At 47.0% G+C, this 71,705-nt stretch overlaps 2 protein-coding genes and 1 long non-coding RNA gene across 3 annotated transcripts; 1 reads left to right on the top strand and 2 right to left on the bottom strand.

Annotated features, from left to right (window-relative positions):
* Positions 1-13,449: 13,449 nt before the first annotated feature.
* Positions 13,450-16,191, bottom strand: LOC136539614 (uncharacterized). Its single transcript, XR_010779723.1, has 3 exons — positions 16,077-16,191; positions 15,907-15,983; positions 13,450-15,104 (listed from the first exon to the last, which is right to left on the bottom strand). It is a non-coding gene; the product is annotated as an uncharacterized lncRNA (long non-coding RNA).
* An 8,454-nt stretch (positions 16,192-24,645) lies between these two features.
* On the top strand, positions 24,646-26,343 carry LOC136539615 (protein SRG1-like). Its single transcript, XM_066531573.1, has 4 exons — positions 24,646-24,873; positions 24,964-25,223; positions 25,390-25,717; positions 25,867-26,343. Exons 1-4 carry the CDS (start codon positions 24,649-24,651, stop codon positions 26,107-26,109), a joined length of 1,056 nt encoding a protein of 351 aa, XP_066387670.1. The 5' UTR covers positions 24,646-24,648; the 3' UTR covers positions 26,110-26,343.
* Positions 26,344-30,230: 3,887 nt separating this feature from the next.
* Positions 30,231-44,563, bottom strand: LOC136539616 (ATP-dependent RNA helicase eIF4A-like). The gene is made up of 7 exons (XM_066531574.1): positions 44,469-44,563; positions 44,326-44,374; positions 31,229-31,369; positions 30,724-30,960; positions 30,498-30,537; positions 30,326-30,423; positions 30,231-30,248 (listed from the first exon to the last, which is right to left on the bottom strand). Exons 1-7 carry the CDS (start codon positions 44,561-44,563, stop codon positions 30,231-30,233), a joined length of 678 nt encoding a protein of 225 aa, XP_066387671.1.
* Positions 44,564-71,705: the final 27,142 nt, after the last annotated feature.

Here is a 71,705-nt window from a genome sequence, read left to right on the forward strand (position 1 = left end):
GGGGACCCAAAGATCATTGTAACCTTAGGTCCATCTGGTCTTGTAATGTATTAGACTAGATGTCTTTGATCATGGCTTTAGAGCCAGTGGTCCTAATAGTTTGAATGCTTATCTTAATGATCCTTGGCTTGAAGGGTCCTGCCCGAGCTATTCGGTCTCTGTGTTGTCGATTCTCATGAATCATTATGCCCGGTTTGGCCCGTCATTGAACTGTCACCGGGTCATGGTGATTCATGTTGGTATGCCATGGCGTGCTCCACCACGATCGAGGGGGTAGAGTATTTGTTGTTCCCCCACTAGGCCTCCCTACAGAAGAGCAGTTGTCGTGGACCTGGATGAAGTTGACCTATTGTGTCATTCGAGCGCACACTGAGGCACTTTGGCATTCCTAAATGGGTCACACGGGCTGTGTCTCTTGGGGCTTCAAGGAGCTCCCATCAGTTTTGTTGGATTAGATGGTGCACCCACCATGGTCGTTTGGGCAAGGATGAGTGCTCCATGGGTGAGTTGCTTTTGTCAACTCTATCTTCCTTGAACTCGTCGCATGGAATTTGCCCTTGCTGAGGTCGTTCATGTGATCTTCTTCTCTCAAGTGCACTGGATTGGTCTCTGACGACTATCTGCTTTTGGCTCAAGCAGATCATCTTGCTTGAGTCATCATGCACGCTGAGGGCTGCTTGGTCACCGTGGAGCTTGCCGCTTCCACATGTGCCTTTGCTGGCACGTGAACCTATCTTGTCACGTTGCTACTCGTGTTCCTCTTGCTTAGGTTGGAGTGTGTTCCTTCTCCCTTAGCCTTGTGAGCGTGGGTGTGTGTTCTAGCCTGGGGGCTAGCCCATAGAGCTAAATGTTGTGCAGCCCAATGCTATGGTCAAGGTGTTAGGGTCAGGTCATTGATTTCTTTTGATGCAATGGGGAACAAGTAGATGGCGCAGGCTTTGATTCCTCCCATTCTGCATTCTTGAGCAGAGCGGCGCTCTGCTTCCTTTTGCTCCTCATCTGTGTGAGTACCTGACTTTGTCCTAGAGTTGGTCCAAGAAGCTTGGCCTAGAAGATGCCTCATTGTGGTTAAGGGGTTGGGAAATAGCTTGTCGTTCTAACCTACCATGGGTAAGCATGGAGAGCTCGAAGTAGGTCCCTTGTCCGGTGATAGATGGTGCTTGGGCTCTTCGCATATAGTGCACGATTGGTGTATTCGCTTGTCATCCTGCCATTGTTCCAATTACTTTTTGTTCGAATTGGAATGTGCCTCACCCCCTTAGTCCTATGCTCCTAAATGTGTGTTTTAACCTGGGGCTAGTCCACGGGGCTAAATGGTGTGCGATCCGCTAGAGCGACAAAATGGTGAGGGATGATCACAGATCCAGCACGATGCGAGAAGAAGGTGAGAGAACGACATGAGTTTTGTTTCCGTCTACTCCCTTGGTCTCGAGCGAACAAGTTTCCCATTTCCTCTCGGGCTCGTGCATGGATGCCCCACCTTGCCTAGGAGCTAGTCCATTGGGTTAGCCGGGGTGACCCGAGCAAGAGGTCAGGGCATGGGTCATCGACTCGCCTTGGCGTGGGGAGTGATCAGAAGGCACTCTAGAAAGGGTCGTTGGGATGGTGACAAGCAGTGCTATGCCATGGGACAACTATTCCATGGCTTGCTCCATGGGTTGGTTGTGGTTTTCTAGAGCTAAGGGTGAGCCTACATGTGTATGTGGACATGTTTGGGTAGAGCTTCTAGAGTCAAAGATGACATTATTGACCGATGTACTGAAAGCTGTCGAGGAACTGGTTGTCGCTACTCGGGGTGTGGTGAGCCCCCAAGCATCTACTCATGGTGTAGTTGCTGCTTGAGGCACTGCGAGCCTCTGATCGCTTGCTCATGATGGAGTTGTCATAGTCCTTGGGCCACAAGCTGATGGGGATGCTTCATTACCACTTTGAGTGGTCATAGCTAGCATGGGTTGGCTTCTTGGATGGCCTTAGGCCGGTCCTTACCGGCTTGATGTCCTCGAAGGGCTCACGAGCCCTCGGGGATGACTTCTTTGCATCTGGCTTGTTCTGGTTTTTGGCCAGGAGGGATCGCACAATCCAGCATCTGAGTCCTCCTAGCATGATGACATCACTATTGTCGCGTCTCCACCTTTGGGTGTAGTTGCCACTCTCGATGGGGAGCTGTCGTGACCTATCACTGTCGGTGCTGGCATTGAGTACAACATGGTTTGATCCGCTTGTCACGGCATGCGGTGTGCTCAGGGGTGTGGTAGAACCACCTAATCCAATGCCTCCCAGGAGTACTTGTCTTCCATTAGACACTAAGTACTTAAGAGGGGACACTAAACTACGCAGTTCCGTCGAGCACACCCTAAGGGAGAACATGAGAATCCATATTTTTTCATCAGGATCATAAATGAGAGAATAAAGCTCACAATATTCTTAAGTCATTTCTTACATCACTTTATTACAGTAACAGAATATTACCTCAATTAATTATAACAGCGGAATATAACCATGTTATCAGAGTTATAGAGGAAGTAAAGATTAATTTAATGACATGGTGGAGTATTAACATAGGGGACATTTATATACAAGAATTGCTATTAGATTTTACATCTTTTCTTATAAAAACCTTTAGTAAGGGTTATAATAAACACTACGATTGTAGTGGGAAAGGAATCCTCTCTGAGCCCACCAGGAGGTTTCCACACATAAGTGTCAGCTCTAAGTATCCTCCGATCACCTACAAGGCTATCTAGCTTATGGGTTATTGCATCTGTAGGAAGCATTACTAAACGTGCGTCCTTATATTCAATTTTATTAGCAGTCATCATTATTTCATTAACTAACCATTCTATGTAAGCACCTATGATACTTTCAAGTAGGTGGTGAGCAATAAGAACCATTTTACCATCTTTCATAGTTCCAATTCTTACTATGGTGCTAGACTATAGCCAAGTCATACCGTATCACATGGCCATTCATGAACCAATGTATCATAGCTAGGTACCCCAAAACACATGTCCCACTAGTACCCCAGGCACAAGCAAGACCATCCTATCACTCTCCTATCAAGGGGTCTAGGTCCCCATACAAACTTGGACTCCAAGCCCCTACTCCTGAGTCTCGGACTTAGTGTGGTGCTTACACCTCCACCATCCCCGCCTCCAACCAGTCGGTCCAGAAAGAGCCAGAACCCATAATAAGAGAGCAACGAGCCTTCCCATTCCCATAAGCAAGTATGTGCTTAGGATAATAAGTCTGTGACCTAACTACCATCCACAGCAACGGACGGTCCTCAATCGACATAGGCGGAACAAGTGCAATCTGAGCCTCACTCGAATGCCTAACCAAGTCCCGATCCAAAGTACCATTCCGCCCGGTCTCCAATTATCATTCATATATATTCCATGTGACGGTAATATAATAACAACAATAATATCTTTCCTATCTCTCGTGAGTGATAGGTAATCACTCGACTTCTATCGGATCGTATAGCATAGCAATCTACATGATCCTGACATACTAGTAGTACTCACAGGATAAAGATATATATATATATATATATATGCAAGTGGTTTTCATCCAACTCCTTAAAACTTAATGCACAATCATAAAATAAAGTGTAGAATAATAGGGGTTATACACTGGGGCTTGCCTGGTAAGATATAACCAAAAGTTAGCATTCCATCATAGTGACACGATCATCAAGGCATCATCATTTCCGCTATCTCTATTGACTCTATGATCCATCGTTGTTCCTATTATGATATACGTGGATACAACGCAGAGATGTAATTAATCAATGGCAACTACAACTCTCAATATGATTACGATTCGTAAGCTAATGAGCTAGCTTTAATGACTAACGTATTAGCCTATGTATCCATGCTATTGAATAAGGTGTTGTTTCTTGGAAAATGTTCTAGTTTTAAAATCCCAAGGTGTTTCGGCATTTTATTGCTTAAACATATATTTTTGAACTAGGGCTCATTTAGTTACCTTAGCAAACTAATTATTATGGAGCTACAAAAATTACAGTGAACACCTAATAATGTTAGGAATTTACTATGATAGTTTCAGAGCCAACACTATCACCAATTTATCACAAAAATTCCTTCAAGTTTATATTTTAACAATTTTAAGCATCTCAATTTAATTAGATCACTTCTAAAAATATTATAAAACTATGTGAAAAAATATACTAGCAGATAGATCATGATTTTAGGAACTTAACAAAATTGGTTTCACAATTTTTGGTTAACTACACAATTTTATATTGAATTTACAAATTTACCATAGAAGCTAAATTAGAAAATGCTTAGAAAAGGAAAAGGGCTAGTAGCGACCATTTCGGCTCAGCAGCCCAGCGCGGCGCAACTGCACGGGTGTCACAGCGGCCCAGCAATAGCCCAAGGCCAGGGGCACCCACGCGTGCTCACATTTTGGAAAAGAAAGCTCGGGCTTTTGGATAATCACGCAGAGCAATGGAACACTATTACTACAGACTCACGCTTTGCATTAAAGACCCTAGAATGTGTTGCCTTTGCAACGGGGCAGTCCTCGACATGCCCGCGCGCGGCGGCATGGCACACCGGCGACAACAGCGGTTACGCTGGGCCAACTAGTCTCGCTACGATGAAAGTAAGGGGCCGACCACCATCTATAGCAAAATGCGCAAGGATGGGCAGTGGTTAGGAACTCGGAGATGCGCTGGCATGAGCTATAGCAGCGAGCGGCTATCCATGGTAATGGCACGACTGTTCCAGCAAGACTATGCCCTCATGGCAAGGTAGAGATGGCGGAGAAGCATTCATAGCTCACCGTGGTGTACGCCCTACTGATGGTTGAAGCTAGGAAACGCTGTGGCGGTCTGGCCACGTGCGACCGAGCGAAGTGGCGGCGCTCTACAATGGACACCGGCGCATCACCATGTCTCTGGTAAGCACCATGGACAAATGGCCCGAGCACCAGATAGAGGAGGTCAAGGCGAGCTCCTGGATACAAATAATTGAACTACTTCGGACCTTACCATAATTTCACTGGCATGGCGACACACCTAGCCGGCGGCGAGAAAAACGCCAAATTGGTGGCCAGTAGTACTCGGTTGCGCCAAAGTGAGGGTTAGGCTGCTAGCTGGCTTTCTAGTCTAACTATTGGAATGCCGAATTGAGGTATGGTGTCCCGAACCGCACGTATTAGCTTGTGAAGCGGTGCAGCTCCATTGGCGGCAAGGCAGACATGGCAGTGGCTTCCAGGCTCAGACAACCTTGACCAAAGCTATGTTAAATGAATGGGAGCATCCGCATAGTGAGGCTCAGAGGGAGCATGACATGAGCTACTAGGCTTTGTGGCCGGAACAACTTATCTGGCCAGCTAAGTGTTAGGCTGCGTTCAACATGACATAAGGACGTACATCGTATCGGTCCTTAAACGACTCAGATGGAGTCACTATGTCCAAACATATACAAGACTCCGCCTGGTCTTAATTCATTATTAACATGGTTCTAGCCAACCATGATCCACCTCATCCTAAAGCTCGTAGGTGACAGGAAATCACCTTACTTTTACCGCACTAAGCATGGCTAAGCATTTAACCCGTTCCTGAACTTAAATAGGATTCCAGTGCGATATCTGGACAAAGATGGATATATAGTGCAACAATTGGTTCCAACCAATTCCTATACTTAATGCAGCATCAACGAATAAAAGATATTCAATGTATTTGTAAAAACATGGGAGGCTTAATATGCTCCGGGGCTTGCCTTTCAGGAAAGAGGAAGGACGGTGGTCAGGGCACTCGGGCAACTCCTCCTCGGCGGCTGCTTCGTCGGCTTCCTGCACCTTGGGCTCCTCCTCCTGGTTGGCTCCCTCGAACTCTAGCAGCGTCACTCCCTCCGACACACCTATTGCATATATGCGCACGATAAATATTATGGATGCACATGAACAAAGTTAGGGATGCTCGGGGAATGCACATGCTCACTACAGTCTGCATATTCCACTTAAGCTCTATTCAAATCACTTTAACTTACCAAGTTTATACAACCTAATGTACAATTGCTCATCTTCAGTTAAGGACCTAGCACCTGCATCTAAGCATGTTCTCAAGTTAGGCTAGCCCTTAAACAATCAACGAGAACATTGCAACAAGCATACACTCAAGCATTTGTATTTCAGCAAAATGGAGACTATATAACGGTACAGTAAACTGGCCATAACTGGAGATTTAGAAATCCAAATGACATGCAACAAGACAATTTGGAAAGCTTATGAAATTGTCTACAATTCATTTTCATACCTCAAAGCATAACTCTTTAATCAACAGATATCTGTCTAACAAGACAGAGAACCGGCAAAGCTGTGATCCAACTTTAAACGACTGTAACTCATAAACTACTAGGCCAAATGCCACCAAATTTTGACAGGAGCTAGATACATCAGTTATCGACAACTTTTGTATTCACCACATTCACAGAAAACCAAATTATCAAGGGGGAACTTTATAAAGTCCCCAGAACTGTCCAGAAGGACATAATGCAAACAAAATAATTATTGACTTATGATGTAAACACATAATTGAACAAAACTAACTTTACTCACTTATTACACATATCACAAGAACACCAGAAAGTAGGGTGTTCATCACCCAAACATTTCTTTTAATATCTTTTTTAATTTATTTAATTACTTAGAGGAAATGGTAAACATATATGAAAACTACACCATTAAATCTACAAACATTACAGTAGATACTACATGCTCTAAGTAGACAACTATAAAAATTTCACACCATTTGAACAAGTATAATAGCCTACACAAAAATGATAAGACATAATGGCTTAAAATGACATAATTAGGACACCTTAGTGAAAAGTGTCAAGCAATATATTTTATATTTTTTCTAGCACCCTTAAGGTACTAGGATACTCCCCACAAAATTTCATGGTCATAGGATTCCTAAATAATTTACAAAAATTTACACAAGTATCAATCAATGATAAAAGGAAAATCTATAACTCAAAAATCATACATGCAATGACTCTCAAATTTTTACCAGAGCTTCCACTAAGCAAACATAGCTTACCCACAAAATTTCATAATTTTTAGAGCATAGAAACTCAAGATATAATTTAAACAAGTTTGCATGCATTTAAAAACACATTTCAAGTTCCTATTTTATTCATCCAAAATTTCCACTTCAAGTGCTCATGTCATATTTTTCTTAAATACTAGACTTCACTGTGATTCTACCAAAATCTGAATCACACCATTTGGATCTACCAATTTGGAGATACAAAATTCACAAAACAGCATTCAAATCTGCAAATTTGAACTATCCTACAACTAAACTGTCACTGACGCGTGGGACCCGCGTGTCAGCCGACCCCACTTGTCATCGACACAAAACAGGGGAGGCGGCTTGCGACGACGCGACAGTGGCCTAGCTCGTCGACGACGAGGATTCCAACGACACCGAGGGCACCTATGTGATCTACGTGACGAGACGCATCGACTGGTGCTACCGGCAAGGCCTAAGGCTAACCAAAGGTAGCTCGTCGCCGGTGAAGGCGGCACGACGAAGCTCCAGTGCAAGGTGTAGACGACAGCGAGCCCCCGCTGCCTCCTCCAAGCGCGGTATGAGCTCCACGAGGTCACCACGGAGCTAACTAAGCAGAGAAAGGAGGACGAGAGGGTCCCGGTGGTAGTTGGCCACGGTGAGCTCCGCTCCGGCGAGGTGTGGCCATGGAGGCGGCTTCGAAAAAACGGCCACTGACCCTCACCTAAGGCTCGGATGGCATGGCTAGAAGGTCGACGAGGTAGAGGAGGACACGGCGGAGCTGTGGTTGAGCTGGAGGTCGCGTTTTTGCGGCGGCGAGTGAGCTAGGCGATGGCGGAGCTCGCTCGGCAATGGCGGAGTGGCGCTGCACTGCTATGGCGAGCGGGGAAGGCAATTGAAAACGAAAAATGGAATGGCGAGCTGGTTGGGCAGGCGGTCGTGGGCTCAAGCAGTGGCCAGCAGCGCTAGGATGGCCGCGACGTGTGGCCTGCGCGGTTAGGCGGCCGGCGACGGCTGTCCTCCATGCGGCGGTTGTTTTCTGAAACCGACCAGCTACTGTAGCTCCGATTCAGTCTGATAATGATGCCTGACAGTGTTACTTGATGGCCCTTCCTCTCCTAATCTGTTGGTCATCAGCGAAAACAGTCAGGATACAAGTTGTAGCCCTAAGTACCAGCTACAATTCATTTCAAAGGACCAAGACCTAATTCTCAATGGATCACGAGTTATATCAAGCCAAAGTCAGCTCGATCAAACTGGCATTGCATTTTAGACTTAGAAAATTTTCTAAGTGTTGAATCAGCCCTCAACACTGACTTATGGGACCTTTTTGAGCATGTCATGCACATTTTCATGACTTGGCTTCTAAACAAAGTTTGTTCCTTATAAAATTTGCTACAACTTTGCTTTCGGTTGCTCAGACATGCAAACACTCTAAGCTACTCTTTTTAAACTGTCAAACAAAAGAGTTCAGGGGTCAAAACAAGTCAAACCACTATTTGAAATCATAATTAGGCAACATGATCAACATGAACAATGTTCCAAATGACATTCTAAGTGTAACTAAGTTACTTAAGAGAATTATTAGCCACACCACACATTGGTCACACAAGAATCAAGCATTGTTGTACTGAAACAAGGAAAAACCAATAAAATATTACATTTGTTTCATAGTCATGTTTCACATGTTTCATGATCTTGTTGCATAGTACTAACTACTATGTTTCACTAAAGTGAGTTGCACATGTTGCACTTGAGTGTTGCACACTTTTCATTTCATAAAAACAACACACATGAAATATAACGATACGTTGCAATATTTCGAAAACATGTTTCATGCAATACAAGCTCATGAATGGATGAATGATGCTCATGTTCATGAAATGCAAGTGCAAATGTGGAAGCCAAACACCTGGGGTGTTACAGCAGCTATTCCACAGGGGCCCTCGGTTTTGTCGTGGCAACATAAGCTATTAACAGGCAACTATTACCAACTTACACGCCATGAAGGCGGTGGGGTCATAGACCACAGAATCAAAAAAGTATTGCAAGGGAAGATTCAGACAACAAAGGTTCCTTTCGCAACAAGGGACAAGGAATTCAAATCCCATAATGGATTTGATTTAAAGAGATTCAAGTGCTCTGCTACGACATCCACAATTAGTTGATACAATGTCCTACATTATCCAATAATGACTGGTCTACTGGCATCTGAATGGTGGCTCTTTTGTAACCCATTTAACATCGCCTTTGAAAACCCTAAGCACGTCTAACGAGACCTAAGGATAGATAGACGCAATAAACACAACGACATAAATAAAATGCACATCCCACATATCCTTATGCTAGTACAACATACAGGCACTCACTCTTCCATTCTCGACATATCGTTCACCTTCCCTACGATCGGGCGATCTCAACAACTACGGACAAAATACAATGGAAAGATTACAATACTAGAGGACAACAACGAAAGACACCACTAATTATGGGTACATCTTCCCAAGGCAACTAATCTACTTTGTCGGGACCACACATCTTCATTCTTGGGCTCGGTGGATTCTTTTATCGCCCAGGCTATGGATCTGCCTCCTCTCTAGGTAGTGGCTAAGTGAGGAGAAATAAGGGCTCTACTTCTAACACTTCTGAGGGTGGGGGTACTGGCGATACTACAACACTGATTCTCCTTTCTGGTAGGTGGACAGGGATTCCCTCCAAGATCAAGGGATCCTGCCTTTCAGCGGCCAGCGTCCTACGCTTGGCCCTAGTGACAAGGTAGGCCTCTCCCAACTAATGGGCATGTCAATCAGCAGCCTACTTTAGGGCTTCTAACATGGCAATGTCATGACTCTCTATGGCTGCCACACTAGCATGCGCTTCAGCAAGCTACAACTAGAGCATCTTGGAGAAGATCTCGGCTTCCTCGGCTCGCTGAAGGCACTTCCTCAGCTCCGAGGCTTGCCAATCGTACTGCTCATCTAGAGCAAGCAGGTACAAGGTCAAGTGCACCATGGTTGGACTATCTTCTTATGCATCCCGTCCTTGCAAAGCCTCCATATGAGCCCTCCATACCCATCGATTCTTTTCCACAGGTGGAAAGAACATCATGGGGGTACGAGCAATAGGCTCTTCATAGATCTGGCAAAGGTACCGTAAGGCTTTGTGGGCCACAACTTGGTAGGTGTCGATGAAGCAAACCCCGGTTGTGGTCACATTCTAGGCTTTAGTGATGTCGGAAAACTCCTCACTCTTCCCAATATAGACGGTAACTTCACACCGCTCAGTGCCATACTTTTCATACTCACGACCCTCATACTCGGGATGATCTTTGACTCTTAGCTTTTGTAGGGTGGCATACAAGATTTTGGGAAAATCCCTTAGTGTTCAGGTAGTAGCTGCTAACCTAGGCTCCTGCCATCCCTAGTGGTGGTTGCAAAGGAGGATTGAGTGAAAAGCTTGCTTAAAAGGAAAAGGCTAAGCGAGCTGGAGTGCACTGGGTGGTGGTACCAATGGTTAGACCAGGCCCTACTTATAATGGTAGGGTGGTCAGTGGTCCTGGCGCAGTCCACTAAGGTTCCTGCGTGGGATCACTACAAATGAATCGACCGAATTTTTCATGCGTTCAAGGCGAGAGATGTTTGAGGCCATTAATGACTAATACGGCTGTAGGGCAAGGGTCCGATAAGAGCACAAAAAAGAGTACAGGGAGACATGGGTTATGGCAGGCGTGAACCATAGGAGAACATGAAGCACGAAGACACACTGTAGCAGTAACTACCAAACAAGGGTCGGTCGGTCATGCACAATACGACTCGCATGACAGCTATGAAAGGCACACCTACCAGCAATACGGCGACTAAGGCATTAGCGCGCCTATCTTAAAGATCATATACTACATGAGAGCCCATCCACCGAAGAAAGGCTAGTTAAACCTATTCCGGATGCTTAACTATAGCAATAGGGCTACTTATATACTTCGTAGTTAAACGCCCTAACTTTTTGCAAAATAGGTTGTCAAATTTTAGTTTAGAAAAGGATTTTAAAGCTTTATTTCCTCAGTTATGCTCTGATACCACCTGTGGCAGAACCACCTAATCCAATGCCTCCCAGGAGTACTTGTCTTCCATTAGACACTAAGTACTCAAGAGAGAATACTAAATTATGCAGTTCCATCGAGCACACCCCAAGGGAGAACTCAAAAATCCACATTTTTTCATCAGGATCATAAATGAAAGAATAAAGCTTACAACATTCTTAAGTCATTTCTTATATCACTTTATTACAGTAACAGAATATTACCTCAATTGATTATAACAGCGAAATATAACCATGTTATCAGAGTTACAGAGGAAGCAAAGATTAATTTAATGACATGGTGGAGTATTAACATAGGGGACATTTATATACAAGAGCTGCTATCAGATTTTACATCTTTTCTTATAAAAACCTTTAGTAAGGGTTATAAATAAACACTACGGTCGTAGCGTGAAAGGAATCCTCTCTGAGCCCACCAAGAAGTTTCCACACACAAGTGTCAGCTCTAAGTATCCTCCGATCACCTACAACAGGGGGAATAAACCCTGAGTACTCGATTGTACTCAGCAAGACTTACTCAATAGAAGGAAAATAAAAGACTCTAAGGATATGCAAGGCTATCTAGCTTGTGGGTTATTGCATCTATAGGAAGTATTACTAAATGTGCGTCCTTATATTCAATTTTATTAGCAGTCATCATTAGTTCATTAACTAACCATTCTATGTAAGCACCTATGCTACTTTCAAGTAGGTGGTGAGCAATCAGAACCATTTTATCATCTTTCATAGTTCCTGTTCTTACTACGGTGCTAGACTATAGCTGGGTCTCAAACGGGCTTCGGGTTGGGCCGGGCTGGGCCGAACACGTGGCGTGCTATGGCGCAGCCACGTCACGGCCATGGGCCTCCACTGGGGCGTGGTCCACGGTTCACGATCCACGGTGGACGGATGCGCTGGTCCACGGTGGACCGCGTCTTCTTCCGATGAGCCGCGTCCACCCCTCTCTTCCTCTGTCTGTGGTTCACGTGCACCAGGTTTACGTGCAGGTGGCCGGCGAGGGGGTGTTCCCCTGTTTTTCTCCCGCGGTGGTGCTCTTGCCGGCGGCGAGCTGGCTGTGAGCCTTCGTGGCGGTGCTGGTGTCCAATTGGGGAGGGGAGAAGCAACCCCAGGCTACGGCGACTGCGATGGTGGGGTCCAGGTGGCGGCCGAGGCTCACCGAGGCGCTGGCCACGGCGAACGGCGGCTCAACAGTGTTCGCCGGTGGCGAGGTCGCAGTTGTAGGCTCTCCAGTGGCTCGACTGGGCAGACAGGGGCTTCAGCGGATTCGTGGGTGCACGGCGAAGTCGTCCAGGGCTCAAGGCAGGGCTTCGGCGTCAAGGTAGCTTCGAAGGCCATGCAGTGCCGCATCGCCTGCATCAGTGATGAAGACGACGGCGTTGTCTTCGGCTACGGCGACCTCCTTCCCCCCCCCCCCCCCCCCCCCCGCAGCGGCTTCGGCGCTTTTTCACCTCCTTCCCCTTTCTCCCTCCTCCCTTGGTTCGGGTGCGCAGTGGATGGCCACCAAGTGGCGGCGGGCGATGGGACGACCGCTAGGGCAACCGAGGCCGTGGCTTTATAGCCGGAGCTCCGAGCTCCAAGGCGGACGGCTGTGGATTGCGTCGAGCGCATCGAGCGGCATCGCGGGGCGTGGGTGGTTGGCACGGAGTTTGCGTGGGCACGGCGCCAAGGGCGGGGGCAAGGCCATGGTCCGGGCGTGACCCCCTAGCCCGCTCTGCCATCGCTGTCGGCCTCCGGTTGGCTAGCGGTTGAGCGTGAGCGCGAGGAAGATGAGCAGGGGAGGGCTGTCATGCAGGGTCCGTTGGCAACGACTGCGGGCGAAGAGAAAGGGGCGCGCGGGTGAGCAGCGCTCGGCTGACGTGCGGGGCGCAGTGGCAGCGACAGCGAGCGAAGGCGGGGAGGCGCGGGGCGTGATCGACGTGCGGGGCTGGCCGCTGGGCCCGCGCGTGTTGGGCCGGCTTGCTGCGCGCTGGCGAGGCTGTGCTGGCAGGCCGAGAAGCTAGGCTGCGAGGCCTGAGCTGCGTGTCCTTCTCCCCTTTTTCTTTTCTTTTCTGTTTTCTATTTTCTTTTTCCTCTCCTTTGTTCAAATTTAAATTTGGTTTAAAATTTGAATTCTAATTTGGTGCACTTTATTCATTAGTCTTTGGATATGTGGCCCACTTCATTCTCTTTCATATATTTAGGAATTTATTTAGCTATTTTGTATAACAAAAATGGGGTGGTTTTGTTATACAATAAATAGGATTAGTTTTTCCTTTTTAAATATTTATCCTTTGGTTTGAGTCATAATTTCTTCATGGTGTTTTCTTTAAAGGAGTTTTTAGACATGACATAAAATAAAAGAAAATCCAAATCACTATTTGAGTTGACAATGTGAGCTATGTTTCATTTGTCAGTAATTAAATACACTTGATAACATATGACATGCCATTCTCATGAAATTGTCTAGTTGGGTTACTTCTAAGCCAACACTTAGGGTTGGCTCCTACAATGTCACTCATCATCACATGGGGGGTTTTAAGAAAAATTTTGTAGTTGTGATTTTTGGTGTGTGCATTTTTGGGTTGTTACACCGCCTTCTCTTCGAAAACGACGTCGTGCGAGACAACCACCTTACCTCCGCGTGGGTCATAGAGCCGGTATGTCTTGGTACCTTCCTCATAGCCCAGGAGCACCATCGGTGTGCTCCTGTCCTCCAGCTTGGTGAGGACCAGCTTCGTCTTCCTGACGTGGCCGATGTAGCCAAATGTCCGGAGAAAGGATACACTCGGCTTGCGCCCATACCAAGCTTCGAACAACGTCTTGCCTTTTTGGGCCTTGGTGGGCGCGCGGTTGAGGATGAACACCGCCGTGGTCACCGCCTCACCCCAAGAACCTTGTCGGCATGCTTTTGTCCTTCATCATGAATCGAGCCATGCCGACCACCGTCTGCTTCCGCCGCTCCACTACGCCATTCTGCTGTGGCGAGTACGACGCGGTGTGGTGTCGCACCACACCCTGATCCGCGCAGTACGCAACGAACTCCACGGAACTGAATTCGCCGCCGCGATCAGTCCACAGCACGCGCAACTTCTTGCCGCTATCCTCCTCCGCGCGCGCCTTGAACTTCTTGATCGCCTCCGCCACCTCGTCCTTGCTCGTCAGGAGTTGCAGCCACTTATAACGACTGCAATCATCCATGAGCAGGAGGAAGTATCACCGACCACCGTTTGTGGCTGATGTGATTGGCCCGTAGAGATCGCCGTGGATAAGCTCGAGAGCGTCCGTCGCGCGATACTTGGCCGCCTTTGGGAACGACAGCCTCCTCTGCTTCCTGGCCAGGCAGCTGTCACACAGCTCGCCTGCGTGCAATGTCGCCATCAGGAGAGTGGCCTCATCATCCTTGTTAGCCTACGCTAAATGAGCCTCAGCCTTCTTCTCTTGCTTGCGATTTGAGCATTCCTTTGCCCAATGGCCCGTCTTCCCGCAGTGCCCGCAGGCGTTGGGGTCGACCTTCTTCTTCCTGATAAATGTCGACACAAGTCATGCCTTGACATCTCTTCAGAATCTAGCAACACACTGTCAGAAGCTTGATCTTCTTGAATTAAAGTCTTCTTTTACTGGGTTGCCCAAGTTATCAGAAAGCTAAAAAGTCCCAAGTTCAGTGAGCAGACTTTTAGCATCACAGCCAGGGGCTTTGTCAGCAGAGTAGATGGTGCTACAGCCAGACTCTTCTTGTTCTTCAACACAAGGACTGTCTTCCCTAAGCATCTTGTCAGTGTCATCACGGCAGGGTTCATTGTAACCCAGCGGAGTCCCAGATAAATTGCATGAGTGCATGTGCTCCATAACATCCAATGATTCAACAGCACTTTCTCTATCTTCAGTATTGGAACATATCCTCACAGCATCATTGATTTGAGTGTTTGCTGCTTTGCGCGGTGCTTGTCTTCCTTTTTTCTTTCCCTTGTTGCCGTGTGTTCTTGTTCTGCAATGCATAAAGGAATTAAGCAATGGAACCAGTAGGGGAACAGTAACATGGCGTCGCATTATGTGAGCACTGACCACTTACTTGTGCTGAATAAAAAGGAAGCCCCAAAGAACCCATGAGGTTGGCCAATTCCAAATCTTCAACAAACAAATGGCCTATTGATAGACAGTTCATATACACAGTAAGAAATCGGTTGACACATAAGGGAAAAGGAAAAATAACTGCTACTGATTTTACTTTTACAATGTTATGTGTGGGCAATATGACTTATAAAATGAGGCATGAAGCCATGAACAGATGTTGCAACAATGACTTAAATTGTCAACGCCAGCTTTCCCTTCCTACAGTAATCCCCTACCGGTTATGTAGCAAGCTTCCATGTCAACAATGTGCTTTCAAGAAAATGATGCTCGAAGAGTGGTCACTCGACATGTTTAGTAGGTTCTCTAACCTGACCAGGCTGAATCATTACGAGGTCCAGGATTATTTCCTGGTAGAGCTAGGATAAATAGTTATGCACTTATCGGTCCTCTGTTATACATGTGCCCAGGGTATTTTATCATATCATATAAAAACATTGCTTAAAGTGCATGCGACCAGCCGACCATTAACATTTTGTGTTAACTAGACTCTTGGGAAAGCCTGAAATTACGTGTTGGGCCTTCTTCCTCAATAATACAGATACCAAGAAATTACCAGTAGCCCGACGAAATTAACCATCTACTAGTCGAAGCACAAGCGTCCCCCAACTCAGAAAGCTTAAAGACTGAGCTACACCAAAGCGGGTCAGAGACCGTACCACGAGAGCAGCCTCCGCCGAGCGCCAGTTCTTCTGGCCATCGTGAGGTCCCGCGCCATACGAATCGTCCCTGCAGCCTGCAGGGAGAGAGTAGTTTGAGGAGACGGGACACTCCTCGAAAAAGGCAAACCCTACGCTGAGAAGCGGGTAGGGGAGACAGGAGACTTTACCAGAGGTGTACTTCGGTAAGCCGGAAGAACGGCCCTAGCTTCCGTATCGCCGGGGAATCCTCCGCCGTCGCCGGCATCGCAGGAAGCTCTCGAACCGTGAGGGCGTGGGGCCGGGGGGAGTCACGGGCGTTAAGCGTGGGTAGACCGGACAACCCACCAGCGTTCATGGGCCGGGATCGCTTCCAGGCCGGAGTGACCCCGTGGATCGGGCTTCATTCCTAGCTGATCCTGGGCCAGGCCTAAGGGAGTTTCTAGTCTAGGTGAATTTCTGACCCCCATCGAGATGGAGCAGAGCCATCACTCCCATCTCTCCGTCTCCGTTGGCCGCTCTCCACCGTCAGTTGGGCACCTTCGCCACTGCTGGTGCTGGTCGCTCGCTTGCGATTTGCAGAACCATGCGATCGAATAAGCTATGAGTAATATTTTAAGCTATCACCGGATGACCGGAATAGCACTGTGCACAAACTGAACTCCGGCGATTCGATCAGTTTCATCAAGCTGTCTCACCAACAAGCTTCCGCCGCAGGTGTATGCGACTTCCACCTGCAGTATGCCACTTGCCACGGCGTACCACTGCCGCACCGCAAATGGCCGCCGCCGCTGCCAGGGAATTCGAAGCAGGCCCACGCTGGGGTTGCCAGTTGGGCACCGCCGCTCGTTGCGGCGGATCCAACGCCGAGGCACGGATGCCGCGGCGGGTGAGTAGGAATCTTTTTCTTTCACTAGCCGACGACATCGCCTGCCTAAACAAATATCAGAGCAGTTGCGCGGATGTTCACCCTCCCTGCGTAAACAAATGAAGTCTTCTCTTCGCCATCTTCATGGATGCCCGTCTTTCGAAGCATTGACCGAATTAATTCAACCAAAGCATTCGGGCTTAGCAGAATGAACTAGTGGAGGGAGAGAGAAGGCGCAATAGGAATATTTTTCTCTGTCCTTTTTTTTTCTATTTATTTCTCCCGTTCTATATATGTCTATATTTATCTTTTTTAGTTTGTAAAGTAAAAATAGAAATTTGAACCCATAATAATGATCTATTTAAGTACTTCCCTCGTTCAAATTGCTTTTCTACATACATTACTTACTTTTATTATATACTAACAAATATGCGCGTGCAACACGTACATGTTTCTTAAAACTATTTGAAATGCAATGAAAATGTCAATTAAATTGTCGATGTACAATAAAGGTAGATGCCAAGTGCTGACTCAATTTGATCGGCCGTATAGAACAAGGTTCAAATATGAGGTAAACAATCATCAATACACAAGTTTGGGCGTGGTGCATGTGCATGAACGTGTCGTGCATGACATGTCAAGTCCAGGTGTTGGCTTCAGCTACATGAAAGCAAAATCACACTTGGGCCCTGTTACGTCGCATGTGGCTATTAGACCAAACGACTTAAGACTTAGACGCGTTGGATTCAGCTAATTAGATTATATTTATGTGCTCATATAGAAAGGCCATGCATGATAACGGGTTAGGACACGGATAGGGGCTAGCTGTGAGAGAGTCGAGCGGCGCAGGCGTACGTGATCGAGAGGGTCGGTTGACACGGCGTCTAGATCGAACGGTTATCAATGAGGGAGAGTAAAACCTCGGACGACGGAAGGCTCATATGAAACGGTGTCAAGATCAAACGGTTATGAAAGAGGGATAACCCCCACAAATTACTCACTCTTTTATAGTGTAATCTAGACATAGTGTTTTTTTTAGCGGATCAGCAGGGGATTCCCCTACCTATTTTTTTCCTTTCCATTCAATGAAAGAATATTATGTACAGGAATACAAAGCTAAAAAGGCTGAAAAGAAAAATACAAGGCATCTAGGCCCAAAGGAAAAGACAAAAACATTACAAGAAACTCTCTCTCCAAAGGCTGAGTGAAATTTGCGTAGCTGGTTTGGCCTTGGTGCATATTAAAAACTTCGTGTTAAATCTTGTTTTATAATTTGAAATGAAGAGAGTAGCTATGATTAAGGACACGTATTCAAAATTTATTTGTCTGGTCTCTACTTCCAATAGAAAAATGTGCTTTAGATATGTTTCAAGCATGAACTAGGCAGCGATTACAAACTCTTCTTCAGTAATCATGGCTGAAGCAGCAGCACTGGTACTGGCTGCAGTGGTAGCCTCTCGGCTACACCTGACTAATCTCAACTTCCTATCAGATAACCAGCAGGTAGTCTATTTCATCAATAGCAATGACCACTCCACACCTCCTGACCGGAGATTTAGCCCTTGTTTAGTTTCCACACCAAAACTTTATACCCTGTCATATCGAATGTTTGAGCACATGTATGGAGTATTAAATATAGACTAAAAAATAACTAATTGCACAGTTTACGATTAATTTACGAGACGAATCTTTTAAGCCTAATTAGTCCATAATTTGACAACAAAGTGCTACAGTACACGCATGTGCTAATGACGGATTAATTATGCTTAATAAATTCGTCTCGTGATTTACTAACGGATTCTCTAATTTATTTTTTATTAGTATCTGAACACCCCATATAACATCCGATGTGACACCCCAAAACTTTACAGACTGGATCTAAACTAGGCCTTAAACACGTACTTCACACAGGAGTTCCTCGGTAGCAATCAGCATACAAGCTTTAGGCTTTTCAAGATTCCAAGATTCACATCTCAGACTGCACATTTGCTTGCAAAAGCAGGCATTTGCAGCTGTACATCTACAGCCTAGGACTTTTTAAATTCCCATGTACCAACATGGCTGATGTGCAACAAGTGCCCACTAGGCCACTATGGCAAGCTCTGCAGTCTGTAATGAACAACTCTTTTTTCCTTACTCACATCTAGGTGCTGTTGAACTATAATATAATCACGTTTGTTGTCAAGGAAAAGAAACGTACCTAGCACGAGACAAAACACCTTTTTGCGCATTTGGCCTTTGTGCATCGTCTCCTCCAACTGTACCTTTGTGCATCAGCATCACAGCGCCTAGCCCGTTTTTGTTCGGTGCCTGAAAATAGCTCCGACCTCCATAAACAAACACCTAGGAACGCTCTTTCTCATAAAATTGTTTCGTATAGTTTCGTCCGCTTTGGTGCTAGAGCTGCACGTGGTGGACCATACTAAACGTACCCTAGCTTTCTCCGGTAAAACTGTGCACCAACTCTCTGGTACCTCTCTTTTTATTTTTGATAATGACGATTGACGAAGAAGAAAGCAATACTGTATTGCAAATTGTTCTTTTTTATTATGGACTTGACCTGTTCCTTGTCAGTTGCGTACTTACTCTGCAATTCTGTATTGTTCCTTAAAAAAAAACTCTGCAATTCTGTATCGTAATCTGTATTTTATCTATAATAATATGCACTTGACGTACCAGCCGCTACGGTGCTCAAAGGCCAGTTGACTTGGTCAGCTCTGGCACGGAGAAAAGGCGCACGAAACAAGCTCTTACCCTAGATATGAGTATCATTATGCACGCATTCAACCCAAATGAAGAAATAAAACTAGCTGATTCGGTTAGCTTGCGGTATAATCTATTCATTTGTGATCCTATTTTCAACTAATTGTTATTTCAGCAGTAAGTGAAGCTTATCTCGACCGACAGATTTATGCATATGTTGTGTTTATTAATTTTAAAATTTACGGGTCTAGCTATTTGAAGATGTTGATAGAGCTAGTGTCTCTGTTTTCTACTGTGTTTCAAATTAACAAGACATATAAATAAAACGATGAAATGAAGAAGAAAGAGAAGGCTGCTTACCCACACCTAGATAGTATTATGAGAGTATGTCTGTATCCATGAGCGCTGATAGAGTTACTACTGCTAGTAAAAATTTCGATGTAGAAATCCAAATAGACCTGATAACTACTAGGAAGTAGAGATGCTAACAATTAGTTCATTAGTTGGTGAAGGGGTGCTCGTAGTTTTATTCTCTACATGTCCAATCAGCTATCCCAATATCTATTAGCATTTGGATTTAAACATTCCTTACTAATAATTAATTAGTTAATAGTTAGTAGTTTTTTAGCTATTAGCTAGCTAACTCATCATCAGTAATGTTCAGAAGCGGGAAGTCGTTTTCATTTCTAAAAAAAAAAACTATTAGCTAGCTAAGCTAACTATTAGTACTATTAGGGCAGTCCCAGCGCAGAACTACCTGCAGTTTCTATAGCCCAAGACATTACACATAGAAACCATTCTTCGTAATGCGGGGTTTTTTTTGACGCAAAGGATTGTGGGAGAGATCTCCACAATTGATTTTAATATATTATAAAACAGGAAGTACAGGCCTTACAAACCTGAATTAACTGAATGCATCAATCAAGCCAAAAACAAAAGGAAGACCTTAAGTCATCCCTAAACCTAAGTGACTGCAAAAGACATTGATTCTTAAAATTGGCTAACCAAATGCTATGCATAGGATCCTGTCTCTGAAAAACCTTGTCATTTCGTAGTTTCCAAAGCTCCCAGGCTGCTATCAGGGAAGCTTCTGTGAAGAATTCCAGGCCGTGAGTTTGATAGGCACTTGCAAGACGTTCTGGCAATGGCAAGTTGATGTCCCACGTGAAGCCAATGGAGGCCCAGCACTGCCCCGAAAAAGGACATTGGAAGAACAGGTGATCAATTTCTTCTTCAGCTCCAGAATTGCACATGATGCACAGGGTGTCATCCTGGATGTTAAGATTCCTCCTTAGCATAGACTTGGTATTTAGCCGATCCATCAGAACCAACCATGCGAAAAACTTTATTTCGGAGTGCATCGAGACTTCCAAAGAATTTGTAATAGGGATGCGCCTCTATGCCGCTAAAAGCAAAGGTGTAGAATCTGCGGCTGGAGTAACTGGTCCCCCAAATCAAGCTCCAAGAGTCATTGGAGGCATCGTCATATTCCAGATTCTCCAGATAGCTTTGGAGCTGCATCATCTCATCATGAGCTTGTGCTGATAGGAGCAGTGTAAAGATTGCACTCAGATCCTCTTCCTTCATCATTTCCCGGACTGACATATTGGTATTTCTGGCGAAAGAGTACAGCCGTGGGTATTCTTCAGAAAGAACCGAGTCCAACCAGACAACATCCCAGAAAGTTACAGTAGAACCGTCTCCATGGGTGCATCTTGCAATGCCCCTATAGATAGTATTGAGCCTCATCACATCCCGCCACCAGAAGGAGCCCATCTCTCGGCATGTATGTGGCACCTTGTCGACATAGTACTTATCCCAGACGAGATGGACCCATGGCACATCTTCTTTGTTATAAAACTTGTGAAGTTGCTTAAGCAGGAGCGCATCATTCTGTAACCTCAGGTTAATGACCCCTAAACCCCCTTTCTCTCCTTGGGCTTCATGACATTCGGCCAGGCTACAAGATTTCCCCCCTTTGCATTCACATCGCTGCCACGCTAGGGGCACTGTTTTCTAGCACGATCTATATTTTCAATGAAACATTTTGGTACTTTGATGTTGCAAAGAGTGTAGGTGATTATAGGAGTAATGGCCGAGTTGATCATTTGTAATCTCCCCGAGTAGGACAGCCATGTCGAACAAGCTGAGAGTCTTCGTTCAACTTGGTCCATGATGGGCCTCAAATCCTCTATTCTTGGCTTGGTGGTACCCATCGGTAAACCCAAGTACGTGAAAGGGAAGCTCCCAATCTGACAAGCAAGAGTGTTTGCTAGGAGCTGAGTTTTTTCTTGGCTTACATTGATAGGGATCAATTGCGACTTTCTGTAGTTGACTTTTAACCCTAATGAAGTTTCAAAGCTATGCAACAGTGCCTTCAGGAAAAAGAGCTGTCCGGCGTCTGCTTGGAGTAAGAGCAGGGTGTCGTCCGCGTACTGAATTATAGGGAACTCACCGTCCGCATGGGGTATCGGGGCTTTGAACAAGTTGATGTTGGATGCTCTGTTGATAAGCACTTGTAGAAGCTCTGCCGCTAAAACAAACAGCAGGGGGGATAATAGGTCCCCTTGATGGACTCCACGTTTGCATTTGAAAAATTTCCCGGGGATTCCATTTAAGAGAATGGCCGATGAGCTAGAAGATAGGATACTGCAGATTCAGGATAGCCATATGTTGGGAAAACCCATATGTTGTGGCATGAGCAAAATGGCCGGAGTGTTCCACCGTGTCAAACGCCTTTTCAAAATCAAGCTGGAGGATGAAGGTCTCTCTGTGTGACTAGTGGCACTAATGTATATATTCAAAGCTCCAGGCGAGACAATCTTGAATTGTACGGGAACGAATGAAACTGTATTGGTTCTTGTGGATGAGCTTGAGAATTACTGACTACAACCTGTCTGCTAGTATCTTGGTAAGAATCTTTAGACTGATATTCAAGAGCGAGATACGTCGAAAATCATTAACTGTCTATCGGTTCCCAATTTTAGGTACTAGAGTGATGAATGAACTGTTGATGCACTCGAGGTTGAAAGGTCCTAAATGGCCAGAGGGGGTGAATAGCCTAATAAAAATTCTTTAAAACAACTAGAGCAACTTGATTAGTAAGACAAATGGTGTAATTGTGTTTTGCTCTAGCTCTACACGAAAAAGGCAAGCCACCTACCCAATATTCTAGTCAATTATGATCACTACGGCACTCAAGAGCTATGTCTCTACTTTACCAACTAAGAGCTAGTGAGCTAACTAATTAGATCAACTAATTACTTCTAGCTACTCAGCTAGGCTCTACTTGCCAAAGTACAACTACCACTACACAAGTATTATAGGAATGTAAATACAAGAGAAGTGGTGAATGATATACAGAGACGAGCAAGCGAGAAATAAATCACAATGAATACCAAGAGGTGACACCAAGATTTTTACCAAGGTTCACTTGCTTGTCGGCAAGCTACGTCCTTGTTGTAGCGATACCCACTTGGAGGTTCACGCGCTTATAGGCTTCACACACCTAACCCGCAACCGGGTGCCTCACAACCAACACAAGATGGGGATCCACAAGCTACGAGCAATCCACTAGAGTTGTCTTTTGTGATCTCCCACGGAGAAGGCACAAGAACTCCTCACAATCACCACGATCGGAGCCGGCAACAATCACCGATAGCCGCCCAACGATCCTCCAATCACTGGGCCATCTAGGTGTCGGCAAACACTAAGAGTAACAATAATTCCACCAGCTCAAATCAACCAACTAGTGCCACAAGATGCAAAATCACTATGCAATACACTAGAGGCTCTCCAATCTCACTCAAATGATGAAATCAAGTGTGAATGTGAGTGGAGTGTGTTTGCTTAGCTCACAAAGGGTTTACTCAAGTGTATGAAGTGCCAAGAGAGTGGCCAAGGCCGGCCACCACCTCTATTTATAGCCACACAAGCAAATAGAGCCGTTATACCCCTTGGGGCGGTTTCTGCCGGGGCACCGGACACGGCGGTGTGCCACCGGAGAGGGGGGTGGCGGTGCCCCTCCAACGTTCATCCAATGGCTAGTTTGACTAGCCGTTGGGGCACTGGACAAGATGGCAGTGGCACCGCCCTAGGAGGGGCGGTGACCATCCTAGCCAGACTCCAAAACACAACTCTTTGGAAAAAAGCAGCGGTGGCATCGGACAGGGGTGGCGGTGCCCGTGGCGGTGCCCACCATGGTTTTCCCCTTCTCTGGATTATTGGGGCGGTGGCATCGGATGGCCCCTAGCGGTGCACCGCCCTCCTAGGGGCGGTGGGCAGCACCCCGAGCTGAACAACGCCTCTTTTCTCCACCTTCACAAATGTGCTAACACCTCAAGTGTTCCACCGTGAATGCCCAAGTTTGATTTTGGGTAATTGATAAAACCTAGGGACTAATCCTTGTGCTAAGTGTGTAGACAAGTAAGGATGGTCCCATGCCAAGTGTGGAGCTATAGGATGATCATGGTGGGCGTTGATGACCAAAAGATAATCAAGTGCTCAACTTGGAAAAGAAGAAAGAGAAAAACAAAAACCCTACGGAGATCAAGGTAAAGGTATTGTTTAGGGTTTTGGTTTTGGTGAAGACACTATAGATAGTGTGATCACACTTATAATTGATAGTTGTACTATGAAGAGAGGAATTCTTTGGCTAAGCGGTTTATCGAGTGCCCCTAGGTGACATGATTCTTGCATATGCATTAGGGACCTAGTGTGCTAACTTTTAACCCTTGAAAAAATGCTTAAAAAATGCTAACACACGTGCACACAAGTTCTACACTTTGTGGTTAGCAATATAGAAAGCAAGGGTGAAATGGTTGTGGACTTAGAAAAAGAAAAGGAGGCATTGGTGTATGACTAGACGCTGCTGTCGGGGTGGACCTGCGCTTCCGGTACCTAACCCTAGGTCTCGGTTAGTGGCACTGCACTGACCGGACGCTGGGATCGGACTCGGATGCCGAATCCAGTTTTCTAGCTGACTATTCTAATGTTCCTTGACGATTTTTCTTCTTCTCAAAAGCAATGGCTACTATTTTATCAGATAATGACCGTGCTTGACTAACTGGTGATAACTTCAACTGTAAGTTTTAGGGCCCCTGGCAGACTATAAGTATGATGGAAGATCGAGCTCTCTATATTCAATTCAGCAAGAGGCAATAAACACTTAAGTACCCCATCCCAGAACACTAATGGCTGACGAGTCATGGAGGGTGCCAACCCCAGTGCAAGAATTGGCGGCAGGCGTGGTGGAACTACCGAGCCAGTTCGTGCTGCAGGAGCAGGATCGTCCTGAAAGCCTGCTATTGGCCACTCACATGCCGGAGCCCATTCCCGTCATAGACCTCAGCAGGCTGCCGGCTGCCGATGAGGCTTCCAAGCTCCGGTCAGCACTGCAGACCTGGGGACTCTTCCTGGTGAGTCGTTCAGTTCATTATCTTCCCATTTGCATCGTGCAGTGCTTGCTTGCTCAGCCACGGACTAACAGCATCGTCTACTTTGTGCAGGTTACCAACCATGGGATAGAAGCATCTCTGATGGACCATGTGATGGCCGCATCACGAGATTTCTTCCACCAGCCGCTCCAAGAGAAGCAGAAATTCAGTAACTTGATAGGCGGCAAGCGGTTCCAGATGGAAGGTTATGGCAATGACATGGTGACATCCCAAGATCAGATACTCGACTGGCAAGATCGGCTGCAACTCAGGGTGGAACCAGAAGATGAGAGGAACCTTGCTTATTGGCCCAAACACCCTGACTCCTTCAGGTTATCTACTCGTTTACTCGAAATTTCTTCTCCTTATGTCATTGAAGGATAGGAACACTGAAACTCCAGGGGAGAGGAGTGGGGTGTTGAATGAACGAGAAGAACCTGAAAAAAAAATTAGCAAATAATTCTATTGAATGAACTATTGTACGGCCTTTGCTTGCAGGGATCTTCTGCACGAGTATGCATCAAAAACCAAGAATGTTAGGGACAATGTCCTACGAGCGATGGGCAAAATTTTGGAGCTTGGCGAAGATTATTTCATCAGCCAGATTGGGGAGAAAGCCCCAGCAATTGCCAGGTTCAACTATTACCCTCCGTGTCCAAGGCCCGAGCTCGTCTTTGGCATTAAGCCTCACTCTGACGGTGGCGCTGTCACGATACTTCTCGTTGACAATGATGTTGGGGGCCTGCAAGTTCAAAGGGATGGCATTTGGTACACTGTTCCATCCAAACCTCACACGTTGATTATCAACTTGGGAGACTCCATGGAGGTAGGTATCTGAAAATCCAAGTCGCTTCCTCACTGGAATCTTCATAGAGTCACTTCTTCTTTTGTTAAGAGAAACAGAGAGAGTCTATAATTATGCAAATGCGAGTTCCTAAATGCAGTGCTGAATTCGATTGTGAAATTCTGACACAGATAATGAACAATGGGATCTTCAAAAGTCCGGTGCACAGGGTTGTGACGAATGCAGACAAGGAGAGACTCTCACTGGCCATGTTCCACGGCGTGGAAGGTCAGAAAGTGCTTGAGCCAGCGGCTGGTTTGCTGGGCAAGGAGCGACCAGCACAATACAGGAAAATTAAGGCCGCAGACTACATTGTTGGGCTCCATCAAGGAATTGCGAAAGGACAGAGATTTATCGATACTTTGAAGATCTAAGTTATTATTAATATCTTTGTCTAAACATGATTCAGTGAATGGTGAATGCACAAGGATAATAAAGAGCTGCTTTGCTGATTGTGAAGTCAGATGGGAGTCCCAGTCAATGTTCAATGTCCATGCTGTAATGCATTGTCACATTGTTATACATACATGCTCACTAGAATGTGGAAAAGATGTAATCCTGCTCATGTTATTAAATTTGGGGCATCAATAAATGATAATATGAATACCTATGCATGGTGAGCTGACAAGGTTGAGATGTACCGTTGACAATTGACATTGTGGATGATGAGTGATTGTCAAGTTGAGATTATTGAGATTTTGTTGAGTTGGTTCTAGCGTGACTTGAACTAACCAACATGTCGAGTTAGTGTATGTGGTGCAATATGTCTCGGTTGTGTTGGTGGTCGATGACGAGGGAAAAAGGTCAAGAGAAGGTTTGTGCCGATGTACCACGTGTAGCGAAGGGCGGACTAGGACGCTTGGACCGAGGGACCGAGGCCGAGACGGCCATGGGTGGTCCACATCAAGCACAAGGACGACAAGAGGATTTGCAGAAGGGGTGAAGATGGCATTGACCCAAGTCAAGGTGGGTTCAAGACAAGTCAAATGAGGGCCACGAATGAATTGGAGATCGTTGGCTGAGGACGAAGTGGATATGCATCGACATTGGGTGATTTGACGTTTTCAGCCTTAAAACAACGAGCAAAAGGTTTCTTTGTTTCGGTCCCAAAACCAGGGTAGCAAATCGGAGGACACATGTCATATCATGAAGCTTGTGTCAAGGTGAAGCAAAGTCATGAAGGCACTGGGCCAATCCGATGGATGAAGAAAAATCTAGACCATTTTGCCCCTCGGGTATGTAAGTATTAGGTGTTATGGGTATTTTAGTCTTTTGCCATGTACCCTATTTATATGGATGTTGCCAGTTGGGTGAGGTATATCTAGCAACCCTAATTTCAGTTTCCATACATTAGCCAAGTGCTCAAGGCAATAGAGGCTAGCTTAGGAGTTGCAATTATCTTGATCTAGTTTTTCAAATTCTAGTGGGAGGATGATAGGAGGCTGAACTTAGATTGCATTGATGAATTCCTCGTAATTCAATTGAAGGTTGTTGGTTCAATTTCATGCTCCCATATCTTTCCCACTTGAATTAAAGACAAGATTTCTCTTTTCAAGAATTTTTTAACCCCTTTTCAATGGATTTTGTACCCGCTGCTTTGGTTTCTTGACAGAACTCCAATTTGAGAGAGACATTTCAAAATTCTTGGTCAAGCTTGAACATTTTTGAAAAGATCTCTTGGGAATATCTTCACCATGGGGTTAAAAAAGGTGTGTGGAAATTTCAAGATTTTTGGCGGTCCTTTGATCAAGATCTGGATTTTTTCCCCTTGTTTTTTATTTCTATTTGGTGCGTAACTTACAGACTTGAGTGTGAAACTTATGGACTTGAGTGCATAACTTATGGACATTTGTGCGAAACTTACGGGCTTGAGCAAACCTCCGAACTTTGTTGTGTAACTTCTGCACCTTAGCCCTTAAGTGTTGTTCTAACTCATTGTTACTTCCACTTTGCCTCTAGACCTTCCTAGCACTGTTCTCGAATTTTATAGTCACTTTATGGCTATGGGGTATTATATTGCAATAAGAGAAGTGTTTCGGGTGAAATTTAGGACGTGTGGCTAACTTGAGAGTTTTTGGCCCAAATTACAGGGTTTTCAGGAAGCTGTGCAGCAAAATTGGTGTGCTCCTGTGATCAGCTCATGCCCAGTTGAGCGTGTTCCTGAAGCTGAAACGATTAAGCACGGGTCTTAAAAAATGGAGTCATAGGAGGATTGGAAATATAAAACTGCAGGTACAAATTGCTAAAGAAATTAATTACGGGCTTGAAGTGGCTATAGACTCCAGACCTCTCAACAATGGTGAGGATTGGCTGCGGAAAAAGCTTAACCTCCATTGCCTTGGTTTGGCATCACTCGAGAGAACCATTACTCGCTTGAGATCACGGATCAGTTACCTGAGGGCGGGTGATGCAAATACTTTCTTTTTTTCACCAGCACTCTCGGTATAGAAAAAAGAAGAATTTTATTGGAAAGCTGTTGGTGGGTGACCGGGTCATTTCTGACCAAGCCAGAAACAGGAGCTTGTTTCAGAATCTATGAAAATCTCCTTGGTCCACCTCATGACAGAGAGGTCACGTTTGATCTACCTAACTTCCATAATCCGCATCATGATTTATCTCACTTGGAGGAGGATTTCTCTCAAGAGGAGATATGGGCAACAATAAGAGATCTGCCACTAGATAAAGCTCCAGGACTGGATGAGTTCACAGGTCGATTCTATAAATCTGGTTGGAACTTCATCGAAGGTGATATAATGGCTGCCATTCTAGAAATTCAGCATGGGTTCCATTTTAAGTTCAGGCTCCTCAGTACAGCATTCATCACCCTCTTGCCTAACATGGCTGATGCCACACAAGTGAAGGATTTTAGGCCAATAAGTCTCATCCACAGTTTCACACTGGTGGCTAAGGCAATGGCTAATCGTCTTGCTCCTGTTTTGCCCAATCCGGTTTCTATCAGCCAAAGTACTTTTGCGAAAGGTTGGAATATTCATGATATTTATCTTTTTGTGTCCAACAGATGGCCAAAGGTTTGCATAGTAAGAGAGAGGCTCACGTTCTCCTTAAGTTGGACATCTCAAAGGCTTTTGATTCGGTGGCTTGGAGGTTTTATCTCATCTGGGCTTCGGCCTTCGTTGGTGCAATCTTCTTTGCCTTCTACTGTCAACAGCCCCCACTCAGATCTTGGTCAATGGGGATCCAGGTCCTAACATTGTCTGTCGACGAGGGCTTCGTCTAGGGGATCCTTTGTCTCCGATGCTGTTTATATTGGTTATTTCACTCATTTGCTGGGCCACTCAGTTGGGATTTCTGCAACCTCTTGCAATGGAGCGTGTGCAGCACCGTATCTATGTCTATGCTGATGATGTTGTCATGTTTTGTTGGCCAAACACTAATGATCTTAACCTCATCAGGCTGCTGGATCTTTTTGGTCAGGTCTTTGGATTAGTTGAAACACACGATACATCAAATGTCATGCTCTTTCGGATAGATAAGCCTATTGCTAAAGCACTTGTATCTTACTTTTCGTACACTTTTTACTTTTCTTGACTTCAAGCCTAGTGTTAGGAATATGCTCAGCATCCACTTTAATGGTTGGAATATGCTATAGCAAGTGGGAGTCCCCTTTGCCTATAAAGGGCAAGGGAGTGTCATTGTAAAAATAGGCCATTGCATTTTCATTCAATCCAAACGGCCAAGGGTCAAGCTACCCTCTGGTAGTTCCAGATCTGAATCTGAGATCCAATCGGGCCAATACTTTCGTGAACTTTAGGGGTCTGCTTATTTCAAAGTGGAAACAATTTCCTATTTGATAAGACTGCACAATGAGCATGTTAGATGGTGCTAACTAGACAGTAGAACCAGAGGCAATCCCATTGTTTAGCAAAACTATTTAGCATAATTGCATTGTTATTCTTTCTCTAGATGTAAGGCATGGTGACAGTACAATTGTGCAGTCTACAAAAAGTGCAGATTTCCTTATATCTGTATGGCAAGATGTTGCGGACTTCATGTGAATATCACTATCACTTTCTGTATTTTTCCAATACTACAATCATGTGATTTCTTTTTCCTTTTTTTGCATTATTTTTTCACACAATTCTGTAACTGCAAAGTGGAAGTTGGGTACAACACAGAGCACAAAATGTTCACTAGACAACTAGTCAAAACACCAGTTTATTTACCATAGATTGAACTACTTGAAGTATACGCTAGAGCAATCAATAGCAATATTTCTGTGGCAATTGAATATTTCTTTGTGATTCTGCCACTGATCTCGTAAGAACTAACAGTAAGTATAGAAACGATGCACAGAGTAAAGAATCATGTCACTGGATGTTGAACCATTCCTATTTCTACCATTTCTTAGAGAGAATTCTTTAGAGATATCTGTATCATGAAAAGCAATCCAAAATCAAAGTAGTAGAAGTAAAACCATGAGTAGTTATTGCGGAAACAGAACAGTAACTTCTGAAATTTTGTACAATTGGGACTATCATAATATCTCTGAAACCTGCATAGCAAATATTTAAGTTTAGATCTTAAGAGAATACTAGATGATAGTAAAATAAATAATGGTGTATATCTTACATGTATTGGCATCTCGGCAATGAGCAGACCACTGTTCTCTTCTAAAGCCTTGAATGTAGCCACCTCGCCACCAACGACCATGTTAATCACAATTCCATCTGCACCATTCAAAGGCCATCAGCTACATCAAGGAGCATAAGATGTGAATTGAATCACTATTATCTTAATATACCTGCTGCCAAACATGTTGACATGCGTCTTAAGTAAGCTTCCTGCAAAACTCAGAGTTAATCTTCAGGTCACATGAGACATCAGAAAAGTAGAACTGGGAGAGCCAGTGAAACTGCGTAACAGAAAAATATATACATATAAAGCAAAAGAGCATACAAAGGTTCATGGTTTGTGTAGCAAATGGAGTAAAAGGAACAAATATGCACAAAAATGTGGGTAAAGCTCACCTTCTTTGTGGGAAGCTCATAGTTTATCAGCACCCGTGCCATAAGGGGTGCCTCTGCCATCGCTGCCTGAGGCAAGCAAGCATCTGTTGCGACTACAATGCTTAGTTTTGAGCCAGTACTTTCAAGCCTAGAACTTTCGGCAATATTGGTAGCTTTAGTAGTTTGATTCCACTGGATTGTTTCTTGACGAAACTTCTCAAGAACAGATCCACGCTCTGCTTCAGCTTGATCACTATACTGTACATAGAAGACCCATTAGTAATATGTTGATGTTGATGTCAAGTAAAAGCCTCCTAATAGCGAGGATCATAAACCTTTCAGACCTTGTGCAACAATTTCAGGGCACACAACAATATTTATGCTGGTAAACATCATAAATTTTCAGAGAAAATATGCTGGATGAGGCATATTACTTCCAAGCCACCAAGAATTTCAGAGAAAAATGAACAAAAGGAAATACTAGAGCTAGTTACAACTAGGTGGTGAAATTGTGTTTGTGAATTACCAGCGGTGACATTGACACAGAGGAGAGGTTGGAGACGGCAGCATAGACGGCATCAAGCTCATCACGGGAGGAAACACATGTTGCAATCGGCAGCCCACTGCAGCGATCCGCGACAACCCCTAGGAGCTCCAAGAGTGTCCTCTGCGCACAATCACTCAATTAGCATAAATCATCATGAATCGAGACTAACCAAACAGTGTGTCGACGAAATATGGTCGACAGTCTACCTAGGGGTATGCCCAAGGTAGTAGATTATCGGCAGACAGATGCGCAAGCTACAAACAAGATGGTGACGCAAGACAGACACGAGGTTTTATCCAGGTTCGGCCGCCGTGAAGGCGTAATACCTACGTCCCGCATCTGATTGTATTGCTGTATGTCAATGAGAGATGTTTTTTAGAGGGGTCCTCTGCCCGCCTTATATAATCCGGGGGGCAGGGTTACAGATCTGGAAATTAATCCTAACCAGTTACAATTGCCATAAGTGGCCGGATAAGGATTCCTATTCTAACCGATCAGGATCTTACTTGATCTCCAAATCTGTCTCGATTCCTTGCGTGGGACTCCGAACAGATCGGCTGGGCTGCGCGTCGTCTTCTAGTGGGCCAGACCCCTTGGTCCGGGCCGGCCCAAGCCTAGCCGTTAGGGTATAGGGGTTAATACCCCCACAGTAGTCCCTGAGCACCATGTATTATGCTGCGACACGCCCTTCGATCTCCTTCGGCTAATGCGATCCGTCTTCATGTCATCTCCAACTGGTCGAAACATTGACTAAGCGAATGTGCCAGTATTCTGGTCAGAACAGAGAGCAGTAGACCACGATTATAGCCGAAGATTCCGGTTGTCCGAAGAATGCACGATGCTCTAAAGAAAAAAGAAAAAGATTTCTTTCCTGATCAAGTGTGCCCACTTGTATTTCTAAAAAGAAATGTAAGCGACCCTTGTATAATAGTAGTTATGGCCAACAGTCAGAGCGTAGGGGTTGATAAAATAAACACATTCACCGCAAGATGAAGTGTGCCCACTTAGTCCCCGAGCCTGGTAGTAGGTGACGTAGGCACGTGGTGCCAGGGTCTAAAAAGAATTCCCACTGAAGTCGAGAATCCAAACGTCGTACAAGCAATACGAGATGCACCGGCAAGTGCATTATACCGATGTAGTCCCCGAGCTTGCTGGAAGGCGAGGTATTAGCCTTGTAGCAAGGTCTAAATAAATGCCTCTCAACTGTATGTGAGTACAAATCACATGTAGCCGAGGAGAGCGGTCTCCGAGCAATGTTCGGAGAGTGGTCGGAGCAGTCCCCGAGCATTAGAGTGGTCGGAACAGTCCCCGAGCACGATGTTGGTCTGGACAGTCCCCGTGCACGATAGTGGTCTGGATAGTCGCCGAGCACGATGGTGGTCTGGACAGCTCCCGAGCACAAGGATAGTCGCGACAGTCCCCGAGCACTAGAAGTGTGTCGAAAAAAAAACATATACCTCTTGTACTATTATTTTTTGTATTTATTTATTTACTTGCTCTGTCAAGTCCAAACTGATACATCTGGTCAAAAAAGTAGACGGGTATAGCACGTCATACTGTCTTTTTGTCTTTTCAAGCAAACAGTTGCATGACACCTATAAGTAGGTGCGTCAGCGTGGGCCCTCTCACACTGGCAACGAAGAGGCGCATATATTTACATAGATCTCGAGGCTGTGAAAACAACCATCTGCGGCGCGTGCGCACGTCTTCCAAGAATCTCGGACAGACGAAACGCCGTAACTCTTGGGTTAAATACAGTATAGGATAGGTAAGTTACTTTTTACTGAACCCCATTGCCATTCGCAGCCGCAGCCATCTTCTTCCTCTCGCCAACCCTAATACCGTCGAAATCACCACCAATCAATCCTCGCGATTTCCTCAGTCATCAGCAAGGCCAGATTCATGGCAAAGAGTGATGCGCAGAAGAAAGCAGGAGTCATGGCGAAGGAGTGGTGGAAATCGCGAAGCAACGAGCAGACCATTGAAGACCTCGTCACCATGGGGGTACTCCACAACAAGGAGCTCACAGGATGGCGTGCGCCGGAGGGCGAGGGGTACCCCGATCCACAACCAAGTGAGATCGTGGTGTTCGAAGACTTCTTTAAGCGGGGATTTGGGGTTCCGGTACATCCTTTTCTTCAGGGGCTCTGTCTTTACTACGAGATTGGGATTTGCAATCTGCATCCCAACTCGATCCTCCTTGTCGCCACTTTCATACATCTTTGTGAAGCATATGGCGGCTTTCAGCCCCATTTCGATTTCTTCCACCATCTTTTCTGTCTGCGGAAGAAAGGAAGCGGCGGTTCGAAGATAGCCGGGGGTGTGTACCTCAACCTCCATGATGGGATGAAAGCCCAGTACCTGCACTGCCCATGGAACACGTCGCTAGACGACTGGTACAAGAAATGGTTCTACATCCGTGAGGAGCCGAACACGATTACACTGTGCGACGTGGGGTACATTCCGGAGAAGAGAACCAGCTAGTCAGAGAAGCCCGAGCACCTAGAACAAATTCCAGAAATATTTGGAATGATCCCGTGGAAAAAACTAAATGGTTCGAGCATGGTCGGGAACTTCATCAGCCGACGGATCCAGTCTTGCCAGAGGAGAGTACATCCTGGCTATGAATATCAAGGTAGCGTGGACCCGACAAGGACGAGGCTGGAGGCGCTTGACAAAATCGAAGTCAAAGCCAGAATTGGAGAGCTATTTAACTTAGCTGATCCAAATTATGCCAGACTAAATGACATTGAGCACGCTTTCAAGCTTGCCCGACCTCCCCCAAAGGTAACTGTCTTGCCTCGTACCCGTAGTTTTATATTGTGGTAGGATTAGTAGAATCTTACTGTGTTCACCCATGTTTGTTACCTAGGTTAATGATCGGGATAGAGCGACAGTGTTTGTGCCGCCACCCCCTGGAGTGGAGTGGCCACAAGGAGCTGGTCCCACCACCTAGACCAGCGTCGAGGACGTCGACTGGGCGGTGCTCGGAGCTAGAGAGGAGGTAGCGGCCCTAGCCACTGGTAAGCAGCTGGCTGCCCCCAAATAGCCGAAGAAGAGATCAGCAACCACCCTGCTCACCGGGGGGGGCGCTAAGTATCAATGAGTCCGAGGGAGGCCCAAAGGAGAAACTGGCCGGCAAGCGTCGATAGGCGATTTTTGCCTGGTCAGACGATGATGTAGTGGAGGGAGAAGATGCAGACACCTTTCAACTCATCCCTCGAAAGAGAAGGAAACAACTGGAGTCGATGGAGCAAGGTGTCTCCTCCGCACCTATGGGACCCACGTTGCCGATGGCGGTGAAGGATGCAGACGGGTCGACCTCGGGAGTACCTGGGCAAGGAACGCGACCAACTATGAGAGCGACAACATGACCGAGCACACCACCAGCCACTGCAGTGCAGAGGACAAGTGGTGGAGGGGTCAAGCACCAAGGCCTAGCGATAGTGCTAGATGTAGAGGGAGACCAGGAGTCACCCTCACAGCACGTGGAGCAAGCACGGCCGAAGAGACGCACCTTTGCCACATCATTCCACACTTCCAACATGTAAGTATTTGTAACCTTGATGTAAGCTAGCATTTTTCATTGAATATGATTGCCTTCTTGAACTTATCTCCGATGTACTAGCTCGGCGTCCACCAAAAGTCCAGACCAGCTAGCTGGAAGCGGCGTGGCGCTACCAATAAGTGCAGAGCAGACTACCCAGCGGCCGACCATCAAGGAACCCATAACAGAAGATCCGTCGGGACCTCAGCAAACAAATAGTCAGACAATAGTCCCCGAGCAGGGGGTTGAGGGAAGAGCCGAGCCAAGCATGAGTGCTCCAAGCGCTAACCCTGCTGAGGGCAACACCTCAGTGTCAAGGGTAACGGAATAGATCGAGGAGCAGTGGCCGGAGGTGAGAGCACAGACCACGTTTGTCGATGCTGTAGCCTATGGGAAGGCCATAGTGATCGCAGAAGCTGCTAACGCCAGACCAGCACCGAGACCCGAAGAAGAGCCCGAAGAGGACGAAGTGGAGGAGGTCCTAGGCTATCCGTAGGACAAGCGACAACATGTGTATGTGTCGCATTGGCGGAACGACCAATGGGTTATCCATGAAAAAATCCCAGAGGTCGAAGAGACCAAGAAAGTTGAACGGGCGGCGAAACGGCTGGTGATGGAAGTGCAGGTAAGCTTCGCTTTACCCCCTGATCTCGCTGTCTAGTCGTTGATGTCTGACTTAGCAATCTGCACACAGGACTTAATGAAGACCGCAAGGTACTGCAAGAAATGCTTCGACCAGATCGAGGGGATCGCTGCCAGCAATAAGGAGCTGACGGTAGAGGTGGAACGCTTGCACCAGTGACTTGATGCCGCCAACCATGAAAAGACGGTGCAAGAGTCCTAGAACCAGAACCTGGTCATCTAGCTCAGTAATACAGAGCAGGAAAGAACAAGTAAGTAGCCACTTTATCACAACAACTACTGACAAGTGCTATTGCGTTATTGGTAGTAACATCTGTAGTGCAGGCTTAGAAGCCGAAGTGGTCCGTCTCCGAGAGGAGAATAGTCGTGCGGTCATGGAGTATGATCGCCTGAAAGAGGACAACAAAAAACTGGCATGAGACCAGTCGCAACTCTGGGACCACACGACCAAGATGACAGAGGAGCTGAAAGGTAAGTTTTCCAAACCCCTTTGCTCTTTTTTGTTGCCTACCGTAATTTGGCGTAATATAACGTTTTAACAGCATGTACGGTTTGCAGTTATAAAAATCAATGCGAAGAAGCATCTGGAGGCTGTGATAAAAGACCATGATAGCTAGAAGGCTCAGTGCCAAGAGATCTCCGAGGATCGTGATACCTAGAAAAGCTGGTGCTAGGAGATGGCAACGGGCATTTTGCTGGTCCTTAACCTCATTGATCCGGCGCTAACAGAGGACGTGCCAAGGACCCCACAGATGGGATTGATCAAGAGATGCCGAAAGGCATGGGGATGGTTCTAGGAGTTCATGAAGGAGTCGGGTGAGTACACAGGCACACATGTGCTAAGCATGGTACGTGCTCACTACCCCTTGATCGATCTCAAGCACCTGGAGGCTGGACACCCGAAGGAGGTAGATCCAGATAAGGCTGAGGAGCTACGGATGACCTAGCTGGACTTGTTGGCAAAACTAATTGGCGATATTAACCTGTGTGGAGGCATGACACCACCTGTACAGGGAACGCCATCAACAAGTCAGCTGGAGGCGCTGTCATTTTTAAGCCAACCGGTGAAGCCTATGGTCTCGACCAGCTAGGCATCGGTGGGGCCATCTTCTTTAGCTCGATCAGTACCAGAGTCCCTGAGACCCTTGCATGATGTTAGGCCCAGCGAGCAACAGGTGCCGCATGCCCCGACCAGCCAATAGTATAGGCTATAGCTATAGAAGAAGATGTAGTTGTGTTATTGTAAACTTGGGCCTTTTCAGGCAAGCTTATAATAATGTAACTGTATATCAACATAAGCTTGTTTGTTTTGTAGAAAACGTATTTAAGCTCGAATATCGTGTTGGTGTAACTGAGTTAGAACATGTTAGCGTTTTGTTCAATTGTACCCGTTTAGTCGACACGTCATCCTAAAAGGTTTGTATGGCCCTGGTTTGTCTTGTGGTCGGAGTGTGAAGTGCGTAGCTTGTGCACACATAAAAACACACAAGTCAAACCAGAGAGCACCTATCGATCACCCATAGCATAGAGAGCAGATCCCATGCACGTGTTGGGAGGAACCAGAGACAGGGCCTGCTCCGAAAACCCAAGAAGGAATGGTGGTCGGTTTTAACTGGTTGAGTTAGAATAACAGTAGACTTCGAAGTGACACATTAGAGTGGTCGAAGAAATCATAATAGCTTTATTGAATTAAACCAAAAGTGCAAGAGGGGTACATATCTTAGTAGTTAAGCATAGAAACGCCTAAGCTTGTCGATGTGCCATGAATTAGGTACGTCTGTACCGTCCAGGTGAGCTAACCTATAAGATGTTGGTCGTGTAACCTCCTTGATCATGAAGGGCCCTTCCCATGGGGTTGCGAGTTTGTGAACGCCATCCTGACTCGTCTTCCACTTCAGGACCAGGTCCCCAACCACGAAGAAATGCTCCTTGACGTTCTTGTTATAGTACCTGCGCAAAACAGCAAGGTATTTGGCTGTATGTACGCAGGAATCGAGCAGCTTCTCTTCTGCACTATTCACTTCTAGCTATCATACTTCATTAGCCTTGTCTTCGTCGAAGTTCTCTACTCGTGCTGATCTGAAGGCTATATCTGCTGGGAGCACTGCCTCAGCACCATAAACCATAAAGTATGGTGATACACCGATATTGTGACTAGGCTGAGTTCTGAGGCCCCAGACCAGGCTGGTAACTCTTTGAGCCATCTTTCGGGAGCTTTATCATTTTCTCTGTACATCCTCTTCTTAAGTGCGTCCAAGATCATACCATTTGCCCACTCGACCTGTCCATTAGCTCTAGGACGCACCACCGAGACGTATTTTACTACTATGCTCCTTTCATCGTAGAAGTCCCAAAAAGCGTTTCCGGTGAACTGAGTACCCAGATCAGTGATGATGCTGTTGGGTATGCCGAAGCAGTGGATGACCTGGTCGATGAGCGCAATAGCCTTTTCTGAAGATGCCTTGACCAGGGGCATGTACTCTATCCACTTGGAAAATTTGTCGATCAGCACGAAGACGCATGTAAATTTCCTAGGGGCTAGTTTGAAAGGCCCGATCATATCTAGTCCCTAGCATGCGAAGGGCCAAGAGGCTGGTATTGTCTGAATCTCGTGTGCTAGTACATGGATTCTCTTGGCAAAGAACTGACAACCTTCACAATGGTGGACTAGCTTCTCTGCATCGGCTATGGCTGACGGCCAATAGAACCCTGCTCGGAAAGCCTTGCCAACCAGCGTTCTCGAGGCCGTGTGGTTGCCATAGGAGCTAGAGTGGATTTGGTCTAGGAGATGTTCACCATCCTCCTGGGTTATACACTTCATCAAGATTTCCTCCTTCGCGTTCTTGCACCACAATTTGCCATCGACGAACAGATACTGCTTACTATGACGCATCAGGCGTTCGTTTTCTGTTTGATCGGTGTAACCGCTACCATCTATCAGGTACTTGATGAAAGGTACTCTCTAGTCAAGCTCCTTAGTGGTTGGAGGTGGTTCGGTGGTGTTCGACGCCAGAACCGTAGCCACCAATAGCTGGTCTGGAGGCTTGTCGACCGCGGGATCTTCTTCTTCGATGGAAGGCATGAGCAGGTCTTGAACAAATACGCCATGTGGGACTTTGGCTCGGGATGATCCTAACTTTGAGAGCGCATCTGCTGCTTGATTTTTGTCCTAGACCACATGTGTGTACTCGATGCCATAGAACTTGCCTTCTAGCTTTCTGATCGATTTGCAGTATGCATCCATCTTTTCGCTGGTCGTATCCCAGTCCTTGTTAAGTTGGTTGATGACCAAAGTCGAGTCTCCATAGACATAGAGATGTTTAACACCAAGCTCGACCATAATGCGTAGACCATGTAGGCATGCTTCGTACTCGGTGGCGTTATTAGACGCTAGGAAATAAATCCTGAGGACGTATCAGAGCTACTCCTTGGATGGTGACACAAAAAGGACTCCTGCTCCTGCGCCATTGATGTTGAGAGAGCCATCGAAGTACATCTTCTAATACTTGTCAGGCCCCTGAGAGGCAGGTGTGCTTAAGTCTGTCCACTCGATGATGAAATCGACAAGTGCCTAAGACTTGATTGTAGTATGGCTTGCAAATTGCAAGGAGAAAGGGCATAGCTCCATTGCCCATTTGATGATGCGCCTGTTCGCATCCTTGTTGCGAATGATGTCTCCCAGAGGGTACTCGGTCATGACCACCACACGATATCCGTCGAAGTAATGTTTCAACTTTTGGGATGTTATCAGTATGGCGTAGATTAGTTTCTGAATCTGTGGGTACCTGGTCTTGGATTCATTGAGTACCTCACTAACGAAATAGATTGGTCGCTGTACCTTATAGACGTGGCCAGCCTCATCGCGCTCAACCACCATGGCAGTGGAGACCACTCGATTAGTTGCCGCAATGTAAAGCAGGAGGGTTTCATCTTCTCTGGGAGCAGTGAGGACCAAAGGTGATGTAAGGAATTGTTTCAGCTGTGTGAAGGCAGCGTCTGCTTCCTCCGACCACTCAAACTTCTCAGATGCTTTGAGCAGCTTGAAAAACGGTAGTCCTTTTTCGCCTAATCTTGATATGAAACAACTTAGGGCAGCCATGCATCCGGTAGGCTTCTGAACATCCTTCACCTTTTTGGGTGGCTTCATATCCAAAATAGCCTTTACCTTCTCTGGGTTAGGGCGTATGCCGTCATGACTGATGACATTGTCGAGCAATATACCAGATGGAACACCAAAGATATACTTCTTTAGGTTTAGTTTCCATTGGAATGTGTTAAGAGCCACAAAGGTACGTTCGAGGTTGTCAACAAGGGCGTATGCTTCCTTGGTTTTAACAACTACATCATCAACATAAGCCTCGATGAGGTCGTCTTTTATCTCATCTTTGAGGCAGGCCTGTATGGCACGTTGGTAGGTAGCCCCGACGTTCTTGAGCCCAAACAACATGGTCGTGTAGCAGTAAGCGCCGAAGGGTGTGATGAAGGATGTCTTGATCTGGTCGTCCTTTTTTAGAGCGATCTGGTGATAACCAGAGTAGCAATCAAGAAAGGAAAGCAACTTGCAACCGGTAGTTGAATCTACAACCTTATCTATGCGAGGTAAGCCAAAGGGGTCTTTAGGGCAGTGTTTGTTCAGATCAGTGTAATCAATGCACATTCTCCATTCATTATTCTTTTTGCGTACAAGAACCATGTTGGCTAACCACTCCGGATGATACACTTCTTTGATAAATTCGGCTGCCAAAAGCTGTGTAACTTCTACCCTAATAGCCTCCTTTTTGTCGTGAGCGAACCGTCGTAGCTTCTGCTTGATAGGTTTGGCCTTGCCATCGACATTTAAGGAGTGCTCGATCAAGTTTCAAGGTACACCGGGCATGTCAGTAGGTTTCCATGCGAACACACTCACGTTGCTCCTCAAGAACCTGACGAGCGTGTCTTCCTATTTAGGATCTAGGTTGGCCCCGATAAGGGCCATTTTGCTAGGATCACCATCGACCAGCTAGATCGCTTTGTGCTCTTTGGACTTGATGTTCTTGCATGGGGCCTTGAGCTCTGGGATCTCTAGGTGGTTGGCTGAGGTCTTCTTGGTGTCGAGCGTGGTCTCTGCCATGCGAATAGAGAGGTCGTGAGCCTCTGCTATTTTGAAGCTATCGTCCTCACAGGTATAAGCTGTGTATACGTTGCCCCTGAGAGTTAGAACCCCTTTCTCAATAGGCATCTTGAGCGCCAAATACCTATAGTGAGGTATGGTCGTGAATTTGGTGAGCAATGGTCGACCAAGGATAGCATGGTAGGTGCCATCAAAGTCAGCGACCACGAAGTTGACGTAGTCGGTGTGGAAGTGGTCCGGGGTACCAAATTGCACAGGTAGCATGATTTGCCCGAGAGGTGTAGAGCTCTGTCTGGGGAGAACACCCCAGAACTATGCCTCATATGGCTTGAGATCCGCCTAGGTTATCTTTAGGGCTGGCAAACTATTCTTGAACAGTATATCGATGGAACTACCGCCGTTAATTAGCACTCTATCGAACTGAACCTTGTTGATACAAGGATCAAGGACTAGAGGAAAATGTCCTGGCTCAGGTATTGCAGCCCATTGGTCTTTTCTGCTAAAGGAGATCTCATGGTGAGACCAAGGAGGGAGCCACGGATCGACGATGAGGTTGTCGGTGTTGGCCACATTCAAGCAAGCACGGGCGAGCAGCTTGCGTTCTTGTTTGGTCTCGATGGACACTTTGCCTCTAATGATAGTGTGGACGTGATCGGTTGGCTTGACATACTTGTGACAGGGATCTACATCTTCATCGTCGTTGTCCTCGTTATGCTACTCCCTGGCGTTGTTAGGCTTGTCGGATGTATTCGGAGCCTGTTGGCGTGTGTAGATAGATTTGAGAACACGGTAATTCTCCATGGTATGGTTTGACTTGGGATGGAGCTGGCAGGGTCCTTTCAATGCTTTGGCATAGTCTTCTTTGTAGTTGCGACGTCCGCCACCTTTTTTAACGGTGTTGACCTTGCCGTCGTCTTCCCGAGCACGCTTGCCCCTGTAATCATCACGACGATTATGCCGCTGATTATGCTGGTCACGGTGGTCGCAGGAATTGTTGCACTGGTTGTGGTGATCAAAATTGTCGTTCCGACCACAGTTGCCGTAGTAGTCGTCATGGTGTGGGGGTGGTCAGAGCGTGGAACCCTTGCTACTTCTTCGATGATTATCTTTTTAGCATCATCGGTATCCGTATATTTTTTAGCAGTGGCCAGGAGCGCTGTGACTAATTTAGGTCTCTTGCGGAGGAGCTTGTCCCTTAGGGCATCATGGAAGCGGAGACCAGTGATGAAAGCCTCGATTGCCTCGTTGTCGAAGATTGACGGGACCTTGATGTGCATCTTCGAGAAGCGTCGGATGTACTCGCATGGTGGCTCATCTTTGCGATCTCAAATCCGCTGTAGATCATATTTGTTGCCGGGGTACTCGCAAGTAGCAATGAAGTTGTTGGTGAATGCTTGCTTGAGCTTTTGCCAAGAATCGAAGTAGTTTGACAGCAAGCTGACCAGCCATTGGTGGCCTACATGGCCGACGGCGACTAGGAAGTAATTAGACATGACGTGCTCGTTAGCCATGGCTGATCTGCATGCGGTTTCGTAGAGCATGACCCATAATTCGGGGTTCTCCTTGTCGCCGTACTTCTAAAGTTTTTTGAGCTTGAAGTTCTTGGGCCATATGACTTGGCGAAGGTGTGGAGTAAACTGCTTCAAACCTAGAGGTCCATGGGTAGTATCATATTCCATACAGTGATAGCTTTCATGGGATGCATGATCGTTAGCTCTTTGGTTAATGCAATCGTGTAGATTGCGTTCTCCAAGGTAATGGCGGAGATCGTTATTGCCATCACGGTGATCTCGGTTGCCACCCTAGTTAACCCTATGACCACGGTTATCACAGCGATTGTCATGGTCGTCTCGGCGGTTGTCGTCCTGGTAGTCACGGTGGTTGTCGTCCCGACTACCATCATGGCCACCGTTTCCGCCTTAACGGTTGTCTAATGGGTCATTGTTGCGCGAACCATGTTGGTTGGGTGGCTGTGAGTGACTTGAGTACTGGCGGCTGTGGCTTGATTCGACTGAGACGGATAGAGCCTGGGCTTGATTTACAATCTCTATGGTTTGGGCCATAGCAGCCATCAGGTAAGCTTGTATATCATCACGAACTGCCTCAGTTTATGGGGTATTAGGTAGTCGTTGCATTATCGACATAGCAATAGCTATGTTGGTGCTTGGAGTCCTAAAGACTTGCTTGTCCCCCACCCTATCAAAGGCATTGTTAAGGTTGCATGGCTGGATCCTTATGCGTCGTGCCTCCTCTTCTGCCTCGGCTTTGATTTATCAGTGATTAAACCGATCAATATTGCGTGCTTCGCGTGCCAGCCTTTCTTGTTCTATTTCGCCAACTGCCGGTGGTTCGTCATTACTGACAACATTGATAAAGTCTCCTCGCCTTGGTGGGAAGGATGGGAATCATGAAAATCCTGGGGCGTGGTTTGGGATATCCAGATCATATTCAACTCCTTCATTGTCATGATGCTGGAGCTCGGTGTGGATGGAGCAATTAGATGTGATGTCGGACGAGGAGCTTGAGCCACCCTCTTGAACTATGTGGATCGATCATTCTTGATAATCCTCAATTCGAACCATGTTGATGAAGTTACGTAGGCCGTAGGGCTGGGCCTGGTAGTTCTCCATCGAGACTTCATACTCGGAGAGCCGGAGACCCGTCACGGGGGCTGGCCGGTGACGAATGGAGCGCCCTTCAGGAGTAGATGTGACCACGAGATCTGTACCGAGTCGTATAGGACGTGGCCTGAGCTGGTCGGGTAGATCTGTTGTGGGTAGTGGTTACCTGCTCATTAGGTTGACTTTGAATCAAACTTACCAGAGCTAGGGTTTCAGCAAGCTTGGTGCCGACCCAATTGATGGAGTCAAGCAGGTCGGTGTTGTTGATCTGCCTCCCATTGTAGCGAGGAAGCGAACGACAGGTTGTCGACGTGGCTAAAGACGATGCTGGCGTGGCCGGAGCTAGATCTAGCATGGTCGAAGCCGTAGCCGATGCAGGTGAAGTAGTGGTCGACACAGATTGAATCCACGCCTCCTCCGTGGTCATGGTGATGAAGTCATCGGAGCCAGTGGTCCAGGTGATCTGGCCGATGGTGAACGTGAGGCCATTCGGCGTAGCCATGGAACCATGGATGATGACCATCTTGTTCACCTGGAGAGCAGTACGCACACCCCCTACCTGGCATGCCACTATCGATGAAATATGGTTGGCAGTCTACCTAGGGGTATGCCCAAGTTAGTACATTATCGGTAGACAGATGCACAAGCTACAAACAAGATGGTGACGTAAGACAGACATGAGGTTTTATCTAGGTTCAACCACCGTGAAGGCGTAATACCTATGTCCTACGTCTGATTGTATTGTTGTATGTCAATAAGAGATGTTTTATAGAGGGGTCCCCTGCCCGCCTTATATAATCCAGGGGGCAGGGTTACAGATCTGGAAACTAATCCTAACCAGTTACAATTGCCATAGGTGGCCGGATAAGGATTCCTATTCTAACCGACCAGGATGTTGCTTGATCTCCAAATCTGCCTCGATTCCTTGCGTGGGACTCCAAACAGATTGGTCAGGCCGTGTGTCGTCTTCTAGTGGGCCAGACCCCTTGGTTCGGGCTAGCCCAAACCTAGCCGTTAGGGTATAGGGGTTAATACCCCCACACAGTGGTATTGCAAAACTGCGCACAATCACTCAATTAGTATCGGAGTGATGAAATCCAAGTGCACTGCCGCAACTGCAAACGGAGCGAAGGGGGCAGGGAAAATAGATATGCACCATCTTGAACTGGGTGCAGTCGACGGAGACGTAGTAGTGGCGGCCGGGGCTGCGGACAAAGGGCATGCCAGGAAGGTCAGTTACATATATATAAAACGGGGCGCACGATTGAATCGAGGAAGCGACAGGTGCAGCTCCCTCACCTGAAATGGCATGGGACCGCTGCAGGGGAGGTCGGGGAGGGCAGAGCGTCAGAAAAATCTACGGCGGAGCCAGCGACGGTGGTTGGAGACCTCATTGCGGTTGGCCGGGGAGGAGGGGATGTGGATTGTGGAATATTCCTCAACGATGCTTTTTGGGGAAGAAACAAGATTGACTATTTATTTACTATTTGCATGTCTTAAGATGAGCAAAATTTCTACTAAGAGCACCTCTAGAAAAGTTTACATACTAAACTAATAAATCTTGCAGGTTAACAAAATAAATAGCAACCTTAAATTTTGTCCTTCTCCAACAATTTCATTCTCATGTAATAGTTTCCTAAATGATCAATGCAAAAAAAAATCAACTATAGCAAAATTTCTACTAAGAGCATCTCCAAAAGTTCTGTATAATTTACATATACTACACTAATAGATTATGCAAGTTAACAAAATAAATAGCAACCTTAAATTTTATCCTTCTCCAGCAATCTCATGTAATAGTTTCTTAAACAATTTGTACTGTAAACCCTGAACTGTTTCTAACTAATCAAACCTCTTTTAAATAGTTTCTTTATTTTTTACCACTTTCTCATCTAGAACCTTTTATTTTCTTAATATACGCCTGCGTCTAATTTACTCTGATCTTTCGAGCAAAAATGTCCAATGAGAAGTGAATAATAACTAGAATTGTTGGGTAGGTGGCTTGCAACCCTTATACAGCTAGAGCAAAATTGCATTACGCCATTTAGTGTACTAACCTCTTGCTTTAGTGTGTTTGTAGAAATTTTTTATGGGCTATTCACCCCCCCCCCTCTAGCTATTTAGGACCTTTCAAGTGGTATCAAAGCTGTAGTCACCGTTTAATTGAAGGCTTAACAACCTCGGTGTTAAAATATGGCTCAAGTTATGTTCAACCATGTGGAGGGCAAACTATCGTTCTTTGATGGTACAAGCTATAACTATTGGAAGAGAAAAATAAAGATGTATCTTGGTTCAATCAATGATCAAGTGTGGGATGTGACCGAGAGTGATTATGTGATTCTTGATCCCACCAATCTCACCAACCAAGACAAGGCCAACAAGTAATGCAACACAATGGCTCTCAACACCATCTATAATGCGATTGATTCGAAGGTGTTTGAGCAAATCAAGGATCTTAATCGAGCTAGTGAGGTGTGGAAGAGATTGGAGAAGACCTATGAGGGCACGGCGGCAGTGAAGAGTGCCAAGCTATACATCCTAAAGGATAAGTTGACTAGCTTCAAGATGAGGGATGATGAGAGCATCCTGGAGATGTTTCATAGGCTCCAAGTGATTGTGAATGACTTGAAGTCTTTAGGAGAGAAGATCAACGATGATGATGTATCCCATCGGTTCTTGATGTGCTTGCCTCCAAGATTTGAGATGTTGAGAATGATCATTATAAGAGGAGGATTGAAGGAGCTCACCCCTAATCAAGTACTAGGTGATATCATGACATAAGAGACATATCGTGTGAAAAGAGAAAGGGTTGACAAGGATGACAAGAAGGAAGATGAAGACACTAAGAAGAAGAGTGTGGCATTTAAGACTAGCACCTCATCCAAGAGCAAGGGCAAAGCTGGGAAAGAAGCATCAAGTGAAGATAAAGATGCTAGTGACATTAATGATGAGGCTATGACTCTTCTTGTGTGCAAGATGGGCAAATTCATGAAGAAGAGGGGCTATGGTGCAAGAAAGAGAAGAGATCACAACAAGGAGTATGTGAGGAGATGCTACAAGTGCAAGAGCCCGGATCACATTGTAGCGGATTGTCCCTATAATAGTGATAACGATGAGGATAAGAAGAAGAAGCAAAAGAAGGAGAAGAAGGAAAAGAAAAAGAAGGAGAAGAAGATGACCTTCAAGAAGAAGACGAAGGGAAGTGGCTATGTGGTCACTTGGGATTGTGATGGCACCTTCAATGATGATGATGACTCTAGTGATGATGACAAGAAATCCATTAAGAAGGCACTAGCAAGCATCGCCATCAACAACAAGCCTTTCCTCTTTGACACTCCTTCGACATGCCTTATGACAAAGCCTACTAAGGTAAAATATAATGAAAGTAATGATGAATGTGAAAGTGATGATTGGAGGAGTGATGATGAGCACACAAAGGAAGAGCACATGGACATGTTGGAGCAAGTCCACACTTGCTTTGAGATGAAGAGAAAGGAGTGCAAAGAATTATGCATGAAGGTCAAATCTCTTGAGCAATCCTTTGAAGAGCTCCAAGCCTCTCATGAGAGTCTAAAGGAAGACCATGAGGAGCTTGATAATGCTCACACTAGGCTTGAAAAGGCTCACTCCTCTCTCCTTGGGCAAGCCAAGAAGGAGGAAGCAATTATGACTAATGACAAGGGCTCTACATGTGATTTGATTAATGAATCTTTCTTTGAGCTTATTATTGTTCCCTCCACTAACCCTTCTTGTAGTATTTCCACTTCTACCTCATCTACTAGTGACGGTTTCACTTGTGATGTTTCACTAATGGTTGAGAATGAGACCCTCAAGAAGGAGGTCAATTAACTCACTCGCGCCCTAGGCAAGGCCTATGGTAGTGAGGACCGCTTGCTTATGTGCTTGGGTAGCCAAAGAGCATCTCTCTACAAAGAGGGATTGGGCTATACCCCCAAAAAAGTCAAGGCCGCCTTTGCTCCTCACCAGACTAGTTCTGTGAAGAATAATGGCCGATATTGCTATAGTTGCAAGTAAGTTGGTCACAAAGAGCATGAATGCAAGAACAAAAAAATCACATGCTAATGTATCCTTAATTAAGTTTGATTCTTGTTATTTTCTTACTAAGGGTGCCATTGGTGTGGAGGCTAAGTTTGTTGATACATCCTTGTTGGGCCCAAAGAAGAAGGTCATTTGGGTACCAAAGAGCTTAGTGACTAACCTTCAAGGACCCAAGCAAGTTTGGGTACCCAAAAAGAATTAATCTTCTTTTGTAGGTTAATTATAAAGTCAAAGTAAGGCATTGGGTGCTTAATAGTGGGTGTATATAACACATGGCCAGTGATTCGAGAACGTTCAATTCAATCAAACCAAATGACAATGATGGAATTCATAGTATCACATTTGGTGACAATGGCAAAGTCAAGGTGAAGGGGCTTGGTAAGATTGTAATATCCAATGATTTGAGCACTTTCAATGTGCTACTAGTAGAGAGCTTAAACTTCAACCTATTGTCGGTAGCCTAATTGTGTGATCTTGGTTTTAAGTGCATATTTGGTGTGGATGATGTAGAGATCGTAAGTGTAGATGGCTCTAACTTAATCTTCAAAGGCCTTAGATATGAGAATCTATACTTAGTTGATTTTAATGCTAGAGAAATTCAATTGTCAACATGCTTGTTCACCAAATCTAGCATGGGTTGGTTATGATGTAGAAGGTTTGGTCATATTAGAATGAAACAATTGAACAAGTTAGTGAAGCATGATCTAGTTAGAGGCTTAAAAGATGTCACATTTGAGAAAGACAATCTATATAGTGCATGTCAAGCCGTAAAGCAAGTAGACAACACACATCCTAAGAAGAGCATCATGAGCATATCTAAGGCATTTGAGCTATTGCACATGGATTTGTTTGGGCTAACAACATACACTAGCATTGGTACAAACAAATATGGCTTTATGATTGTGCATGATTTCACAAGATATACATGGGTAGTCTTTCTTGTTGACAAGAGTGACGTATTTGCTACATTCAATTCATTAATCAAGAGAGTTCACAGTGAGTTTGAAACCACAATCAAGAAAGTGAGAAGTGATAATGGTAGTGAGTTCAAGAATACAAGAATTGATCAGCTTTGTGATGAGTTTAGTATTAGGCATCAGATCTCGGCCAAGTACACTCCATAATCAAATGGTCTTATTGAGAGGAAGAATAGAACCTTGATTGACATGGCAAAATCAATGCTAAGTGAGTACAATGTTAGTCATTCATTTTGGGCCAAAGTAATCAACACGGCTTGCTACTATAGCAACCGTCTCTATTACCATCAATTGTTGGAGAAGACACCATATGAGATCTTGAATGGTAGAAAGCCCAATATTGCATACTTTCATGTCTTTGGTTGTAAATGCTACATATTGAAGAAAGGCACTAGATTAAGCAAGTTTGAGAAGAAATATGATGAAGGCTTCTTGCTTAGTTACTCCACTACTAGTAAGGCTTATAGAGTGTGGAACTTGACTAGTGGTATTCTTGAGGAGGTTCATGATGTGGAATGTGATAAAACCAATGGCTCCCAAGAGGAAGATGAGAATCTAGATGATGTGAGAGGCAATCAATTGGCTAATGCAATGAAGAAGATAGATATTGGTGATATAAGGCCTAGAGAAGTGATTGAAGTTGAAGATGACAAAGATCAAGTTCTCTTTAACTCAAATGTACAAGCTAGTGGTTCTTAAGATCAAAATCAAGCTAGTGCAAGTGATTCTCAAGTGCAAGATCAACAACAAGTGGCTAGTTTATCATATCAACCAAATGACCAACCAAGTGCAAGCAATCAAGTTCAAGTGCTCCAACTAACTAATGTTGCAAGAGATCATCCATTGGATTCTATAATTGGAGATATTTCTAGAGGTGTACAAACAAGATCAAGATTGGCATCATTTTGTGAGCATTTCTCATTTGTGTCATTCATCGAGCCAAAGAGGATAGATGAAGCTTTGAGGGATGTTGATTGGGTCAATGCCATGCATGAAGATCTAAACAACTTCAAAAGAAATCGAGTATGGGAGTTAGTTGAGAGGCCTAATGGACATAATGTGATTGGAACAAAATGGGTCTTTCACAACAAGCAAGATCAAGATGGGATAGTTATAAGGAACAAAGAAATATTAGTGGCTCAAGGTTATACTCAAGTTGAAGGTCTTGACTTTGGTGAAACATATGCCCCGGTTGTAAGATTGGAAGCAATTAGGATCTTGTTAGTCTATGCTCGTGCCCACAACACCAAGCTATATCAAATGGATGTGAAGAGTGTATTTCTCAATGGCTACATCATTGAAGAAGTCTATGTTGAGCAACCTCCTGGTTTTGAAGATGACAAGAAGCCCAACCATGTGTACAAGCTGAAGAACGCATTGTATGGCTTGAAGCAAGCACCTAGAGCATGGTATGAGAGGCTGAGGAATTTCCTACTCTCTAAAGGGTTCATTATGGGTAAGGTTGACACCACTCTCTTCACCAAGAAGGTCAAAAAGGACTTGTTTGTATTGCAAATCTATATTGATGACATTATCTTTGGATCAACCAATCAAGAATATTGTGAAGACTGTGGAAAGATGATGGCAAATGAGTTTGAGATGTCCATGATCGGATAGCTTAGTTACTTCCTTGGTCTTCAAATCAAGCAATTGAAGAATGGTACATTTGTGAATCAAGGCACATCAAAGACATGCTCAAGAAGTTTGAAATGGAAGATGCAAAGGCAATAAGCACACCTATGGGGACAAATGGAAACTTGGATAGTGATGCAAGTGGCAATATGGTAGATCAAAAGATGGATCGGTTTATGATTGGAAGCCTACTCTATGTGACCGCATCAAGGCCCGATGTGATGTTTAGTGTATGCATGTGTGCAAGATTTCATGCCTCACCAAGAGAAAGTCACTTGAAGGCAACCAAGAGAATATTGAGGTACTTGAAGCATACATAAAATGTTAGATTGTGGTATCCCAAAGGAGCAAAGTTTGAGCTAATTGGTTATTCCAATTCAGATTATGCGGGATGCAAAGTTGAGAGAAGGAGCACATCGGGCACATGTCAACTATTAGGAAGATCACTTGTTTCTTAGTCATCAAAGAAGCAAAATAGTGTTGCACTTTCAACCGCTAAAGCCAAATACATAGCCGCCGGTAGTTGTTGTGCATAAATTCTTTGGATGAAGGTCACCTTGAATGATTTTGGATTCAAGTTCAAACAAATGCCATTGCTATATGACAATAAGAGTGCCATGAAGCTCACCAACAACCTGGTTCAACATTCAAGAACAAAGCACATAGATGTGCGCCATCATTTCATTAGAGATCACCAACAAAAATGGGATATTTGCATAGAGAATGTGGGCACCGAAGATCAACTTGCCGATATCTTCACCAAACCACTTGATGAGAAGAGGTTTTGTAAGCTAAGGAATGAATTGAACATACTTGACTTCTCAAATATGTGTTTATGCACCCCCATTATATGACATGCCTCTCCTTCGAGCAAAGCAAGGTAACATTGATTGACATGTCATTCATTCTTTGCTAAGGACTTGGTTAGTGCATCTAGTCATTCCTATCATGTCTTAGGCTCATTCATAAAAATCAAATGATTTTGATGCTTGTATGGTACCACTATTGCTTCTATGTTTGAAATGATCTAGTGGTAGCATATGACATGTTTGTGGGCTTGTGAATGTAGTGTTTAATCTAGAGAATGAGCTGTAAGTTTTTAACTCAACAAGGTACAAGATAACCCTTATAAGGAGGTGTGAAGAAGCTTGTTCTTGTATCAAACCGAGTTAAATATCTTTGGCAAGTAATTTAGATTGAGCCAAATTTGGGAAATTGATCCTCACATAACATGGTTTCACACAACCTATCTAAAATTTGAGCTCACCTTTTGTGGTCATCGATGACAAAGGGGGAGAGAAATTCCCAAAGATAAGAAAAGGGGGAAGAGAAACCAAAGATAGTAAGATAGGAAAAAGAAAGGGGATCAATTAAAATTTGAAGCACACAAGTAGGGGGAGCAAGCTCATAAACTTGTATGTTGCACTTGTATGTGCATTACATATGTTTGCTTGCATGGCACAAGTTTTTAAATTCCATATCCATGCTTGTGTGGTGTATGCTAGTTGTAAGTTTGAATGATGAAATGAAGAACTAGCATGCATAGGGTAGGTAGACACTTGAATTGCTTGTTTCACAAGTGGTACTAGAGCCTTGCTTATAATGTTGATCTCTATCTAGTTTGCCTTTGTGATTTTCAAGTGGTATCTAGCAAACCATGGTGCTAAGGATGGTGTTCAAATGGCAACTCCGATTGGTATAACACTTCAAGGGTCCATTCTTTACACCTTTGCATCATTTCGTAGACATTACTTCCCCACACTACCAATCTATGCATATGTGCAAGCTTTCAAATCCAAACACTTAGCACATATGTAGGTGGAGCTAATGCTACCAACTTGGGTTTATGAAACTTGTCCATATCCTTTTACACATGGTAAAATGCTTGGGCAAGCAACAACATGAATCCAAAAGACTTTATTGAATATCTTTGTGAAAAGGTTGTCATCAATTACCAAAAAGGGGAGATTGAAAGCCCTAGTTTGGTTTTGGATAATTAATAAAACCTAGGGACTAATCCTTGTGCTAAGTGTGTAGACAAGTAAGGATGGTCCCGTGCCAAGTGTGGAACTAGAGGATGATCATGGTGGGCGTTGATGACCAAAAGATGATCAACTGCTCAACTTGGAAAAGAAGAAAAAGAAAAATAAAAAACCTATGGAGATCAAGACAAAGGTATTGCTTAGGGTTTTGGTTTTGGTGATCAAGATACTATAGAGAGTGTGATTACACTTAGGACGATAGCTATACTATGAAGAAAGGAATTCTTTGGCTAAGCGGTTTATCGAGTGCCCCTAGGTGACAAAATTCTTGCATATGCATTAGGGACCTAGTGTGCTAACTTTTAACCCTAAAAAATGCTTTGAAAAATGCTAACACACGTGCACACAAGTTCTACACTTTGTGGTTAGCAATATAGAAGCAAGGGTGAAGTGGTCGTGGACATAGAAAAAGAAAAGGAGGCATTGGTGAAGGACCGGACGCTGCTATCAGGGTGGACCTGCGCGTCTGGTACCTAACCCTAGGTCTTGGTTAGTGGCGCTGCACTAACCGGACGCTAGGACCGGACTTGGACGCCAAGTATAGTTAGTTGTGGCAGTAAGGGCCAGGCTTGGTGTCGCGAGGTCAAAACCACAGCAAGCATGTTGTTCGAGTTGATGTCAGAGTACGAGGTCTCTGGTGGCTCAAGTTTACTCAAGAACACAAGAATCACGCAGAGAAGACATAATGATTTATCCTTGTACTCAAGAGCACCCAAAATCTAGGGTGTTACAACAGAGTGTAAAGGAAGAAGAGTTTGGTAGGGGGTTAGCTTGGTGCTGATCCTAAGGTTGCCTTGCCACCAGTGGAGTCTAACCCCCCATCAGAGAGGAAGGAGATGGTGGGATGCGGTGGAGGAGAGGCTCTCGGTGCCCCTCTCCGGGTTGCCTTGCTCTTAGTGCAAAGCGGAGGCAGATGGAATAGAATGGAGTGTCTGGTGATCGAACTCACATCCTCCCCCCTCTAGGTCCGACCTTATCCCTTATATAATAAGATAGGCTGGGTACAAGGTGGTTTGAGGTTTCTAGTCTATGGTCCACGTGCGCTAGAGTCTAGGAGGGGCTTGTAGTGGTGCACCATGGACCGTCAAGGTGTCTTAGAGCCGAAGAAGCCTAGGCATTGTTCGACTGCTTTGTTCTAACACTCTACATGTTAGCCGGTGTCAGCTTGGACCAGCCTCCCCTAGGTGAGACCTTCTGGAGTCTTCTTGGTAGCGAAGGAGGTTGGCTCCAGAGGCCGAGGGAAGCTTTGTCTTCTTATGTCATGCCTCGAACATGACCTTGTTGGAGGAGCAGTTGGTAGGGGCACGCCTTGGGAGCGACACCAGGGAGCCCCCGAGCATCGGTAGCCTAGGGCTTGTCTTCTTGTGCCCATGCCTTGGCTAGCACCGTTAGCTGGGCAGGAGCCAAGGGTTGGGGTTGGAGATGCCATCAATTGGGAGCCCAAGGCTTGGGAAAGCCCTTGAGCCCTAGGCAGAAGCTACAATTGAGTCAGGCTCAGCTAGGTCTCTTTGCCAGAGGGTGGATGCAAGCATGCCCGATGGGCATAGCCCGGAGCCCCTAGGCGATCCTGAAAGGGTTGGTTAGGGGTCTTCTTCATTCAAGAACCATTGGACCCACAACATAACATACATGTATGTTAGGATCTCGTCAGGAGCCCTCAAGCCCTTTGTGGCCTCACCTAGCGTTATGGTGACGAAGGGCTGAATTCGATCTTCTGGTCATCGAACCCTCCTTGGCAGGGATGACTTCTACTATTGAGAGTGTTATGCCTTGCTTTGGGCCTCCTTCTCTAGTGTGATGGATGGTGCTCATCTATCAAGGTCGAGCAGAGATGGTGCTGATCCCTTCGTGAGTCTATGTCGCATGGGTCTTCGACTCGAGCGAGGGCTTGGTGAGCTCATTTGGGAGTCATCGATCATAGGCCCAGGGGTGCCCTCCTTTCTGATAGGAGCCTACCGTGGGCCGGGTGAATAAGAGCATCGGGTTCTGGCTTAGGGCCACATGATCATCCAAAGCTCCATGCCCTTCTATGAGCTACGATAACAGGTCCTGATCCTCTTGAGCTAGCCTTCTAGGGCTAACCCTTTATAGCCATAGATCGGGGAAGTGGGAGCACGCTGAGGCTCGTACGGAAGCCCTTGTTGGGCCCACTACTCAACGGCTCCCGACCCAACTCTAGGGAGTTGGTTGGTTTTTGGGAGATGCGCCACCCAAGTGCCCATTGATTGGGAGGTCAGGCTGCTCCATCTGGGGAGCCAACATAGCCCCCAAGGCCATTATGGGGCCTCCTTGCTAGCAAAGGGGGTGGCTTCTAGGGGCATCCCTTCCGCTGATGCCTTGCGCAGGTGGTTGATGGCATCTGGGGTGTCGTGCCTAGTGGAGGAGTTATGACGTGCGTGCCCCCGCATCGTCCTATCTCATCTAGGAGATGGGACATATGGGCCACGTGGAGCAGATCTAGTAGAGGAGCCATGGCACTTGGTGCGCATGGATCCAAACCATCGAGGATAGCTAGTGGGCCTAGGGGGAGGTAGATCCCCCCTTGTCGATAGAATATCATCGGCAGTCCTTCAAGGGGTATCCCATGAAGGTAGATTGATTAGCAGAGGAGTGTGTGATTAAGAACAAGAAGGCAACAGAGACACACGAGTTATACAAGTTCAGGCCATCAGTATGACATAATACCCTACTCATGTGGTCTGTTGTTTTGTATTAGCTATCATATGATATGCCATGATTTTGGAGGGGTCCCTGCCCACCTTATATAGTCCGGGGGGTAGGGTTACAAGTTGGTTAGATCTGATAGGTAACCAGAAAGTAATAACAGATTACAAAAATCATGGGATCATACGTATACTAACAGATCTCGTAGTATCCTTAGGATATCTTCCCCATGTCTTGCGAGAGGTGCTGAGCAGAGTCATGCCCCGCAAGGCTTCGTCTTGTGGGCTGGGCCGCCCCTAGGGGTGTAGCCCATGTGGTCTGCCATGGGTATCCAGGGTCATACCCCCCATAGCTAGTCCCCGAGCACCTTATACCCGTTGTGCAACGCCATCTTGAGCTTATCCGAGCAAGTACGAATCAAAGCCGAGTAGTCAAACTCATGGTCCGATCACCGTGATGAGTCACTGAGCAGTTGTGAGCAATTGCCGAGCAGCGTGTTCTATCGCCGAGTGGCGTGAACCATAGCCAAGCAGCATTTTCCAAGTTTGGCTTGCCATAAGGGTGTAAGGAGCTCAAGTCCAGAATCAAAAATTTCTTCGTAGTGGACCAAGTGTGCCCACTTAGAGTCCGACCACGAGAAAAGGAGATAATCTTCTTTAGCTTCAAGAGGCATGGAGTCTTCCAGAAAAAAGCAAGCACATTCATCGTGAGGTGAAGTGTGCCCACTTAGTCCCTGAGCCTAACAGTAGATGATATAGTCATGTGGTGCCAGGGTCTAAAGTTGAAAAATAATAGAAAACCAGCCAAGCAGACGGCTAGTCCCTAGGCATAGCCCCAAAAACAAGATAAAGCACGTTCACCACAAGGTGAAGTATGCCCACTTAGTCCTCGAGCCTAACAGTAGATGACGTAGTCATGTGGTGCCAGGGTTAGAAATAGAGTAATAATGAAAGACCAGCCAAGCAGGTAGCCAGTCCCTGCCAGTCCCTAGTTGCAAGCGGAGATATCAGAGTAATCAAACCATGGAGAAAAAATCAGAGTAATGGCTGTACAGTAACTGCCATTGAACTGCAACGAATGGCGGAGAAGCCGGTGATCATTCGGTGGATAAAAATTGGCGATGGCGATAAATGAGCGACATGGGCTTGGATTGCGTGGAAGCCAGGTAATGGCCCATATGCCATGTTGGAGAATTCGGAGCAGCGCAGAACATGGGAACGGTTTCCCAAAAACCCTTGAACACGGAAAGGTGGGGAAAGTGCTTTATAACTATGCCGCCGCACACCTCGTTCCCACCTTTTCCACTTCATCTTCCTCCTCATCTCTCGCATCCCTGAATTCGCCACCACATTTGCCTCTGTCGCCAAACCCTAATTAGATTTGGGAGATGGCGGCGAAGAAGGGAGCAACAAAATCGAAGAAGACTAGCCCCAAGAAGGTGAGCGCCAGGACCCAACATGACGAGGAGTGGGTGCCATCATGAAAGGGAGAAGCAAAGCTGAACAGATTGGTGGAAGCTGGCGTTCTCCCTGACCGTGTCACCGTCGGATGGTGGCTGGCCCTTGGTGAGTCATTCCCAACACCCCATACTGACAAAGCAGTGGTATTCGAGGATTATTTTTGGCGTAGGTTGGGATTTCCTATTCATCCATTCCTGAGGGATCTATTGGAGCTCTGAGTGGTTAGCCTATGCAACCTTAGAATCCTACCTCACTTCAATCTCTTCCATCACCTATTCTGGCTGAAGAAGAGACGCGGCGCTGGTTCAAAGGTGGTCGGTGGGGTGTACCTTCAACTGCTCGATGGTATGGCGAGCGAGTACCTTACTGTGCCGCTGAACATGTCGCTGAAAGGGTGGAATGTCAGGTGGTTCTATATGAGACAAAGTCACCTAGCAGTCCATTGTGACGCCGACCACATCCTAGAAAGCCAGAGGAGTTGGTCGAAGACGCCAAGCAGCGATGATATGGAGCAAGTGAGGGAACTCCTTGACTTGATAAAGGGTGTGAGGACCAATGGTGGATTGGTAGCGGCGAGTTTCATAGTGCGCCGCGTTCAACCCTATAAGGAGAGGGCGCACCCAGGCTTTGAGATCAAAGGGGAGACCAATGGTACCGGGAAGAGGCCAAAGATACTATTGAGGAATGTTGTTGAAGAGCGGACTGCAGAGCTGTTCGCCCCACAAAGCCCTTTAACTACAAAAATCTGCCTCCTTAGATGAATATCCCAATTGTGTGTTTCCAAGAAGCTTTTTCTTTTGTCATTGCTGAGCAGTAGACTGATCCACTCATGTGAAGATCCATTCACAGGATAGGGCAATATATTTCTCTGGCGTGCCGAGAAGCAATTGGTCGCCAGCAGTAGATGCATGCCCACCGGCTCAACCTGAAGAAAGCTCTGTTTGCGTCTCTTCAAAATCTAGAGGTATGGATGTTGGTCGGATGGAGAGTCCTCCACCGGTATCGGAGGAAACCCGGGGGAAGAGGCCAGCAGAAGACGAGTTGGCCTAGAAAAAGAGGAAGATGGGGGCTACTGCTCCCCACAAACCAGGCGGCATCTCGCTTGGCGATGATCAGACCACTCAAACGTGAAGGACCATGGTATTCGATTGGTCTGATGATGATAAAGTTCTGGAGGCTCCTCCACTGAGCATGAAGGAGCCACCACGTGGCACGTGTGCGCGGGATCAATCTGGGGGAGGCGAAGAAGTCCCTAAACCCCAGACAAGGGAAGTCCCCGAGCAGCAGGCAGGAAAGGTTCCCACACCATAGACAACGGGAGTCCCCACGAGGCACGCTATGGAAGTCCTCGAGCAACAAGCAAAGGTGAACCCGGAGCAGCAGGCGGAGAGGACTCCAGAGCGGCAGGCAGAACAGAGGCCGACTGAGAAGGAGCCAAGAGGTCCCCCGTAGAGCATGAGGGTCAACCCCGTGGCTACGCCTGGAGGCTTGGGCAGGTATTGCCAGTTCAAGAAATTGAACCGTCAGACCAAACCGTAAGTGTCCTTGTGTTGGACTTACTTTACTGTAGTTTCTTAATTTATGTGGTGACTGACAAACTGATTCGATGCAGTGCAAGGCAAACGATGGATCCAGCCCCACTCGTTCAGACTGAGCAGCAGCTGGAAGCTGGCCCCAGAGCAGGGGTGATGCCAGTGGACCCCATCCTAGAGTCCCTGAGTGCTCGGCAGCACGCGGGAGAGCCAATTGTTGCCCCTGGTGGACTTAGCGGTAGAGAACGGTTGTCGACGATGACGAACGAGTCGGCGGCGGCACCCTCGACAACGGTGGAATTTGGAGCGGAAAATCTTGCGGTGCCGAGGGAGTCGACGGCACTCCTCGATGCTTTGGAGGGCATGGTCGGACCCGCTATCAGGCCACCGAGCCCCCAGGTGGTGCCTTCGGTTGCAATAGAGGAGGACGAGGTGGAGGAGATTGAGCATAATGAACCTCACCCCAATCAGTCCAGATCCTCCGAAAGTGTAGCGATGATATAGTAATTGTCAAAGAGGAGGACACTACCAAGAAATTCAGGAGACTGGAGACCTCCCTTACCAGGGTGATGAAGTAGATCAAGGTAAGTACTATGCCTTGAAGGGTCCTGGTCGACGTTTGGAATTGGATATCGACACTGTCATTGTGCATTTGTAGGAGATAACTTGGATTACTGAGCAGCACTGCTAGCTGATAAAGAGGATGGAGCCCCTCACCGAGCAGAATGAAAAACTCAAAGAGGCGATGAACCTCTCAGAGAGAAACATCCAGAGAGCCCGACGCGAATGAGACCTTGCAGAGTCCAACACGTGGGACCTAGAACACCAGAAGGGGGACTTGTCCAAAAAGCTAGCAGATGCATCCAAGGAGCTACAGAACCAGTCCGAGCAGCTAGCTGTTGTCTCCGGACAACTAAAAAGTGCTTCAGAGAAGTTGGAACAAAAATCCAAGCAGCTCAAAATTGTATCTGAGCATAAAACAGGTATGATACATCAGCGAATGTACTTTTGTTATGCTGAATAGCCACATTTTTAGTGATAACTGTTGCGCTTGTAGAGCAAGATGCTAAGCTCAGCCAACTGTGCTAGGCCATCGAACAACTTCACCAGGAGAAGACGAAGGAAACAGAACAGGCAGACAAACTAGCCGAGGAGCTGAAAGGTGAATTCCTCCTAATCAGAATTACTATTGAAGTAGCTTTCCTATATGATGGAACATTGTAATGCTTGCAGGCTATCATCATAAAGCCAAGGCACATTTTGACGTGCTGGTGCAGGAGGCCAAGACCCAAAGGGAGAACTTCGATGCTGTAGTTGCCGCAATTAAGCCAGTTCTTGACTACGTCGACTTGGAACCATCTACTCAGCTCGATGGCAGGCAGCAACGTTCGGACACCATTATCCAAAGGTGCAAGGTAGCATGGGAGAACTTCAAGAGTTTCAACCATGACACCATTGTGTCCATCGCTACTCATGTTCTTGTGGTGGTTCGGTCCCATTACCCAACCATCGACCATCAGTCGATAGGGGGTGGGTTCATTGAAGGACTAAGTGATGTGGAGACCCAGAAGCTAGAGGATGAGGTGGAGGACATAGCAAAGAATCTGGCCAGTGATATAGATCTGTTCGGTGAGACGGACGGTGATGGCGGAGCTCAGTAATCTGCTCAGAGATTATCATCTGTAATATCTGATAGTGTAGTTAGAGCGCGCGAAGGCACAAAACAATTACGTATCTAATAAATGTTACAAGGTGCATGTATATGTAGTTTGCTTATATTTTGGCAGAAAACCTTCATAGTCTTAACCATAACGTCCGAGCAGTTAGTTCGCTATTGAACTCTTATGGCCTTAGCTAGCCCGTAGTCCATAACGCTAAGCGCGGAGCCCGTGCACGTGTAGGAGGAACAGGCGTCAGCAAGGAACCGCAGTCTACCCATAACATAGAGCGCGGAGCCCGTGGCATGTATAGGGAGGGATTGGAGACTGGTCTTCTCTAGAGAGAAAAGAATGGAACGTGTGCTGCTCGGCGGTTGTTGAAATAACTTGGAGATATGCAAAGTATTAGTTGCGCCCGAGCAGTTAGTTCTCTACCATGCCCGTGGCCTTGGCTAGCCCATAGTCCATAATGCCGAGCGTGGAGCCCGTGCACGTGTAGGAGGAACAGGCATTACCGAGGAACCACAGCCGACCACCCATAACGTAGAGCATGGAGCCCATGGCACATGAAGGGAGAGATCGGAGACTATGTCTTCTCCACAAGGCACGAACCAAGACGTAAGCTGCTCAGCTATTGGCGAAAATAACTTGGGTGATTAGGGAAATGTGTTCGGCGATTTGGAGAAACTTGTTTGGCAAAAATCTTTGGAGATTTGGAGGAGAATGTTCGGCGGTTCGGAGAAACGGTGTGGCGTAATACGTTGGCGAAAATGTGTCGGCGATTCAGAGAAAACGTGTGGTGATTTTGGAGAAGATCATTCGGCAATTTCGGAGAAATCATTTGGCGATAACTTTGGAGATTTGGAGGAACTTATTCGGTTAAACCATGGTCGGCAATTTTGTATTGGAGCCTGTTATGGAGCATCGTAGTGCTCGGCAACCGTATGTGGCGATTAAAACATAATGGAGAAAAACTAGAGACAAGTTATGGAGACCAAAACTTTATTTACCATAAAGTGGAGAGTACATATCTGGAGCGTTTTAAGGATAGAAACATATAAGGTGCTCAATGTGCCATGAGTTGGGAACATCGATTCCGTCTAAGTCACATAGGCAATAAGACCCTAGTCGGGTGACCTCTTTGACGACGTAAGGCCCTTCCCAAGGGGAGGAGAGCTTATGCAACCCTTTGGATTTTTGTTTTCTACGGAGAATGAGGTCGCTGATGGTGAATGAATGACCTTTTACGTTGTGGTTGTAGTATCTCCGCAAGCCTTCTAGGTATTTGGCTGAGCGGACGTAGGAGATCAAGCGTTCCTCCTCGGCCCTATCGACATCCTCTGTCCGAACAGCTGCGGCAACATCCACTGGTAGTACGGCCTCCGAGCCATAAACCAAAAAATATGGAGAAACACCGGTGCTGCGACTAGCTTGAGTGCGCAGTCCCCAGACCACAGCTGGTAGTTCCTTGAGCCACCTGCCCGGATGCTTTTCTTCTTTCTGATATAGCCTCTTTTTGAGGGCGTCAAGGATCATGCCGTTCGCCCGTTCGACCTGGCCAATGGCTCTAGGATGGGCAACAGAGACATATTTGATGGAGATTCACCAGTCTTTGTAGAAATCCCAAAAGTGATGGCCACTAAACATAGTTCCAAGGTCGGTGATAATGCTGTTTGGGAGACCGAATCTATGGATGATATCTTCGAAGAGTTCGACTGCTTTCTTTGTGGTAGCCGAGACGAGCGGTTTGTACTTGATCCACTTGGAGAACTTGTCGATGGCGATGTATATGTACTAGAAACCTCCTAGCGCTGGCTTGAAAGGCCCGATCATGTCCAGTCCCCAGCAAGCGAAAGGCTAAGAAGCTAGGATGGTCTGTAATTCTTGTGCCGATACATGTATTTGCTTGGCAAAAAACTGGCATCCTTCATAGCGTCGGACGAGGTCTTCTGCATCAGAAATGGTCGTGGGCCAATAAAAACTAGCTCAAAAAGCTTTGTCGACCAGGTTTCTCGAGGCCGCGTGATTGCCACAGGAACCAGAGTGAATTTTGTGAAGTAGCTTCACTCCTTCATCTTGTTTGATGCATTTCTACAGTATCCCTTCCTTGGCACTCTTTCTCATCAGGTTACCATCTACCAGCATGTAATGCTTGCTTCGACGGATTAGGCATTTGGTGTTAGTCTTGTCGATGGGTACTTCGGCGCTGGTGAGGTACTTGATGAACTGCTCCCTCCAATCAGCGATTGGCGAAGGTACCGCAAGTACCAACTGCTCGGCAGGGGGAATCTCTTCAACTTCCTTCTCTTCTTTAATGGATGGGGCCAAGAGATCTTGAACGAAGACCCCTGGTGGAACCGCAGTGCGAGAAGAACCTATCTTTGAGAGCTAGTCGGCTGGTTGATTTTGATCTCGCACCACATGGTGGTACTCGATACCGTAGAACTTTCCTTTAAGCTTCCTGATTTTGGTGCAGTATGCGTCCATCTTCCCACTAGAATAGGACCAGTCTTTGTTGAGCTAGTTGATGACTAGCATAGAGTCCTCATACACCATGAGGCATTTGATGTCGAGCTTGATAGCTATACGGAGACCATGGAGACATACTTTGTATTCCACGGTGTTGTTGGAGGCCGGAAAGTGTATCTAGAGAACATAACGGAGCTTATCCTTGATCGGTGTAATGAACAGAATGCCCACACCAGCACCGTTGATGTTAAGGGCACCATCGAAGTACATCACCTAGTGCTCGAGGCAAGTGGCGACAATGGGTTCTTGGATCTCGGTCCATTCAGCGACAAAATTAGCAAGTGCCTGTGACTTAATGGTAGGTCTGCTTCTAAATTCGATGGAGTAAGTGCCAAGCTCAATAGCCCACTTAATGATGCGGCCATTGGCCTCTTTGTTGTGGAGAATGTCCCCTAGAGAGAACTCAGTGACCACAGCGATCCTGTAGTACTCAAAGTAGTGTCGAAGCTTGCGCGATGTAATCAGAATTACCTATAACAGCTTTTGTACCTGAGGATAACGAGTTTTGGGCTCATTAAGTACCTTGCTGATAAAGTAGACTGGACATTGCACCTTGTTGGTGTGCCTAGCTTCCTCGCGTTCGACGACGATAGTAGTGCTGACGACATGAGAAGTAGCGGCGATGTAGATCAGAAGAGTTCCATCTGGTCGTGGCACCGTCATGATCGGAGGCTTTGTTAGGAACAATTTAAGCTGCTCGAAAGCTGTGTCTACCTCTTTTGACCAGGAAAAATGCTCGGAGGCCATGAGGAGCTTGAAGAAAGGTAACCCTTTTTCGCCGAGGCATGATATAAAGCGGCTTAAAGCAGCCATGCAGCCTGTAAGCTTCTATATATCCTTGACGCAAGCCGGCCATTTCATGTTGGTGATGGCGGAGACCTTGTTAGGGTTAGGTTCGATGCCTCGAGCGCTAATGATGTAGCCCAGCAGTATACCAGATGGAACTCCAATGATGCACTTGGAAGGGTTCAGCTTCCATCGGTACTTGTTCAGGTTGGAGAAAGTTTCTTCAAGGTCGACGATAAGGTTGTCGGTGGTCTTGGTCTTGACGACCACATCATCAATGTAGGCTTTGATGTTGCAGCTGATCTGTTGGTCGAGGCACATCTGGATTGCCCTTTGATAGGTCGCCCCAACGTTCTTGAGTCCAAAGGACATAGTTGTGTAGCAGTATGCACCGAATGGCATGACGAACAATGTCTTGATCTGGTCTTCTTCCTTGAGGGAGATCTGATGATAGCTAGAGTAACAGTCAAGGAAGGAGAGCAGTTCGTAGCTGGCGGTGGAGTCTACAACCTCATCTATCCAAGGCAGGCCAAAGGGGTCTTTAGGGCAGTGTTTATTAAGATCAGTATAATCAACACACATTCTCCATTCTTTATTCTTTTCTCAAACGAGAATAGGGTTTGCTAACCAATCTGGATGATACACTTTTTTATGAATCTGGTAGCTAAGAGCCATTTTATTTCTACCCTAATGGCCTCCTTCTTGTCTGGCGCAAATCGGTGGAGTTTCTACTTGATCGGTTTGGCGGTCGGCGAGACATTCAAGGAGTGCTTGATCTTCCCCCATGGTATCCCCAGCATGTCTGCAGGTTTCCAAGCAAACATGTCGGCGTTGGCACATAGGAAGGAGACGAGCGTGCTTTCCTATTTGGGGTCAAGGTGAGCCCCAATCTTCATGGTCTTAGAGGGGTCGTCGAGGCCAAGGCCGACCTCCTTGACTTCCTTGGACTTGGCGGAGGTGCGAGAAGCTCTAGCTCTAGGATCTCCAAGTCATCGGTGGGCGCTGTCTTGGATTCGACGACCATGCTAGCCATCTAGATGGAAAGGTCGGTGGCTTCAACGAGAGCGAGACTCTCTATATCGCAAGCGTAGGCAATGGAGAGGTTGGCCCACAGAGCCAGGACTCCTACAGGTGAAGGCATCTTCATCACCAGGTAGGCATAGTGTGGTATGGCCATGAACTTGGCTAGAGCTAGGCGACCAAGTATGGTATGGTAGGCGGTGTCAAAGTCGGCGACGTAGAAGTTGATATGCTCGACACGGTAGTTGCTTGCCATGCCAAACTGAACTGGTAGGGTGATCTCTCCAAGTGGTCTAGATGCCTTGCTAGGTACCACACCCTAGAAGGAGGAATCCGAGGGTGTGAGATCTATTATCCCGAGGCCCAACTCCTTTAGGTCCCTGGCGAAGAGTAGATTCAAAGCGCTCCCACCATCAACAAGGACTTTTCTGAAGAGCACCTTCTAGATGGTTGCATCGAGGACGAGGGGGAAATGCCCTATGTAGGGTATGTCCGCCCACTGGTCGGCCCTGCTGAAGGTGATGGGGACCTTGGACCATGGGCGATAGCTGGGGTTGGTGATGGTTTCTTCTGAAGTGATGGTGAGCACTCATTGGGCGGTGAGCTTCCATTCTCTTCTGCTCTCGGTGGAGGCGAGGCCCCCAAAGATGGTGGCAACCACCTTGTCATGGTCCTGGAAGGCATTGTTATTGCCCCTAGGTGGTCAACGGCCTCTGTTCCTGCTGTTGGTGTCATCGTCTAGCTTTTTGTCCTAGAACTCCTTGGCCAAGCCGAGAAAGTCTTTCATCTTATGTTTGGCATTTTTGTGGAGGGGGCACGGGCCATCGAGGATCTTCTTGTACTACTCGTCGTAGTTGCACTTGGTGCGAGGCTCATTGATGGCAGCGACGAAGTGGTCTGGCCAGCGGCGGCGATTCTGACTAGGCTTGGATCCTTCTGGCCGATCACGGCCGCTGTCTCAGTGGAAACTACAGTCATCATAGCAGCAGTCATTGTGGTGTCGGTCGTCATAGCGGTGAGGTGGGCAATTTGTGCCCGTATCTTCATTGAAACACACCTCAGCTTCCTCGACGTCGGCGTACTGGTTGGCGGTCATGATCATCTCGCCGATGCCTATAGGCAGCTTGCGGTTGAACTTGGAATGGAGCTCATGGTGATGAAGTCCTCGGACGAAGGCAGTGATGATCTCAGCTTCCGTGATGTTGGGAATAGAATTCCTCATCTTGGAAAAGATCTAATGTAGCTATGGAGGAGCTCAGACGACTTTTGGGTGATGCGGTTGAGGTCATGCTTGGTGCCTGGCCACGTACACGTAGCCATGTAGTTGTCAGTGAAGACTTTCTTTAGCTCTTCCCAAGATCCGATAGAGTTTGGGGCAAGGCTTGTGAACTAGCTCATGGTGGCTGGCGTGAGCATGATGGAGAGATAATTCACCATGACGTTGGTGTCGCCTCCGGCAGCACGGATAGTAGTGGCATAAGCCTACAACCACTGAGTTGTGTTCATCCTTCCTTCATAGGGCTCGACCCCAGTGATTTTAAAACCACAGGGCCACTAGAGTGTTCGAAGTGCCCTAGTGAATGCCGGAGGACCTTCCAGATTGTCGGCGCCATTGTCTATAGTGTTGCTGGTGGTGACCGGCTCTAGAGTTGAATCTGGGTTACCGTACTCTTGCTCATACTCCTGGCGATGGTGTACCTCTTCTTCATGGTGACCAAAGCGACGTTGCTCGATACGCCATCGTGCATCCCTTAGGTTGCTAAGCTACACTCGAGCATCCTGTTTGACCTCCTGGTCATGCTGGCGATGGTGTTCAGCGCGATGGCCCTAGCTCCCCCTGGAGAGGTAGTGACTGGTAGGCGAAACAGCTTTGACTAGGGCAGCGATTGGATCTAGGCACAGCTGATCGGTGAATCGTGCTCGTGGAGCACGAAGGTCTCTAATCCTCTTGGATCTCATTGACTTCATAGTGTGCCACTTTAAGCATAGCGGCGACCTTGGTAGGCTCGGGTGTCTACGGGAGGCGAGCGAGCTCATTGGCGACCACCACTAGATTGGCACTTGGAGTCTTGAAGATGTCATGGCTGTCAACATGGAGAAACTCTTCATCAAGGTTGCGATGGAGTAGCCCTCCTTGTGAGTCGAATTGGTTGTTGCGAGCGGCCTCGACCATCATAAGGGCGTGCTCATTTTCATGGTGCTGCACGTAGTTGATGTTTCGGTTTTCATGAGCGGTGCATTCCTCATCAGTTTTGCCATTTCGAGGGGGCTGTCGATGCTGACGTTGAAGATCGCGCCACCCCAAAAAGGCAGGAGAGAGGGTTGCTCGATGAAGGTTTCAGTGAGGGTCTCCGTAGAGCCCTGAGATTCGGAGTCCTGATTTTCCTCTAGGATGGTCTAGAGGGATGCTCTGGGGCATCGACTGGCGTGCAGCATGTTGACCATCGGTGGGGGCTGGTCAGTGACCTGGTCGGCGAGAGGATGGATATTCCCCACCAGGTCGGTGAATTTGCCCCTTAGGGCATCTTGGTGTGTAGCGGCAGTGCTGGCGAGGCCAAAGGGTAGGGTCGTAACCCTCGGAGTTTGTCAAGCAACTTCTGATAGACCCAGATCGGAGGGTGGTCAGCGCTGAACAAAAGTGTCCAGAGCCGACTCGACGATGGAGAGGCAATCGACGAGCTTCAGACCGACCGGATCGATGGATTCGATTAGATCATCATTCTTGATGTGCCTCCTCTGGTAGCGAGGAAGCGGGCGATGAGTCATTGATGAAGGTGACCTTAGAAGTGGTTCCAAGATTAGATCTACAGTTGCAGGTGTGGGAGTGGTCGACGCAGAATGGATCTGCACCAGCTCCTGACTCCATCAGTGTTGATGACCCACGAGATGAATCCGACCGTGAAGATCTAGCCGGGATGCAGGAGGGATGAAGAGCCTATAGAAAAAGTCATCTTGTTCGACAAGAAAACAACACGCATCCCCCTACCTGGTGCGCCAACTATCGACAAAATATCATCGACAGTCCTCCGAGGGGTATCCCACGAAGATAGATTGATCGGCAGAGGGGCGTGTGATCAAGAATAAGAAGGCAACAGAGACACATGAGTTATATAGGTTCAAGCCATCAGTATGACATAATACCCTACTCCTGTGGTCTATTGGTTTATATTAGCTATCGTATGACATGCCATGATTTTGGAGGGGCTCCCTGCCCGCCTTATATAGTTCAGGGGGTAGGGTTACAAGTTGGTTAGATCTGAGAGGTAACCAAAAAGTAATAACAGATTACAAAAATCATGGGATCATACGTATCCTAATAGATCTCGTAGTATCCTTAGGATATCTTCCCTATGTCTTGCGAGAGGCGCCGAGCAGAGTCATGCCCCGCAAGGCTTTGTCTTGTGGGCTAGGCCGCCCCTGGGGGCGCAGCCCATGTGGTTCGCCATGGGTATCCAGGATCATACCCCCCACACCCCAAGTCCCATGAGGAGGCATGCACAGAGGGGGCATCGCACGTGATAGAAAGTGGAGCGAGGACTTGACTCATTGCTAGCAGTACCCTGACTCCACCTTTACTGTGCGGCCATCATCACGCAACCACCTAAAGGCATGCTACAGGGATTGAAGGGATGCCTAGCTAGTTCCCTAGGGTCCTTTGTAGCCACTGATGGCTGATCAGAGGGCTCAAAGCCATTCATAACACATCGTATTTGGCTATAAAGGGAGGCCCCTAGGGGATGCAGTGTCTTCAATCCCTTCCTCCGGCCCCCTCTCTTCTTTAGATCCATCTTCTTCGATGATGATGGCATGGAGGGGGCTGAGGGTCAGCACTGAGGAATGTTGTCCTTTACTCATGCGCTGCCACCCTCGGCACTTCCCTATCCGCGCATGTTGCCATGCCTCTTCCCTGCCGTCTTCTTCTGGAGGGTCGAAGAACCCTAGCGATGTGGATCACTGGGGCTCCCCTCTTTTATTAGCGAAAGAGCACTTTGTCTACTGTGAGGGTCCTTGGCTGATGGAGAACTAGAGCCAAGGTAGGTGAGAGGGCATGGCCAGCCCCTAGCTTCTCCCTCCCCCCTCCCTCGTCCTGCCTCTTCATCGTCGTTGCTACTAAAGAGGTGTCCCTGACTTCTGGGTCAGGGAGGCAGTGCCTAGGCCTCCTACGCTTGTCACCAAACTACACGATCCTGACTGAGGTTTGGTCGGGGTCAGGATGGTGGCATAGGCGAGCGTAAGGCAGTGGTTTCTGCCGCCATATATTGTCATCGGGTCGTTCCCGACCAATGATATGAAATTACCTTCGTGTGTAATCCATTTTGCTCTTGAGTCATGCTCAGAGACTTGATCCCTCAATGGGCTGGGCTGATACGATGATGGCCTCATTGGCTAAGATCGCCATGCCTATGCTGCTAGTGGGTAAGTCTGTGAGAACCCTGGGTTTATAGTCGTTCCGTGCCCCGGTCATGTCCCCCAAGGGGGAGATCCTCGGCTTCTCGATGGAGCCACTCATGTAGTTCTCAAGCCCATCTATCGGTGCTCGAGGACTCGCTGCCTCTCTCATTGGGTCACCACGAGTGGCTCGAGGATGATACTCTGAAATCACTCATCCGACGGTCGGGATGCTTCTGAGCGTCCTAGCTACAGCCGTGTGGGCTCATCTCCCAAGTGTCCCTCACACTTTTAGTTGCTTCAGGCAACCTTGAAGCCTAGTGGGCTAGCCTTAAACCCTCAGCAAATGCCCCTTCTAGGTGGCCCCCAGACTGGCATGCGGTGGGGTGGAACGATCTGATGAAGGATCGAGAGATAGGCATATAACTACAAAGGAAAATAGAATGGACACAAGAGAGGGGAAGAGGACATAACTGGTAACACGATAGTCAGGGCCACTTCGTTAGCGCCTTGTTGATCTTTCACCTACTCCTCTTGCTCCCTCCATCCCATCCTTACCTTGCTCAGGAGCCTTCTACAGCGGTCCCCCTTCAGAAAAGGTTAGCAGGTGGTTAGCTCGGTTGGTCTTCTGGTGCGGCCGAGCCATCGTAGGGATGGCTTGGGTCAAGGAAGATAGCAAATAGAGCAAATAGAGGTAAGCAAAGTAAGAGGGTTGGGAGAACAAGACTTATCTAGGTTTTTATTGTTGGAGAGGTAGGCCAGCGAGGGAGGTCGATAGGCGGGCCTTGGCTTAGGAGGCAGCAATTCTGGACAGATGGCTCGATGGTGGCCATGCCTCATGGGGAAAGGTCAGAACTCACCTTGATTGGGTCAGTCCCTTCTAGGGGGCGAGCGCCTAGATGGAGGGCTAGCTGAGCCACCACTACCACTAGGGGTCTTGACTGGCTTGCCGATACTCAGTTGATCGAGCACCACCACTGCCTTGGCTACTTCCCCTGTCAGCGCCCTTCTTGCATTACAACCAGGGCTATCGGGAGCATAGGGGGTGACAAGCATGGCTACTTAGGCAATGTAGTCTTGCTCGCAGTAGTAGGCTTGCTCGAAGCTACCTTCAACGGTGTTGACCCCCTTCGGGTCAGGCATCTTAAGCTTAAGGTAGGTGTAGTTGGGGACGACCATGAACTTGGTGAAGTACGGTCAATTGATGAGGGAGTGGTAGACTTTAGGGAAGTCGATGACCTCAAAGGTGAGCGGCTCCTTACGGAAGTTGTCTAGCTTGCCGAAGGTGACGCTGAGCCAGATGCACCCAAGGGGCACAACTTCCTTCCCCCACATGATCCCGTAGAACAATGCCTTGCTGGGGCGCAGGCTGCTTTGAGGGATGCCCATCTTATCGAGGGTGCTAGCATAGAGTATGTTGAGGCCACTGCCCCCATCCATCAGCACCTTGGTGAGGCACGTGGTGCCCACAATCGGGCTCACCATGAGCGGGTAGTGCCCTAGATGAGGGACATGATCGGGGTGATCCTCTTGGTTGAAGGTGATGGCCATCTAGGACCACCAAAGTCATGTCGAGGCGGCGAGGGTGTGAACAGTGTTCACCTCCTGCTCGATGATGTGGCGCTACCTATGGGATTCATGTGCCTAGGAGCCCCCAAAGATCATGAGGTAGCGCTCGGCCTTGGGGGACTCATTGTCTTCCTCCTAGGCGCTGTCTGCCAGGTTGCCGACCTTCAGGGTAGGCTTCTGGGCCTTGCCCTATTGGACGAGGGTTTATGGATGTAGCCCCTCATGGTGGTGCAGTCCTTGAGAAGATGCTTTGCCTACCCCCATGGAATGGGTAGGGGGACTCAAGTGCCTTCTCGAAGTGTTCTAGGCATGCAGGGCACCCACAGGGCTAAGGTTTGGCGATGTGGTCAGCTGTGGTGACCACCTCCTCCCCATGGTGCTTTTAGTCCTTGTTTCACCAGTTGCGGCGTCACTGGAACAAGGTGGGATCATTAGCGTCGTCACCACAACTGAGGTGGCCAGCGGCCTTGGCTTTCCTGCTGAAATTGGCCTGGACGGCCTCCTCACCAGTGGCATACTGGGTGGCGACATCCAGGAGCTCCCGCATCATGCGCGGGGTCTCACGACCGAGCGCGTGGACGAGCGCCTTGCAAGTCATGCCACAGATGAAGACATTGATCATGTGAGTGTCGATGATGTTTGGGAGCTCATTGTGCTTCTTGGAGAAGTGCTGAATGTACTCCCGAAGGGTCTCATTGGCCCTCTGCTTGTAGTTGGGGAGATCCCAAGAGTTCCCTAGGTAGGTGTAGGTGCCCTGGAAGTGGCTGATGAAGACAACACGGAGATTGCCCTAGCAGCAAATGCTGCTGGGCTCGAGTTGCTTGGGCCAAGCTTTGGTTGAGCTTGACAAAAGCAGAGGAAAGGTATTGGATGACAAAGTCATTGCCTAACCCCGACCTTCATGGTAAGGTGGTAGTCCTCCAGCCAATGGTCTGGTTTGGTGTCGCCATCGTACTTGGAGATGTACGTCCATGGCCAAAAATGCCTAGGATAGGGGGGCCACCCAGATCGCTGCCCCAAATGCTAGGGGTCAAAGTGATCTAGGACAGGGCCCCTGCCCCATCACTTAGGGGTATGGGACTACGCCTGAGCATGGCGCCTGGCCTCAATGGTGTCGCAGATGTTGCGGTCATCACCGATTTGGTGCTGTGTGGGGGGTCATCGGGGAGAAAGGTGGCGCCTTCGCTCCTGTCAAGGCTTGGTGCCCTGGGTCCATGGCCGATCAAAGCTATTGCCGAGGGTGTCGCTGCTGCTCCCCACCGCCTACGGGGTGTGAGCATCGAAGCGCCCCCCCATTGGTGGTGGTCGTCATCTGGGATGGTCGAGAGAGCATGGCACAGGGCCAGGAGGTTGAACTCTCGGCCTGCTGCTCAAAGGCGACATGAAGGAGCCGCTTTGTCCCATTTAGCCACTTGTTGGTCTTTAGGTCCGGCGTGTCGGACATGTCTTCTAGGCGACAGGTGGTGGCCTCCATGTTGTATGCCACACAAGGGAAGCAGAAGCCGCTAGGAGCCCTCGTGTGGGTGTCATCATCATCACCAAGAGGGTGCATGATTTGCTATCACGCAAAGTCCTACCTTTGACGCTCGAGCTCTGCCTCGGCGGCCTCCAAGTTCACCTACCTAGCGCACAAGCGGTCCACCTTCTCCTGAAAGTAGGCCATGTGGCTGTAGGGACTTTGGTCCAGCAGCATGAGTCTAGGTGCTTCCTTAGGCTGAGCCTCGCTGTCGATGTGGTAGCACATGCACGACAAGGCATTGTAGTCGACATTGTTGGAGTCATACTCTGGTCCATTCCCGAGAGGACCTTAAGGAAAGCAAGGAGTGAGGTGATGTCAGTCCCTACTATGCTGGAGTGGATGATGCTCCATGGTGCCTTGTGACTGATGAGGTGCTCTAGCTCTAGCTAGAAGGATGCCACCATGTTCTGTATCCCAAAAGGTAGATCTAGGAGGTAGTACCAGAAGCGATCAGGCGGTGGGAGCACCTCACCGGTAGCGATCTGGTGGTGGACATTGGCCAGCATGTGGAACATCTAGAGGCAGTTTGACACGGTGGGGCTCGGGCCTAGACCACACTGGATCTAACAAGCCAGAACCTCTAGATCTGCTCCCAAGAGTCCTGGAGGAGGGGATGACACCTAGGGCTCATTGCCCACTGGTGTAGCCCCGTGGAGTGGTCGAAGCTCGCCGTAGTAGTCAGCGATGTAGGCCAGGCTCC

Source organism: Miscanthus floridulus, chromosome 2 (genome assembly GCF_019320115.1).
Source record: "Miscanthus floridulus cultivar M001 chromosome 2, ASM1932011v1, whole genome shotgun sequence".
Classification (NCBI taxonomy): domain Eukaryota; kingdom Viridiplantae; phylum Streptophyta; class Magnoliopsida; order Poales; family Poaceae; genus Miscanthus; species Miscanthus floridulus.

Bases quoted from the DNA above. Each gene is read 5' to 3' on its own strand.
- LOC136539615 (XM_066531573.1), top strand. From the start codon at position 24,649: ATGGCTGACGAGTCATGGAGGGTGCCAACCCCAGTGCAAGAATTGGCG. The intron at 25,224-25,389 runs GTTATCTACTCG...CTTTGCTTGCAG, and splicing joins AAACACCCTGACTCCTTCAG to GGATCTTCTGCACGAGTATG. The intron at 25,718-25,866 runs GTAGGTATCTGA...ATTCTGACACAG, and splicing joins ACTTGGGAGACTCCATGGAG to ATAATGAACAATGGGATCTT.
- LOC136539616 (XM_066531574.1), bottom strand. From the start codon at position 44,563: ATGAGGTCTCCAACCACCGTCGCTGGCTCCGCCGTAGATTTTTCTGAC. The intron at 44,375-44,468 runs GTGAGGGAGCTG...CTTTGTCCGCAG, and splicing joins GCGGTCCCATGCCATTTCAG to CCCCGGCCGCCACTACTACG. The intron at 30,961-31,228 runs GTAATTCACAAA...TTCTATGTACAG, and splicing joins CTGTGTCAATGTCACCGCTG to TATAGTGATCAAGCTGAAGC.